Here is a 72,089-nt window from a genome sequence, read left to right as displayed (position 1 = left end):
TTGTTCTCCATACACAGATGCAGCCGGACCCGCTGGATTTCCAGCAAAAAAAGTTATCTGTTTTTTTGTCAAACCCCAGCATCTGCTACATTTGACCCCTGGTGACCCCACCTCAGTATTCTTGGATGTAATGTTTCCCTGACTAACCTGTTTGAACACCATTGACTCCTTTGATTGCTGTGATTATCTCTCTGCCGAGGTGTGATAAAGGGCAGTTAGAAAGATTATCTGTAATCATCAGGCATTGTTCTCTGACTATATATGCTGTGCCTTTATGTAACTCTTCACTTCACCTGACGAAGGAGCAAAGCTCCCAAAGCTTGTGATTTCAAATAAAGCTGTTGGACCATAACCAGTTGTTGTGTGTCTCCTTACATTAATCACTTATCTGCCTCACCTGTGACATCACAGTGCAGTTTTCTCTTGTTGCAGGTATGCTGCTGCTCAGGTCCGCCGCCGCTCTGCAGGAAAACTTAGGAAAAGCAAAGCAAACCTGCACCTCCTTCGCCCACTTCACGAAACTCCCACACTTACCAAACTCTCAAGTTTCTCACTCCGTGCCCGCTGCACTCAGTGCCGGTTGCACTCACAGGCCCCCCTATTTCTACTATTTCTGACTCAGAGGAGTGAGCCCTGCTCTGCTGCTCTATCAGCTCACCAATGAACTAACCACAGCAGTTCTCCAGTCGGAGAGCTTGATTGTTTGTCTCTGCTTAGCCAAACAGAAACTTAAAAAAATAAAGTTTAAAATTGAACTTAAACAGTTAATCTTACTTAAAAGTTAACAGCAAGATTTTAAAAGAGATTAACCCTTAAACTCCCACACTTACCAAACTCTCAATTTGCTCACTCCGCAGCACTCAAACAGGCAGAAGACATTTTGTTTAGCACAACCAAAACGACCCGCTGATCTGAGGAAGTGTTGCATATACTTTATTTTACTTTAATAGGTACCGTTAAGTCGAAATGATTGAATTTGTGTAGCCAATAATACCAATTGGTTTGTAAGTTTGCTTGGTGTAAAATGAAGCAGTTTATCGATTTGGCACTGCGTCATCTTAACAAGAGTTTCCGGTGTCCGAATATTGAAAGGTGTTTGAGGCATTTGACACATGTACAGAAACACGACTATCCCGTTCCTGTTACATCCCTGCGTTACACTATCGCATTGTTGGATTTTGGATAGTGCAGAAACACGAATATCTAGTTCTATAAGGTGGAACTACTGTTAAATCCCTGGGTTACATTATCGCGTTGCCAGTTATTGGACAATGAAGAAGCAAGACTATCCAGTTCAGTTTATCAGGGGAACTATTGATGCATCCCTGGGTTAAAATATCATATTTATGTCATAAAGAGGTACTATTTTTATATCCTTCGGTTACGGTGTCGTAATGTTAGATGTGGGGCAGTGCAGAAGCACAAGTATCCAGTTAATTATGAGGCTGAACTATTGTTACATTAATGTGTTCCACTTTCGAATTGTTAGAACTTGCTGAGTACAGAAACATGAATATCCAGGACAGATTATAAAGGAGAACTATTGGTGCATCCCTGGGTTTGACAGTCGTATTGGTAGATGTTACAAAGTGCAGAAACACGAACATCCAGTTCAGATTGTGGGGGAACTATTGCTCCGTCCCTGGTTCACTCTGTCATATTGTTAGATATTGGGCAATGCAGAAACATGAATATCAAGTTCAGATATTAGAGTGGAACTGTTTTCACAGCGTTTGGTTAGACTGTGCTATTTTTTTTATTTGTTCACTGGATGTGAGCGTCGCTGGTGAGGCCAGCATTTATTGCCCATCCCTAATTGCCCTTGAGAAGGTGGTGGTGGGCCGGCTTCTTGAACCGCTGCAGTCCGTGTGGTGAAGGTTCTCCCACAGTGCTGTTAGGAAGGGAGTTCCAGGATTTGTCCCAGCGACGATGAAGGAACGGCGATATATTTCCAAGTCGGGATGGTGTGTGACTTGGAGAGGAACGTGCAGGTGGTGTTGTTCCCACGTGCCTGCTGCTCTTGTCCTTCTTGGTGTAGAGGCCACGGGTTTGGGAGATGATGCCGAAGAAGCCTTGGCGAGTTGCTGCAGTGCATCCTGTGGATGGTACACACTGCAGTCACAGTGCGCCGGTGGTGAAGGGAGTGAATGTTTAGGGTGGTGGATGGGGTGCCAATCAAGCGGGTTGCTTTGTCCTGGATGCTGTCGAGCTTCTTGAGTCTTGCTGGAGCTGCACTTATCCAGGCAAGTGGAGAGTATTCCATCAGACTCCTGACTTGTGCTTTGTAGATGGTGGAAAGGTTTTGGGGAGTCAGGATGTGAGTCATTCGCCACAGAATACCAAGCCTCTGACCTGCTCTTATAGCCACAGTATTTATGTGGCTGGTCCAGTTAAGTTCCTGTCAACGGTGACCCCCAGGATGTTGATGGTGGGGAATTCGGCGACAGTAATGCTCTTGAATGTCAAAGGGAGGTGGTTAGACTATCTCTTGTTGGATATAGTCATTGCATGGCACTTGTCTGGCGCGAATGTTACTTGCTACTGATCAGCCCAAGCATGGATGTTGTCCAGGTCTTGCTGCATGGGGCACAGACTGCATCATTATCTGAGGGGTTGCGAATGCAAATGAGCACTGGGCAATCATCAGTGAACATCCCCATTTCTGACCTTATGGAGGGAAGGTCATTGATGAAACAGCTGAGGATGGTTGGGCAGAGGACACTGCCCTGAGAAACTCCTGCAGCAATGTCCTGGGGCTGAGGTGATTGGCCTCCTACAACCACTACCATCTGCTAGGTATGACTCCAGCCACTGGAGAGTTTTTCCCCTGATTCCCATTGACTTCAATTTTACAAGGGCTCCTTGGTGCCACACTAGGTCAAATGCTGCTTGATGTCAAGGGCAGTCACTCTCACCTCACCTCTGGAATTCAACGCTTTTGTACATGTTTGGACCAAGGCTGTAATGAGGTCTGGAGCCGAGTGGCCTGGTGGAACAGAAACTTAGCATCGGTGAGCAGGTTATTGGTGAGTGAGTGCCGCTTGATTGCACTGTCGACGACACCTTCCATCACTTTGCTGATGATAGAGGATGGGGCGGTAATTGGCCAGATGATGGGGCGGTAATTGGCCAGATTGGATTTGTCCTGCTTTTTGTGGACAGGACATGCCTGCGCAATTTTCCACATTGTCGGATAGATGCCAGTGTTGTCGCTGTACTGGAACAGCTTGGCTAGAGGCGCGGATAGTTCTGAAGCACAAGTCTTCAGCACTACAGCTGGGATGTTGTCGGGGCCCATCGCCTTTGCTGTATCCAGTGTGCTCAGCCGTTTCTTGATATCACGTGGAGTGAATCGAATTGGTCGAAGACTGGCTTCTGTGATGCTGGTGATATCGGCAGGAGGCCGAGATGGATCATCTATTCGGCACTTCTGGCTGAAGATGGTTGCAAACGCTTCAGCCTTGTCTTTTGCACTCACGTCCTGGACTCTGCCATCATTGAGAATGGGGATGTTTACAAAGCCTCCGCCTCCCGTTAGTTGTTTAATTGTCCACCACCATTCAGAACTGGATGTGGCTGGCCTGCAGAGCTTTGATCTGATCCTTTGGTTGTGGAATCTTGTTGCTCTGCCTGTCGCATTTTTCTTCCGGTGTTTAGCATTCATGTGGTCTTGAGTTGTAGCTGCACCAGGTTGTGGCCTTATTTTTAGGTACGCCTGGTGCTGCTCCTGGCCTGCTCTTCTACACTCCTCATTGAACCAGGGTTGATCCCCTGGCTTGTTCGTAATGGTAGAGTGAGGAATATGCCGGGCCATGAGGTTACAGATTGTGCTGGAATACAATTCTGCTGCTGCTGATGGCGTCTCGTGAATGCCCAGTTTTGATCTGCGAGATCTGTTCTGAATCTATCCCATTTAGCACGGTGATAGTGCCATACAACACGTTGGATGGTGCCCTCAGTGCGAAGACGGGACTTCGTCTCCACGAGGAGCGTGCGGTGGTCATTCCTACCAATACTTTCATGGACAGATGCATCTGCGACAGGTGGATTGGTGAGACGAGGTCAACGAGGTTTTTCCCCTCGTGTTGTTTCGCTCCCCACCACTGCAAGCCCAGTGGTGCTCAACGTGGAGGAGGACCGATTCATTAGCTGAGGGAGGGCGGTAGGTCGTAATGAGCAGGAGGTTTCCCTGTCCATGTTTGACCTGATGCTATCAAATTTCATGGGGTCCACAGACAATGTTGAGGACTCCCAGGGCCACTCCCTCCTGACTGTATATCACTGTACCGCCACCTCTGATTGGTCTGTCCTGCCGGTGGGACAGGACATACCAAGGGATGGTGATGGATGAGACTGGGACGTTGGCTGAAAGGTATGATTCTGTGAGTATGGCTATGTCAGGCTGTTGCTTGACTAGCCTGTGGGACAGCTCTCTCAATTTTGGCACAAGTCCCCAGATGTTCGTGAGGTGGACTTTGCAGGGTCGACTGGGCATGGTATGCCTTTGTCGTGTCTGGTGCCTCCTGGTCCGATGCCGGGTGGTTCTTCGGGTTTTATTCTTATTATGACTTTTTTTGAGCGAGATTTTACAACTGAGTGGCTTGCTAGACAATTTCAGAGGGCAATTAAGAATCAACCAAATTGCTGTGGGTCTTGAGTCACATGTAGACCAGACCGGGTAAGGACGGCAGGTTTCCATCCCGAAAGGGCATTATTCATAGATATTGGACAGTGCAGAAGCACGAATATCCAGTTCAGATTATGAGAGGGAAACGATTATTACATTCCTGGATTACACTCTAGTTTTGTTAGATATTGGGCAGTGCAGTCATATGAATATTTAATTACGATAATGAATAGAAACGTTATTTACAGCGATGGGTTACAGTCCCGTATCGTTAGATAAGGAGCAGCACATCGGCCTCCGGAATCATTCATGCACATCAAAAATCTCAATCTAGGAGAAACATACAGCACAGTGGTTTACAGAACAGGGGGAGTCCATTTGGCCCATCATGTCAATGCCAGTTCACGGTTAAAGCAATTCAATACGTATGTCATGGCAAACTTTCTTCCAAATGCCCTTTATCTTCTTCGATTTCAAATATGTGTTCAATTTTCGCTTAAGTGATGCAATGGTAAAAGTTACAATTCTCTCTATTTTGGTTTTGCCATTCCCTGTTGCAAAGCATTCAATGTTACAAAAATAATTTACACTTAAACGATTTCATGATGAGTTGGTATTGGTGACCCCTTGTCACTGATCCTCATCGCCAGAGGATACAGTAATTCTCCATTACTCTATATCTGATCCTCACAACCAGAGGATACAGTAATTCTCTATTACTCTATCAATGATGCTCACAACCAAAGGATACAATAATTCTCTATTACTCTATCACTGATCCTCACAACCAGAGGATACAGTAATTCTCTATTACTCTATCACTGATCCTCACAACCAGAGGATACAATAATTCTCTATTAGTCTATCACTGATCCTCACAACCAGAGGACACAGTATTTCTCTATTACTCTTTCACTGATCCTCACAATTGAGGATAAAATAATTCTCTATCAGTTTTTCACTGATCCTCATCGCCAGAGAATACAATAATTCTCTATCATTCTATCACTGATCCTCACAACCAGCGGATGCATTAATTCTCTATTACTCTATCAAACACCTTCAAATTTTACAATTTAAGTCTCCTCTTCTCCATTTCCGTGGAAATAATCCCAATATTTCAAATCTTTCCACGTACAGTTTCCCTTCTCTGGCTTCATTCGAGAGAATCTAGTTTGTCCTCTGTGGGTTTAATGTTGTTTCTATTATGAGGCGCCCAAACTGCACATTATGCTGTGGAACTACGGGCTTTAACGAAGGATAATAAATGAGAAAGCTACATCCTTTCCATAAGCCCTTGTGAGCAGTAAAACGGGTTATAACCAAAGAGAAATAAGGCAAATAACAAATAAACTTCCACCCTATTCACTGTAGCTTGTCTCATCCTAGATAGTGGACTCCCTAAAGGCTGCTTCCGCAGTCCATTTGCCCCACTTTTCACAACAATGCCTTCAGCCATATCCACGTTCCAGAATGCCCTCTATTTCGATGTTTGTAGATTAACCAAGTTACGTTGTTCAAACAAAACAATGTCCACGAGTAGTTGCTCATCTTAATTTATCTCAACAATTCCGTCTATTATATAAATCTCTTTCTGGTACAAGAATATTAGCCCAGGAATTACTTTTCCTCATACAGTGGACAACTAATGAATACATTCCAATGAAAGTCAACAACAACTCGCGTTCACAGACCGCCTTTAATTTAGTAAACATTACCAAGGGGCTTCACGGAGGAGTGAGGAAAAAAGAGCACGAAAGGAATAAGAAGATATCAGGGGGACTGGCGAAAACCTTGGGTAACGAGTGGGTTTATGGAGGGTGTAAAAGGAGGAGAAGGAAATGGAGAGACGGAGGGGATAAGGTTGGATTTCGAGAGTAGAATTTAGATGTCTGAAGGAATGGCCACCAATGTTGGGATGAAGAGAGTGGAGAATGGGAAAATATAACAATAACTACTTGTATTTATCAAGCGCATTTAACACAGATAAATATCCTTTGCCGATTTACCGAGGTATAATCAGAGGAAAAATGGATCCCCGGCTGAAGAAGGAGATATTAGGAGAGATGACAAAAGCATGAAGCAAGAGATGGCTTTCATAGAAGGTCTGAAAAAAGAAAAGAACTTGCCTATATGTCGCGCCTTTCAAGACCTCAGGACTCCCCAAACTGCTTTCCAGTCCTTGATGTGCATTTTGAAGTGTAGTCACTATGGTAACGTAGGAAACGTGCGAGCCAATTTGCCCACAGCCAATTCACACAAACCCATAAGATAAATGACCAGATCAACGGTTTTAGTCATGTTGGTTGAGGGATAAATATTGCCCAGGATACCAGGGAGAACTCTCCAGCTCTTTTTCGAATATTGTCCTGGGATCTTTTACATCTACAGGAGAAGTTATACGGGCCCTCGGTTTAACGTGTCCTATGAAAGTCAGCACCACCGACACTACAGTGCTCCCTCCGTACCACACTATAGTGTCAGCCTGGATCATGTGTTTAAGTCTCATGGAGTAGGACTTGAACTCACAACCTTCTGACCCAAGAGTGAAACTGCTACCACTGAGCCACATTTGAAAAAGAACAGGGAGATGGACTGGCATAGGGAGGGCACTCTGGAGTGTGCAAATGGCTCAAGGCACGACTGTCAAAAGAAGGGCAAATGGGCAGTGGATGCACAAACGGCCAGAGACGGATAAGTGCACTGTTAGGCAGGGGCTACCGGGCTGAAGACGGTTTCAGAAATAGCGACGGGTGAGGTCCTGGTGGATTTCAGTGTAAAAAACAATAAAATAAACTACATGCTGAGGAGACTGGAAACCAATGGAGTTCAAAAAGGACTTGGGACTCATGAATCAAAAAGAGAGGGGTGGGGATGGAATCAGTGGCCAGGATGTGGAGATTGTGGAGTCAAAGGTCATGACTTCCCTATTTTTAACTGGAGCAAATTGTGGCTCACCTAAAACAGAAGGTCGGCCTGACAACACAAATGCATTCGAAGGGTCAAGAGAGGCTATGGTTTTGTCAGCGTACATCTGAAAGCTGGTCCACGCCATGGGCAGCATGTAGATGAGGAAGAGGAGGGAGCCAAGGATTGAACCTTTAGAGACATCAGGTATAAAGGTGATAGGGTGGGAAGAGAAGCTTCTCCTGGCTATGATCAGATTGGTGAGGGGAAACAAGCGAGCGTAGTCCCACCAAAAAAGGCCAATGATCGATGAATGAGGAGGTCACGGTTGGTTTTCTGTAGGTGTGATGAAGAGGGCGGAGATGGGGAGGGGTGGGCCATGGAGGGATTAAACTCCAGGATGAAAATTTTAAATGTTAGGCGAAGGAGAACTGGCAGCCAATGAGGGATGGTGAGGCCGAGCAGGACCTGGTGCTGGTTGGAAGGTGGAGGTTGGATGGCCGGCCAGGAGTGTATTGGAGAATGGAGTCTGGAGGGGACAGATGCATTGATGAGGGTTTTAATTGCAATGGGCTGAGGCAGGAACGGAGGCGAGTGAGGGAAGCACGGGACCTTTGTGATGGAGGTCAAATCGGGGCATGAGCTCATTTCAGGGTTACACGGGAGCAATTTTATTGGTGCCGTCAACCGATGTAAAATAAACGCGTAACATCTGCAATAAAATAACGGAGAGAGGAATTGCAATGAAGCTCATTCAGTGTCCGACCCATAATATCACCCACAGACATTTCTCGGCTGCAATCCTCAACGTGGCCTTTAACTGTCCCCGTGTCACAGGCTCAAAATTCTTACTTTAACTGGGAAACTACAGGAACAGAGTGAAACGGGTCTGTTTGTGTCCCTGCATTCAATGTACACGCGTTGAAATCGGTAACATTTATAAATGAATCGGCAGGAGTAAACATGGTGAATACAATTATATGAAAACTGTAAATGAAGCCGCTAATTGTTGTTAGACCAGTCCTTTCTCAGCACAGTTTTCAACTTTATTCCTGAGAGAGGTTTCATTAAGATAATGTCCTGGACTTTGAGATGTTTGTGATATATCCACATCATTGTTTACATCGGAGTCAAAGCTGCTGATGTAATGTGTTTGTTCAGGTGACTGTAACTAATAGCAATGATCAGGGGTATAACCGTGTCAGTGGAGATTTATCTCCTGTATAAATCAGGCTCGTTGAAATGTATCAGCTCAGAATGCCTGTCGGAGCTGCGGTTTTCAGATCACCAGAAGTCACTGCTTCTCACAGAAATGGGATATTCAGTAATAATTCAGATGGAACGCATTTACTATCCTGTCCTTGCAGCCATTGGAGTTCCGGGTAAGCCATTATCTCATCTGCGAATATTATAATTGGTGTTAACTCTGCTGCTGTACTTGGCAAATTATTTTTCTCCCACCATGCCTGTTAAGTTCTATCAGTTGAACGATGGAATATTTAAAGTCTCTGCTTTTTCAGCCTTGTAAGATTTGCCTATATCTGTAATGCATTTTATTGATCCTACCCTGGCATTTTTCCTGGATTATTCCCTGTATTGAATGTATTGTTGAAACATGGTATGTCCTTTAGCTCTGATAGTTTGGTCTTGTAGCAGCTGCGTTATATCTGTAGTGAACTTTGTTTATCCGACCCTGGCAATGTTATTAACTTATTCTCTGTACTGAATGTATTGGAATCAGGTGTGTGGGCTAAGAGTCGGTATCAGACCATCAGGAGCTGTTAACACTTTTATGTTGTGGAACGAACCTGTCCTGGAATATTGTTCATATATGTGTTTTCAGTGATTGATAATGAGACAGCTCACGGCCTCTGTTACAAGGAGGCAGTGCAATGTCCTCCCTCCACAATAAATTAGTTCATTTTAACTTGGATTTCAATGTATTCATTGGTTATCAGTTATGAAAGATTATTTAATTACCTCTGTATCTGACGCAGCTCCAGAGGTCAGGTTACTGAATTGATTTTGCTGCTGATTCTTTCACATCTCATTCTCTGCTTCACAGTGGATGAATTCACTGTAAAATGCAATGTTTTGATGTTATGTTGTATCAGTTTGCACTTTATCTGTTGGAATCATGAGCCCTTCCATTTATCTGTGGATTATCAGCAGCAGCGGTGATGTTGGCGTTTTGTTAATTGAACAATGCCGCCACCTAACGCTGACTGTTGTAATTACAGGAGAAGGAATTTCAATTATTGTGAGGTGTGTCTGGAAGAGGCATTCGACTTTGTTTATTCCATGCATTGTAGATGAAGTGAACAGTGTGGGTGAACAGGTGGAGACTTGGATGATCTGTAGAAACATTAAACTATTCACAGAGGCTTCACCATTTAACAGACTGACACTGAGAATAGAATCGTTAGATCACGGGGCTGGTGAAGAGAAAGCAGGCGCAGGATGTTAGGATTTACTCGGATGTGAAAAGTGGCATCGAGCAAGAGAGTAGAGACAGTGCGGAGAGATAGAGAGGAGCGATAGAGAACGGGACTGAGACATAGAACGAGAGAAGGGGAGAAGGAGAGCGGCAGCGGTGTGAATAATTCATCGCAATGAAATGCCGGAACTTCTAATACAATTATGAAGAGGAAATGTGACTTCAACGTGTTATTAGGATGTTGTCAGATTGTGAGAGTTTTATTGTACTCGCGCCGGGTGTGTTTATCGCTATCAGGTCCTGAGTCTGTTTAGATCAATGTTCCTTTTACTTGTTTACTGATTGAATAAATAAACAAAACTGAAATGTATTTACCGAATAAAATCAGTGATTTCTTGATCGCATTGAATTATTAGGATAATTTTTTCTAGAAGCTATGTGTCAGCTTAATTCAATAAAAAATTAAGTTAATTTAATAAATGCATTTTAATCTAATTTTAATTGAATGTGCAAAGTTAATTTATTGAATACATTATGTAACCAACGAACTGTTCCCTGACACTAATAACCACAGAAATTAAAGGTTGAATTCATTAATTGCGTTAGATTAGATTTCATCTCACACTTTGCTGTCGTCTCTCCCTTTGAATCCCAGCCTCTCCTCCCACTGCATCGAATCCACTTTTCACTTATTGATTGCTTCATTTTATCCGCTTTCCAAAACTATTCGTTCCTCACTCCCATCCAACTCCTACATGTCCTTTTGTTTGTCTCGCACCCAATCTCACTCACTGGCTCAGCCTCCAGCTGCCTCTTCCAATCAGATCCGAAGCCTCAAACTCACCGCCGCGGATCTCGGTCTTTCCCGTCTTATGTCAGTCCCTGTCGGCTCTCTTAACCTCGAGCAACAAACCAGGGTCCCCTCACCTTCCCGGACCTCGCTCACTTTCCCGTCCATCTGGTGCCCAAATGTGGATTTAATCCGTTGGCTTCCAGCTCAGTAAAACACTTCTCCCTTCCCCACCGGCAATGCGGCCTCACTCGGCCCTTCCATTCGAATCAGTACAAACTCTCTGTATCAATTTCCGAATTCATTATTGATAACTGTGTTTTAAAACACTTCTCTGCTCGAAAGCGCTGCCCAGGTCAGTGAATCAGCTTCCATGTTTGATGCAGCAATAAAGCTGATAATTTCACCTCACATCCTGTCAAACTGCTCCTTTGCCCAGGTCTGATCAGTAATTTCTCTGCTTCCGTTTCTCTCTCTTACAGTTAACTTGGTGGCGATTGTGATCCTGTCCCGAGGAAAGTGCGGTCTCTCCAAATGTATCAGTCGCTACCTGATGGGAATGGCGGCGGCCGATCTCCTGGTCGTTATCACCGATGTCATAATGTGGCACATTGTTGAGATTTATTTCCCAGTTTCATTCTTGACCATTACCCCCGTGTGCCGTCTCATTGACATCCTGAGATTAGCAGCCACATCGGCCTCTGTCTGGTTCACGGTGGTTTTCACCTTTGATCGATTTGTGGCCATTGGTTGTCAGAAGCTGAAGATAAAATATTGCACCGAGAAAACGGCGGCTGCTGTATCGGGGTGGTGAGTGCGCTGAGCTGTTTGCTAAACATTCCCTGGTACTTTGTAATTGGCCCGGAATATATAATGGACAATGTACCCCGGGGTTGTGTCTTGAAACCGACCTTTTTCACTTCACCCGCTTGGGCAGCATTTGACTTGTTTTATCTTGTGTTAATGCCTTGTCTCCCTTTCATTCTGATTTTGCTGTTCAATGTTCTCACCGCCAGGAACATTTTAGCGGCCAGTCGAGTCCGCAGGGGACTCCGGGGCCGCAGCAATGGAGAGAGTCACAAGGATCCAGAGATGGAGAACCGAAGGAAATCCATCATTTTACTCTTCAGTATATCAGGCAGTTTTATATTGTTATGGAGCACATTCGTTTTTTATTTTATATCTCTGCGTATTACAAATGTCCAGTTCTATACGGTCAGTGACATCGAGTCAGCCGGATTCATGCTTCAACTTCTCAGTTCCTGCACCAACACGTGTATTTATGCTGTGACCCAGAGTAAATTTAGAGAGGAGCTGAAGAACGCGGTGAAATACCCAACGAATCTAATTGTTACATTAATTAAATTATAGAAACAACTGAAGAGTTTTCATCCGAAATTAAATAAAATGTCAATTCGAGTAGATTTTCAGGTTTGGTGGTGGTGTGAGACGGGCGGCAGCGGATCCGTCGCCCGTTATTCACCGCGCCTGATGTTACTATCCATTGACATCAATGAGTTCACTAAAGTAACTGATATCAATCCAATAATTGAAATAAATTTCGAAATTCCAGACAGGAATTATATTTTAGACAATAAATGCGGCGTTGTGAAATGATACAAGATGTGATTCTAACATGAAATTGTTTGCTGTTATTAGTCTGGAAATAATATGATTTCAATATTAAATGTTTAATTCTGAAATCAATAAACTCAAATCCTCTTTTTCGATTGATGATTATTTCCCATCACACAAAATGGTGGTGGACAATTAAACAACTAACGGGAGTGGAAGGCTTTGTAAAAAAACCCATCCTCAATGATGGCAGAGACCAGGACGTGAATGCAAGAGGCAAGGCTGAAGTTTTTGCATGCTCTCCACTTGCCTAGATGAGTGCACCCAAGAACCTGAACACCATCCAGGACAAAGCCTCCCGCTTGATTGGTAACCCATTCCGCATCCGAAACATTCACTCCCTTCACCACTGGTGCACAGTGGCTGCAGTGTGGACCATCCACAGGATGCACTGCAGCAACTCGCCAAGGATTCTTCGACAGCACCTCCCAAACCCGCGATCTCTACCACCTAGAAGGACAAGGGCAGCCGGCACATGAGAACAACACCACCTGCACGTTCCCCTGCAAGTCACACACCATCCCGACTTGGAAATACATCGCCTTTCCTTCATCGTCGCTGGGTCAAAATCCTGGAACTCCCTTCCTAACAGCACTGTGGGAGAACCTTCACCACACGGACTGCAGCGATTCAAGAAGGCGGATCACTACCACCTTCTCAAGGGCGATTGATGATGGGCAATAAAGGCTGACGTTGCCAGCGACGCCTACATCCCATAAACGAATAAAGAAAACGAGCACTGCGCGGTGGGTTGGACTGAGGGTGAGCTGTCAGGGTCAAACAGCGTCCTGTTCATTGGGACATTTGTTTTGACCAGAACAGAATAGTAATTGACCAACACCCGGACCGTTACTAACTGGTAAAATATTAATGTAATTTCCATCTCCAGTGGGGAGTTCTGGAGCTTGTTTCATCTCTGAGCTGCTGTGCAGCAATGTTTACTCACTGCAGGGTGTTGAATGGGACATGAAGCTGGGCCTGGTTACACAGATCTATGAGGAAACCCCCTGTTACATTTCTGAGACGATCAGGGGCCGGGAGATTTCTCACGGCCGCAGCAGGCCAAGGGAAAGCTCTTCTGCCCCTCCTTGCCCACAAAATATAAGTTGAAAAGGAAACTTCTCATGTTCTGGATCATTCGATGCCCATCGAAACTGCGGCTCCTCCATCCATTTGTGCCCAACATTAAATTGTATTCCACTTACGTCATAATGCTCTGATTTACATATTACACGTGGCCTGACCGGAAACAGATAGGTTTTGCTCCGCTAATCTTCTCAGGACACCCCACACGATTGCGGAGGCAGGAACGTCAGCGTTAAAGGAGCGGTAAGTGACCTGACACCATTTAATCGCCTCAACCACCACATTTCCGACAGGAGGGGATACTTAAAATCGGCCACACCTTTCATGAGCTACGCCCTCGTATCAATCATCGAAGGCCACAAGCTGGTCCATTGTCTCAAAATGCATCTGTTCACAACACTTGGAGGGAAATTTTCACCATCGCTGAGGGCTGAACTGGTAGAGCGGATCACCCGCCCCTTATAGAACCGGGCCGATTTTAATTTCTGCTCCGTCCGTGTACCGCGGAAGCAGTGAAGGTGAAATTATCCCTCTGTCTCTGACCCCAAGATTCTACATGTGTGTGAAAGACATCAGACAGTGTTTGCCAAACAATTACATGGATGTGTGCGAATGCATCCGTGTATTCAGTTAAAAGGTGATAACCTACCTTCAATATTACAGGACCCCTATACCGTGGAGGCAAAGAGTGTTTCACTCCCAACAGCTCGGCAACACAGAACGCTGTGCTCCACATGCAGTTCCCCGGGATGCACACCGAGATGGTTATCAACTGCTGCTGGAAGACCATCAACTGGGTGAAGGAAGCCCTTTGGTCCACCCGATACCTGCTGGTCTTCCAGCTGAAGGAGCTGTCCATGACTGAGTGTTGCCAACTGGCACACTCCAAGGTCCAGGAGCACGTGCTGACGGGCACACAGAAGGGAGGTGCGGTCTACGGAAAGGATCTATGGGGAAAGGCCACCGTGTAAGGCCATTTCACCTTGTATTGTCCAGCAGGTATTAGAAGATATTTACTCTGTTTTGAATTGTAATAATGGAGTCGTAGTGTGTACGATCTGTATTGTATTAATTTGATCTGTAACTGTGAAATGTACATTGAACTGTGTGAATGCATAAATTTTATGAAATAAACTATATTTTGAAATATAAAAAAAAATCCAGTCTCACCGTGTTTACTATTATTGGACAGTGAAGAGTGGACACAGAGCCGGACAGTAAAGATGTGGGTGGAACAAAGAGCATCTATTGCAGGCACAAGGTGAGAAATAGCAGTATTTTCGAAATGGTGAGAAAGTAGGGACTGTAGATGAGCAAAGGGATTTGGTGTCTGGGTACACTGACCACGAAAAGCTAATGCACATGTCCAAAAATAATTTTATTGATCCCAATTTCTGGTCTGCCATATCCCAAGTTACCACTATCAGGTACTTCGCCGACTCTCTGGAATTTGCTGATACAATCAGGCCCCACTACCTCCCTCGCTGGTCCATTCCATACATCCAGCGCCCTCTGCATTAAAATAGTTACATTCAAGCACTCAGCTCATCCTGTGCCCCAGGTAGAGAAGACTGTCGTGGCAGGAGGACCCAGACCATCAGCCATATGTGAGTTTGGACATTTCTAGTTTTAATTCAGATTATTGTATTTACTGTTTTTTCCTTTTTCTGTAAATTTCTACTTTTATTTCATTCTTGCAGATTTTGAATTTTTGAACAAATTCTCCAAACCCTGAGCGCAGTGAGTGCTGACTCAGTGCCCTTTGATTGACAGCTCTCACATCCCAACGCCGCCCCCCCCACCCCACCCTCCTGGGCTGACTCCTCCCATCAAGTGACACGCGGTAGCGTCGTTCCATTTTGCGCGTTGAAGTCATGACGCGTACGTGCATCCCTGGCCCGAGGGACATCAGAACATAAGAACATAAGAAATTGGAGCAGGAGTCGGCCAATCGGCCCCTCGAGCCTGCTCCGCCATTCAATAAGATCATGGCTGATCTGATCCCAACCACAAATCTAAAGAACACAAGAAGTCGGAGCAGGACCCGGCCACATAGCCCCTGGGCCCTCTCCGCCACCCACAGGGCATTGACCGATCCGAACTCAGCTTCATGTCCAATTTCCTGCCCGCTCCCCATAACCCCTAATTCCCTTTACTTCTAGGAAACTGTCTATTTCTGTTTTAAATTTATCTAATGATGTAGCTTCCACAGCTTCCTGGGGCAGCAAATTCCACAGACCTACCACCCTCTGAGTGAAGAAGTTTCTCCTCATCTCAGTTTTGAAAGAGCAGCCCCTTATTCTAAGATTATGCCCCCTAGTTCTAGTTTCACCCATCTTTGGGAACATCCTTACCGCATCCACCCGATCAAGACCCTTCACAATCTTATATGTTTCAATAAGATCGCCTCTCATTCTTCTGAACTCCAATGAGTAGAGTCCCAATCTACTCAACCTCTCCTCATATGTCCGCCCCCTCATCCCCGGGATTAACCGAGTGAACCTTCTTTGTACTGCCTCGAGAGCAAGTATGTCTTTTCTTAAGTATGGAGACCAAAACTGTATGCAGTATTCCAGGTGCGGTCTCACCAATACCTTATATAACTGCAGCAATACCTCCTTGTTTTTATATTCTATCCCCCTAGCAATAAAAGCCAACATTCCGTTGGCTTTCTTGATCACCTGCTGCACCTGCATACCAACTTTTTGATTTTCTTGCACTAGGACCCCCAGATCCCTTTGTACTGCAGTACTTTCCAGTCTCTCGCCATTAAGAAAATAACTTGCTCTCTGATTTTTCCTACAAAAGTGCATAACCTCACATTTTCCAATATTATATTGCATCTGCCAAATCTCCGCCCACTCACCCAGCCTGTCTATATCCCCTTGCAGGTTTTTTATGTCCTCCTCACTCTCTACTTTCCCTCCCATCTTTGTATCATCTGCAAATTTTGATATGTTGCACTCGGTCCCCTCCTCCAAATGGTTAATATAGATTGTAAAGAGTTGGGGACCCAGCACCGACCCCTGTGGAACACCACTGGTTACTGGTTGCCAGTCCGAAAATGAACCATTTATCCCAACTCTCTGCTTCCTGTTTGATAACCAATCCTCCACCCATGCCAGAATATTACCCCCAATCCCGTGATTTTTTATCTGAAGTAATAATCTTTTATGTGGCACCTTGTCGAATGCCTTCTGGAAGTCTAAATACACTACGTCCACTGGTTCCCCTTTATCCACCCTATACGTTATATCCTCGAAGAACTCAAGCAAATTTGTCAGACATGACTTCCCCTTCATAAAGCCATGCTGACTTTGTCCTATTAAATTATGCTTATCTAAATGTTCCGTTACTGTCTCCTTAATAATAGACTCCAAAATTTTACCCACCACAGATGTTAAGCTAACTGGCCTATAATTTCCAGCCTTCTGCCTACTACCCTTTTTAAATAACGGTGTTACATTAGCAGTTTTCCAATCTGCCGGGACCTCTCCTGAGTCCAGGGAATTTTGGAAAACTATCACCAAAGCATCCACAATCCCTACTGCCACTTCCCTCAAGACCCTAGGATGGAAGCCATCAGGTCCAGGGGATTTATCCGCCTTGAGTCCCATTATTTTACTGAGTACCATCTCCTGAGTGATTTTAATCGTATTTAGCTCCTCCCCCCCCCGAGAGTCCCCTGTTTGTCCAGTGTTGGGATATTCTTCGTGTCCTCCACTGTAAAGACTGAAACAAAATATTTGTTCAGCATTTTTGCCATCTCCATGTTTCCCACCATTAATTTCCCGGTCTCATCCTCTAAGGGACCTATGTTTGCCTTAGCCACCCTTTTTCTTTTTATATAACTATAGAAACTCTTGCTATCTGTTTTTATATTTTTTGCTAATTTCTTTTCATAATCTAACTTCCCTTTCTTAATCAATCCTTTAGTTACTTTTTGCTGTCTTTTGAAGAATTCCCAATCTTCTATCCTCCCACTAAGTTTGGCTACCTTATATGTCCTTGTTTTTAGTCGGATACTATCCTTGATTTCTTTACTTAGCCATGGATGGCTGTCATTTCTTTTACACCCTTTTTTCCTCAGTGGAATATATTTATTTTGAAAGTTGTAAAATAACTCCCTAAATGAACACCACTGCTCATGTACCGTCTTACCCTTTAATCTATTTTCCCAGTCCACTTTAATCAATTCCGCTCTCATACCATCATAGTCTCCTTTATTCAAGCTCAGTACGCTTGTTTGAGAATCAACCTTCTCACCCTCTAATTGGATATGGAATTCAACCATGTTGTGGTCGCTCGTTCCAAGGGGATCCTTAACTAGGACATTATTAATTAATCCTGACTCATTACACAGGACCAGGTCCAAGGTTGCCTGCCCCCTTGTAGGATCAGTTACATACTGCTCAAGAAATCCATCCCTGATGCACTCAATGAACTCGTCCTCAAGGCTGCTCTGCCCAATTTGATTTGTCCAGTTAATATGATAATTAAAATCCCCCATAATTATGGCTGTTCCCTTATTACATGCCCCGACTATCTCCTGATTAATACTTCTTCCAGCAGAGTTGCAACTATTAGGAGGCCTATTTATTACGCCCACTAATGTTTTTTTTCCCTTATTATTCCTTATCTCCACCCAAACTGTTTCATTATCTTGATGCTTTGTCCCAATATCATTTCTCTGTATTACAGTGATTCCTTCCTTTATTAACATAGCCACCCCACCTCCCCTTCCTTCCTGCCTGTCCTTCCTGATTGTTAAATACCCTGGCATATTTAATTCCCAGTCGTTGTCACCCTGCAGCCATGTTTCTGTAATGGCCACAAGATCATACCCATACGTAGTTATTTGTGCCGTTAACTCGTCCATTTTATTACGAATGCTACGTGCATTCAGATAAAGAACTTTCAAATCTGTTTTGTGACGCTTAGTTCCTGCTTTTTCCTTTTTTAACACTTTACCTATTACTCCATACCTTCTGTCCCTTCCTGTTACGCTTTCCTCTCTCTCCCTGCTCAGGTTCCCAACCCCCTGCCACTTTAGTTTAAACCCTCCCCAACAGCACTAGCAAACACTCCTCCTAGGACAGCGGTCCCGGCCCTTCCCAGGTGCAGACCATCCGGTTTGTACTGGTCCCACCTCCCCCAGAACCGTTTCCAGTGTCCCAGGAATTTGAATCCCTCCCCCTTGCACCATTCCTCTAGCCACGTATTCATTTGAAATATCCTCCTATTTCTACTCTGACTAGCACGTGGCACTGGCAGCAATCCTGAGATTACTACCTTTGAGGTCCTATTTTTTAATTTACCTCCTAACTCCCTATATTCTGCTTTTAGGACCTCATCCCCTTTTTTACCTATATCGTTGGTGCCTATGTGCACCACGACAGCTGGCTGTTCGCCCTCCCCCTCCAAAATGTTCTGTAGCCGCTCCGAGACATCCTTGATCCTTGCACCAGGGAGGCAACACACCATCCTGGAGTCTCGGTTGCGGCCGCAGAAACGCCTGTCTATTCCCTATCACTATAGCTCTGCCACTCTTTTTCCTCCCAGCCTGTGCAGCAGAGCTACCCGTGGTGCCAGGAAGTTGGCTGCTGCTGCCTTCCCCTGATAAGTCATCCCCCCCAACAGCATCCAAAGTGGCATATCAGTTTGAGAGGGGGATGGCCACAGGGGACCCCTGCACTACCTGCCTGCATCTCTTACTCTTCCTGGTGGTCACCCATTCACTTACTGCCTGTATACCCTTTCCCTGCAGTGTGACTAACTCGCTAAACGTGCTATCCACGAGTTTCTCTGCATCGCGGATGCTCCACAGTGAGTCCACCCGCAGCTCCAGCTCCGAGATACGATCGGTCAGTAGCTGCAGGTGGACACACTTCCCGCACACATGGTCGGCAGGGACACTGGTCGTGTCCATGACTTCCCACATCTTGCAGGAGGAGCATATCACGGGTGCGAGTTCTGCTGCCATGACTTGCCTTAGCTCAGTTACCCCTTTTAAATTACGTTGAAATTAGAAAATGTTAACTATACTAGGGACCTAGGTTCACTAAAAAAAAACACTACCTGCTATAAAACCTGCAGATCTTCCCTTTCTTATTACTTTACTTACAGTAAAATGGTAGAAATACTCACCTGAACCTACTCACCAATCAGCTGCCTCCCCTGTGCCGCGTCACTTTCTGACTGGTGACGTCACCCCGAACTGCCGCTGGTCTCAGAGTCTCGCTCTCAGAGTAAGCTCTGGTCTCGCTCTCTCCGCGCTGTTTATATCTCCGCTCTGGTCTCGCTCTCTCCGCGCTGTTTATATCCCCGCTCTGGTCTCGCTCTCTCCCGCCGCTCACCGCTCTCAGGTCCACTACCGCTCTGCAGGAAAAGCAAGGCAAAGCAGCACCTCCATCCCCCACTTTACCAAACTCCCACACGTACCGAACTCTCAGCACACTGACACCTTCCCTCACTTTGCTGATGATTGAGATCTGACTGATTGGGTGGTAATTGGTCGGATTGGATTTGCGGGACGCCGCGCATGTGCCGCACAATCGCTGTGCCGTCTTCCCTCAGCAACACGCCGGCGCCGGGAGGACGCTCCTATGGGCGGGCGAGAGGGTGACAGAGGGAGGGCCCGCACTCAAGAGTGGCCTGGGCCTAGGGCCTTGGAATGGCGCGGTGAGAGCTGCCCGAGCTGCAGCTCCTCCGACTCCAGGCCCGAGCGGCATGAATGGGGCTGCAACCCCAGGACGAAGGACCGCGACGCCCGGGAAGGAGAGCCCGCGACCCCGGGATGGAGGGACCGCGAGACGAGACAGAGAAACCTCGACGCCTGGACGGAGGAACCGCGACCCGGGACGCAGAGACCGCGACCCTTGGATGTAACGACCGCGACCCGGGACCGAGGGGCCGAGACCCCAACTCCAGCCGATGCAAAAAGCACGACTCAGGGCAGGTAACGCGTTCCTCACTACCATTACCAACAAGCCGGGGATCAACCCTGGTTTAATGAGGAGTGTCGAAGATCATGCAAGGGGCAGCACCTGGCGTACCTAAAAATGAAGTGCAAACTGGTGAAGCTACAACTCAGGACCACATGCATGTGAAACAGCGGAAGCAACTTGCTACAGACAGAGCTAAGCGATTCCACAACCAACGGATCAGATCAAAGCTCTGCAGTTCTGCCACATTCAGTCGTGAACGATGGTGGACAATTGAACAACTAAAGGGAGGAGGAGGCTCTGTGAACATCCCCAACCTCAATGATGGCAGAATCCAGTGCGTGAGTGCAAAAGACAAGGCTGAAGCATTTGCAACCATCTTCGGCCAGAAGTGCCAAGTGGATGATCCATTTCTGCCTCCTCCGATATCCCCACCATCACAGAAGCCAGTCTTCAGCCAATTCGATTCACTCCACGTGATATCAAGAAACGGCTGAGTGCACTGGATACAACAAAGGCTATGGGCCCCGACAACATCCCGGCTGGAGTGCTGAAGGTTTGTGCTCCAGAACTAGCCGTGCCTCTTGCCAAACTGCTCCAGCACAGTTAAAACACTGGCATCTACCCGACAATGTGGAACATTGCCCAGATATGTCATGTACACAAAAAGCAGGGCAAATCCAATCCGACCAATTACCACCCAATCAGTCAGATCTCAATCATCAGCAAAGTGAGGGAAGGTGTCATCGACAGTGCTATCAAGCGGTACTTACTCACCAATAACCTGCTCACCGATGCTCAGTTTGGGTTCTGCCAGGACCACTCGGCTCCAGACCTCATTACAGCCTTGGTCCAAACATGGACAAAAGAGCAGAATTCCAGAGGTGAGGTGAGAGTGACTGGCCTTGACATTAAGGCAGCATTTGACCGAGTGTGGCACCAAGGAGCCCTCGTAAAATTGAATTAAATGTGAATGAGGGAGGAAACACCCCAGTGCCTGGAGTCATATCTAGCATAAAGGAAGATGGTAGTGGTTGTTGGAGGCCAATCATCTCAGCCCCAGGACATTTCTGCAGGAGTTCCTCAGGGCAGTGTCCTAGGCCAAACCATCGTCAGCTAGTTCATCAACGGCCTTCTCTCCATCGTAAGGTCAGAAATGGGGATGTTCACTGATGATTGCACAGTGTTCACTTCCATTCACAACCCCTCAGATAATGAAGCAGTCCGTGCCCGGATGCAGCAAGACCTGGACAACATCCAGGCTTGGGCTGATAAGTGGCAAGTAACATTCGCGCCAGACAAGTGCCAGGCAATGACCATCTCCAACAAGAGAGAGTCTAACCACCTCCCCTTGACATTCAACGCCATTACCATCTCCGAATCCCCCACCATCAACATCCTGGAGGTCACCATTTACCAGAAACTTAACTGGACCAGCCATATAAATACTGTGGCTACAAGAGCAGGTCAGAGGCTGCGGCGAGTGTTTCACCTCCTGACTCCCCTAAGCCTTTCCACCATCTACAAGGCACAAGTCAGGAGTGTGATGGAATACTCTCCATTTGCCTGGATGAGTGCAGCTCCAACACTCAAGAAGCTCGACACCATCCAGGACAAAGCAGCCCGCTTGATTGTCACCGCATCTACCACCCTAAACATTCACTCCCTTCACCACCGGCACACGGTGGCCGCAGTGTGTACCATCCACAGGATGCACTGCAGCAACTCGCCAAGGCTTCTTCGACAGCACCTCCCAAATCCGCGACCTCTACCACTTGGAAAGACAAGAGCAGCAGGCACGTGAGAACAACACCACCTGCACTTTCCCCTCCAAGTTACACACCATCCCGACTTGGAAATATATCGCCGCTCCTTCATCGCCTCTGGGTCAGAGCCCTGAAACTCCCTTCCTAACAGCACTGTGGGAGATACTTCACCACACCGACTGCAGCGGTTCAAGAAGGCGGCTCACCACCACCTTCTCAAGGGCAATTCGGGATGGGCAATAAATGCTGGCCTCGCCAGCGACGCCCACATCCCATGAACGTGCACAAAAAATGCATCTGCACAGAACTATCGAGCTCCCACACATTCCCAGACAGTTCCAATGCAGACCGAGACAGCTCCTACAAAGAAACGGACAGCTCCTACATAGAGAGACCAACACAGACCCAGGCAGCTCCAGCCAAGACCCAGACATCTCCTGAAAAGAACCAGACAGCTCCTACGTAGACCATTACCTCTCCTGCACAGAACCAGACAGCACCTACACGAACCCAGACAACTCCTACACAAACCCAGACAACTCCTCACATCAACCAGAGAGCTGCTACACGAACGCTGGCAGATCTTGCACAGAACCAGGCAGATCCTAATTAGACCCAGAAAGCTCCGACACAGACCAGGACAGCTCGTACATAGACCATTGAGCGGCTAAACAGACGCAGGCTGCTCCTCGCCAGACCCAGTGAACTCCCACACAGACCCATTCAGCACCAACAGCGACCCAGACTGCCCCTGCACAGATCGAAGGAACACCCACACAGTCCCAGACAGTTCCTGCACAGAACTATGGAGCTCCCACAAAGACCTAGGAAGCTCCGAACGAGACCAACACAGATCCTACACAGGTCTACGGGGCACCTATAAAGACGCAGAAAGCACCTACCCAGACACATACGGATGAAAAGAGTTCCTGCACAGACGCAGATAGAACCAACCCAGGCAGACAACTCCTATCCAGGTCCGAACAGCCCTTACACAGACCGTGGGAACTCCGACACAAACCCAGACATGTCCTACACACACACAGATTGAGCTCCTACGCAGACACAGACAGCTCCTACACAGACCCAGACAGTTCCTGCACAGAACTATGGATCTCCCACACAGACACAGAGAGCTCCTAACGAGACCAACACAGGTCCAGGGTGCACCTACAAAGACCCAGACAGCTCCTACCTGGACACAGACAGCAAATACTCAGATTACTCAAATCCAGGCAGCTCCTACCCAGACGCAGACAGCCACTACACAGGTTCGGAAAGCTCACATATTGATCCAGACAGTTCCTACACGGACATACGTGTGTACGTTAGCATAGTGGTTATGTTACTGAACTGGTAATCCAGAGGCCTGGACTAATAATTCGTGAATCATGAGTTCAAATCCTACCAGGGCAGTTGGGCAGCGACCTCTACCACCGAGAAGGACAAGGGCAGCAGGCACATGAGAACAACACCACCTGCACGTTCCCCTCCAAGTCACATACCATCCCGACTTGGAAATATATCGCCGTTCCTTCATCGTTGCTGTGTCAAAATCCTAGAATTCCCTAACTAATATCACTGTGGGAGAACCTTCACCACACGGACTGCGGCGATTCAAGAAGGCGGCTCACCACCACCTTCTCAAGGTCAATTAGGGATGGGCAATAAATGCTGGCCTTGCCAGCGACGCCCACATCCCACTAACGAATACAAAAGAAATATTCGAGTGTTTAATACTGAGCCTGAGCTCATGTCAGGCCTTCATGTGGGGGAAACCTGAGAAACAGTGACCTCAATATTAAATGGTTCCAATTGGATGATAGAACCAAAGGTACTGACAATTCACAACTCATTACAGCTTTCATTATGGGAAACTTCACTAAAATAACAAAAGATTTGGAACAGGTTAATTGGTTAAAACTATGGGTGGTGATGAAACCGATGTAGAATATAAATGGGAAGTTTTTTTAAAAACACGCTGTCACTGTCCCTTTAATCCCATGGGTGACTACTGTTAGATTCATGGGTTACACGATCGTATAATTAGATATTGGGCAGTGCAGAACACGAATATCCAGTTCAGATTATATGGGGAATTATTGTCACATCCCTGGGTAATACTGTGGTGTTATTAGTTACGTGGCAGTTCAGAAACACAAATGTCCAGTTAAATTCAAAACGGAATCAGATGATGCATCCTTGCGTTACACTGTCGTAATGTTAGAAATTGGACGGTGCAGAAACACGATTATCGTGTTCAGATGATAAGGATGTAAACAATCTTACAACACCAAGTTATATTCCAACAATTTTATTTGAAAATCACAAGCTTTCGGAGGCTTCCTCCTTCGTCAGGCGTTGGACTATAATTGTTAGACTATAACTTGGTGTTGTGAGATTGTTTTCATTTGTCAACCCCAGTCCATCACCGGCATCTCCACATCAGATTATAAGGAGAAATTGTTGTTACATCCCTGGGTGACATTGTAGCATTGATAGATATTGAGCAATGCAGAAACACGAATATCCCGTTCAAATTATAAGGGGGAACTATTGTTACACCCCTGGGTTACAATATCATATTGTTAGATATTGGGCAGTGCAGAAACAGGAATATCCAACTCATATCACAGGGCGAATTATTGTTACACTCCCGAGTTACTCTTTCGTATTGTTAGACATGGGGAAGTACAGCAACAGGAAGATCACGTTCAGATTATTAGGGCAACTTTTGTTCCATAAATGGGCTACACTATCATATTGATAGATATTGGGGGTTGCAGGCACATGAATATCCAGTTCAGAAAATAACGGGGAACTATCATTACATCCATTGTTTTCACTGTCGTATTATTAGAGATGTGACAACGCAGAAGCGAATATCCAGTTCAGATTATACGGGGAACTATTACTACATCCCTGGGTTACATTATCATAGTGTTAGATATTGGGCAGTGCAGAAACATGAATATCCAGTTCAGATTATATAGGGAATTATTGTTACAGCCGTAAGTTACACAATCATTTTGTTAGATATTGGGCAATACATTCAAGCAGGATCATCCAAGCACATCACAAATCTCAATCTAGGAGAAACATGAAGTAAAGTCGTTTACAGAAGAGGGGGATGACATTTGACCCATCGTGTCAGTGCCAGTTCATGGTTTAAGTATTTCAAAACGTATGTCATGGTAAACTTTCCTCCAAATGCCCTGTCTCTTCATCAATTTGAAACATGATCCCATGCAACGGGATCTTGATAAATTGGGCCAGTGGGCCGATGAATGGCAGATGGAGTTTAATTTAGATAAATGTGAGGTGATGCATTTTGGTAGATCGAATCGGGCCAGGACCCACTCCGTTAATGGTCGGGCATTGGGGAGAGTTATAGAACAAAGAGATCTCAGAGTACAGGTTCATAGCTCCTTGAAAGTGGAGTCACAGGTGGATAGGGTGGTGATGAAGGCATTCAGCATGCTTGGTTTCATTGGTCAGAACATTGAATACAGGAGTTGGGATGTCTTCTTGAAGTTGTGCAAGACATTAGTAAGGCCACACTTGGAATACTGTGTACAGTTCTGGTCACCCTATTATAGAAAGGATATTATTAAACTGGAAAGAGTGCAAAAAATATTTACTAGAATGCTACCGGGACTTGATGGTTTGACTTATAGGGAGAGGTTGGATAGACTGAGAATTTTTCCCTGGAGAGTGGGAGGTTTAGGAGTGATCTTATAGAAGTCTATAAAATAATGAGGGGCATAGATAAGGTAGATAGTCAAAATCTTTTCCCAAAGGTAGGGGAGTCTATAACGAGGGGACATAGATTTAAGGCGAGAGGGGAGAGATACAAAAGGGTCCAGAGGGGCAATTTTTTCACTCAAAGGGTGGTGAGTGTCTGGAACGAGCTGCCAGAGGCAGTAGTAGAGGAGGGTACAATTTTTTCTTTTAAAAAGCATTTGGACAGTTACATGGGTAAGATGGGTATAGAGGGATATGGGCCAAGTGCAGGCAATTGGGACTAGCTTATTGGTATAAACTGGGCGACATGGACATGTTGGGCTGAAGGGCCTGTTTCCATGTTGTAACTTCTATGATTCTATGATTCTATGTATTCAATTTTCTCTTAAATGATACAATGGTAAAAGTTGCAATTGCCTCTTTCCTGGTTTTTCCATTCCCTGTGGTAAAACATTCCATTCTCCAAAAAATCTCTCCGTGAAGAATTTACACGTAAACTCATTCATGATGAGCTAAAATTGATGACCCCTTATCATTGATCCTCACAAACAGATGATACAGTAATTCTCTATTACTCTATCACTGATCCTCACAACCAGAGGATACAGTAATTCTCTATTACTCTATCACTGATCCTCACAACCAGAGGATACAGTAATTCTCTATTACTCTATCACTGATCCTCACAACCAGAGGATACAGTAATTCTCTATTACTCTATCACTGATCCTCACAAACAGATGATACAGTAATTCTCTATTACTCTATCACTGATCCTCACAACCAGAGGATACAGTAATTCTCTATTACTCTATCACTGATCCTCACAACCAGAGGATACAGTAATTCTCTATTACTCTATCACTGATCCTCACAACCAGAGGATACAGTAATTCTCTATTACTCTGTTACTGATCCTCACAAGCAGCGGATGCAGTCATTCTCTATTACTCTGTCACTGATCCTCACAACCAGAGGATACAGTAATTCTCTATTACTCTGTCACTGATCCTCACAACCAGAGGATACAGTAATTCTCTGTTACTCTATCATTGATCCTCAAAACCAGAGCATACAGTAATTCTCTATTACTTTATCACTGATCCTCACAACCAGAGGATACAATAATTCTCTATTACTCTATCAAACAACTTCATGGTTTGAAATGTAAATCTCCTCATATCCATTTCCATAGAAAAATTCCGGGAAATTTACATCTTTCCTCATACAGTGTACCTTTCCTGGCCTCATTCGAGAGAATCTACATTGTGCTCCCTATGGGTTTAATGTTGTTTGTATAATGAGGCTTCACCGAGGAGTGGGTAAAAGCGGGCACGAAGGGCATAAGAAGATATCAGGAGGACTGGCGAAAACCTTGGTTAACGAGTGAGTTTAAGGAGGGTGTAAAAGCAGGAGACGCAAATGGAGCGACGGAGGGGATAAGGTGGTTTTCGAGAGTAGAATTTAGATGCCTGAAGGAATGGCCATCAAAGGTGGGATGAAGAGAGTGGAGGATGGTAAAATATAACTACTTGGATTTATATAGCGGATTTAACATCGATAAATATCTGAAGAACATTTACTGATGTATAATCAGACAAAAATGGACCCCAGACCAAAGAAGGAGATATTATGAGGGATGTCAAAATCATAAAGCAAGAGATGGCTTTCATGGAAGATCTAAAAGAAGCAAAGCACTTACTTTTATATCGCGCCGTTCAAGATCTCAGGACGCTCCAAAGCGCTTTGCAATAAATGAAGTACATTTTGAAGTGCAGTGACTGTGGTAATGTAAGAAAACGTGGCCCGCTAATTTGCACACTGCAAGTTCCCACAAACTGCACTGAGATAAATGACCAGAAAATCGGTTTACAGTAATGTTGGTCGAGGGTTAAATAAAGCCCAAGAAACCAGGGAGAACTCCTCTGCTATTTTTCGAATATTGCCGTGGGATCTTTTACCCGAGAGGGCAGATGGGCCCTCGGTTTAACGTGTGTTCTGAAAGTTGGCACCTCCGACAATACAGTTCGCCCTCAGTACTGGACTGCAGTGTGAGCCTGGATTATGTGTTCAAGTCTCTGAGGTGGGACTTGAATTCACAACTTTCCAACCTCAGAAGCGAGACTGCTACCACTGAGCCACGGCTGGCGCCTGAAAGAGGGAGAGGGAGATGGAGGGGCATCGGGAGGGAATTCTGGAGCGTGGCTGTGGCTGAAGGCTCGGCTGTCAAAAGTGCGGCAAATGGCCTGAGGAGGCACAAGCGGCCAGAGGTGGAGGAGCAGAGTATTTGGCAGGGACTCCAGGAGCAGGTGAATTAGATAGCGAGGCGTGAGGCTCGGGTGGATTTAAGTGCAAGAAAGAATAAAAATTAACTACAGGCTTAGGAGACTGGAAGTCAATGAAGGTCAGTAGGACCTGGATGATTGGTGAGGGACTCACCAATCCGAAAGAGAGGGTTGCGGATGGACCCTGTGGCAAGTATGTGAAGTTCGTGGGGGCAAAGATCATGACTTCCCAATTTTTAACTGGATGAAATTGTGGCTCATCTAAAGCCGAATATCGCTCTGACAACTCAAAGACATTGGATGGGTGAAGACAGGCGGTGGTTTTGTCAGTGTACATCTGAAAGCTGATCCATGTCTGCGGACAATGTCACCAAAGGGCAGCATGGAGATGAGGAAGAGGAGGGGGCCAAGGATTGAACCTTTAGAGACATCAGAGATAACGGTGATAGGGTGGGAAGAGAAGCTTCTCCTGGCTCTGATCAGATTGGTGAGTGGAACCGAGAGAGAGTGGTCCCACCACCAAAGGCCCAGGATCGATGAATGCGGAGGTCATGGGTGGGTTTCGTGTAGGTGTGGAGGAGTGGGCGGAGATGGGGAGGGGAAGGCCATGTAGGGATTTAAACCACAGGATGAAAATGAATCGTCAGGAGTGAACATGGTCAATACAATGATAGGAAAACTGTAAATGAAGCCACTCATTTGTTGTTGGACCAGTCCTTTCTGAGCACAGCTTTTAATTTTATTCCTGAGAGAGGTCTCATTAAGACAAGGTTCTGAACTTTGAGATGTTTGTGATATATCCATGTCATTATTTACACTGAAGACAAAGCTGCAGATGTAATGTGTTTGTTCAGCCGACTGTAACTAATAGCAATGATCAGGGGTATAACCGTGTCAGTGGAAATTTATCCCCTGTATAAATCAGAACTTGTTGTAATGTATCAGCTCAGAATGCCTGCCGGAACTTCGGTTTTCAGATCAACAGAAGTCACTGCTTCTCTCAGAAATGGGATATCCAGTAATGTCCCAGATAGAACGCATTTACTATCCTGTTCTTGCAGGCATTGGAGTCCCGGTTAAGCCGTTATCTCATCTGTGAATATTGTAAATCGCTGTTAACTGTGCTGCTTTACTTGGTTAATTATTCTCCTCCCACCATGTTTTACACAGCCGCCTGTTCTGTTCCATCAGTTGGATGTTGGAATATTTAAAGTCGCTGCTCTTTTGATTTTGCATTATATCTCTAATGAACGTTTTATATCCAACCCTGGCATTGTTACTGGATTATTCCCTGCACTGAATGTATTGGAATCAGGTGTCTTGGCTAAGAGCTGGTATCAGACCATCAGGAGCCATTAATTGCTTCATGTTGAGGAACTAACCTGCCATGGAATATTTTTTCATAAATGTGTTTTCAGTGATTGATACTGAGACAGCTCACGGTCTCAGTGTTAGAAAGAGGCAGCGCAATGTTCTCCCTCTTCAATAACATGGTTCAGTTTAACTGGGATTTCAATGTATTTATTGGTTGTCAATGTTATGAATTACTATTTCATTATGTGTGTATCTCACGCATCTCCAGAGGTCTGGCTACTGAACTGAGTTTGCTGCTGATTCTTTCACATCTCATTCTCTGTTCCATTGTGGATGAATTCACTTTAATATGCAATGTTTTGAGGTTATGTTGTATCAGTTTGCACTTCATCTGTTGGAATCAGGAGCCCTTCTATTTATCTGTAGATTATAAGCAGCAGCGGTGATGTTGGCGTTTTGTTCATTGAACAATGCCGCCATCTAACGCTGTACTTTATGATTACAGGAGAAGGAATTTCAATTGTTGCGATGTGTTTCTGGAACATGCATTGTAGATGAAGTGAACAGTGTAGGTGAACAGGTGGAGACTTGAATGATCTATAGAAACATTAAACTGTTCACAGAGGCTTCACCATTTAACAAACGGACACGAAGAATATGATCGTTGGAACACGGGGCTTGTGGAGAGAAAGCATGCGCAGGATGTTAGGATTTACTCGGATGGGAAAAGGGGCATTGAGAAAGAGAGTCGAGAGAGTGCAGAGAGTTAGAGAGGAGCGATAGAGAACGCGACTGAGAAGGAAAACGAGAGCGAGGGGAAGAAGGAACGAAAGAGAGAGACAGATAAAGACAGAGAGAGGGAGATAGAGAGAGAGAGAGAGAGAGCGGCAGCGTTGTGAATTATATATCGGAATGAACTGCTGAAATTTGCAGTACAATTATGCAGAGGAAATGAGACTTGAAGGTGTTATTAGGATGTCGTCGATAGATGTGTGAATTTTATTGTACTCGCGCCGGATGTTTTTAACCCTATCAGGTCCTCAGCCTGTTTATGTGAATGTTCCACTTACTTGTTTAATGACTGAATACATGAACATAATTGAAATGTAATTAAAGAATAAAATCAGCCATTTGTTGATCCTATTGGATTATTAGGATACTCTATTCTAAAGATTGTGTGTCAGCTTAATTCAATAAAGAACGAGGCTAATTTAATTAATGCATTTTAATTTAATTATAATTGAATGTGCAAAGTAAATTTATTGACCGCGTTATATAAAAAAACCGAGATTTTTGTTTAGATAAACATAAAAATTAAAGGTTGAATTCATTAATTGCGTTGAGTTACTGTGACCCATAGATTAAATTCCCTCGAACACCCTCCTCCAGTCTCTCCCTGTGAATCACAGCCTCTCCTCCCACTGCATTGAATCCTCTGTATCCTCATCCGTTGCTTCAGTTTAACCGCTTTCCCAAATCATCTGCTTCTCACTCCCCTCCAGCTCCTACATGTCTTTTTCCTTATCTTCCTCCCAATCTCACTCACTGGCTCAGCCTCCAGCTGTCTTTTCCAATCCGACCAAAAGCCTCAAACACACCGCCGCGGATCTCGTTCTTTCCCGTTTTATGCCAGCCCCTGTCAGCTCTCTGACCCCAGAGCAACAAACCAGCAGCACTCACCTCTGTCCCATTACCTTCCGGCCCGCGCTCTCTCCCGCGTTCGTCTCGAACCCAAATCCGTCTTCAATACGTTGCATTCCTCAGTAAAACACCTTCTCACTTCCCCACCGGCACTGCGCCCTCATTCGGCCCTTCCAGTGGATCCGGTGCTCACTTTATTCAATTTCCTTATCAATTTCCCAATTTATTATTGATAATTGTATTTAAAAACATTTCTCTGCCCGAAAGCGCTGCCCAGGTCAGTGAATCATTTTCCATTGTTTGATGCAGGGACAAAGCTGGAAATTTCACCCCAGATCCTGTCAAACTGCTGCTTTGGCTCCAGGTCTGATCAGTAATTTCCTGCTTCCGTTTCTCTCTCTTACAGTTAACTTGGTGGCGATTGCGATCCTGTCCCGAGGAAAGTGCGGACTCTCCAAATGTATCACTCGTTACCTGGTGGGAATGGCAGCGGCCGATCTCCTGGTCGCTTTCACTGATGTCCTAATGTGGCGCATTGTTGTTATTCATTTCCCAGTTTCATTCTTGACCATTACCCCCGTGTGCCGTCTCATTGCCAGCCTGAGTTTAGCAGCCACAGCGGCCTCGGTCTGGTTCACAGTGGTTTTCACCTTTGATCGATTTGTGGCCATTTGTTTTCAGAAGCTGAAAACAAAATATTGCACCGAGAAAACGGCGGCTGCTGTTATCGGGGTGGTGAGTGCGCTGAGCTGTTTACTAAACATTCCCTGGTACTTTGCAATTGGCCCGGAATATATAATGGACAATGTACCCCGGGGTTGTGTCTGGAAACCGACCTTTTTCACTTCAACTGCATGGGCAGCGTTTGACTTATTTCATCTTGTGTTAACGTCTTGTCTCCCATTCATTCTGATTTTGCTGTTCAATGTTCTCACCGCCAGGCACATTTTAGCGGCCAATAGAGTCCGCAGGGGACTCCGGGGCCGCAGCAATGGAGAGAATCACAAGGATCCAGAAATGGAGAATCGAAGGAAATCCATCATTTTACTCTTCAGTATATCAGGCAGTTTTATATTGTTATGGAGCACAGAAGTTTTTTATGTTATCTCTGTGCGTTTCACAAACGTCCAGAACTATATGACCAGTGACATTGAGTCAGCCGCATTCATGCTTCAACTTCTCAGTTCCTGCACCAACACGTGTATTTATGCTGTGACCCAGACTAAATTCAGAGAGGAGCTGAAGAACGGGGTGAAATACCCACTGAATCTAATTGTTAGATTAGTTAAATCATAGAAACGTCTCAAGACTTTTCATTCAAAATTAAATAAAGTGTCAGTTGGAGTAGATTTTTTACATTTGGCGGTGGCGTAAGATGGGCGGTAGCGGATCGGGCGCCCGTTTTTCGCCGCCCCTGATTTTACTATTTATTGACATCAATGAGTTCATTAAAGTAACTGATATCAATCAAATAGTTCAAATAAATTTGGATATACAAGACAGGAATTATATTTTACGCGACATATGCAGTGTTGTGAAATGATACAAGATGAGATTCTAACATGAAATGGTTTGCTGTTATTAGTCTGGAAATAATATGATTTCAATATTCAATGTTAAATCCTGAAATGAATAAACTCAAATCCTCCTTTTCGGTTGATGATTATTTCCCATCACACACTGCCAGGTGGGATGGACTGAGGGTGAGCTGTCAGGGTCAGACAGCGTCCTGTTCATTGGGACATTTGTTTTGACCCGAACAGAATAATAATGGACCAACACCCGGACCGTTACTAACTGGTAAAATATTAATGTAATTTCAAACTCCAGTGGGGAGTTCCGGAGATCGATTCCTCTCTGAGCTGCTATGCAGCAATGTTTACTCACTGCAGGGAGTTTAATGGGACATGAGGCTGGACCTGGTTGCACAGATCTATACGGAAACCGCCTGATACGTTTCCGAGATTATCAGGGGACAGGGGATTTCGCGCGATCGCAGCAAGTCAAGGGAAAGCTCTCCTGCTCCTCCTTGACCCACAAAATATCAGTTAAAATAAAACTTCTCAGTGTTCTGCACCACTCAATTCCCATCGAAAGGGCGGCTCCTCCACCCATTTGTAACCAACATTGAATAGTGTCCCGCGTACGTCATACTACTCCGATTTACGTAAGTAACCTAACACCTCCATCACCCCATTTCCGCTGTGCTGTAAGGGCAGTTCCCCGGGACGCACACCGCGACAGAAAACAACTGCTGCTGGAAGACCATCAACTCAGTGAAGGAGGCCCTTTGGTCCACCCGATACCTGCTGGTCTTCCAGCTGAAGGACCTGCCCACGACCGAGTGTTGCTGACTGGCACACACCATGGTCCAGGAGTCCGTGTTTTGGGACACACTGAAGCGAGGAGCAGCCTTCTCAAAGGCTGTATGGGGCAAGGCCACCGTATAAGGACATTTCACTTTGTATTGTACAGCATGTATTAGAAGCTATGTACCGTGTGTTGAATTGTAATAATTGAATCGTAGTGTGTACGAGCTGTATTGTATTATTTTGAATTGTAACTGTGATATTTGCATTGAACTGTCTGTATCCATAAATGTTATGAAATAAAGTATATTTTTAAAAGTTCCAGTCTCATCGTGTCTGTTGTTATTGGACAGTGAATGGTGGAGATACAGCCGGACAGTAAAAATATGGGGAGATAAACAAAGAGCATCTACTTCAGGCACCAGGTGAGAAATAGGATTAATTCCTTAATGATGAGAAACTAGGGACTGGAGAGGAGCAAAGGGGTTTGGGTGTCCAGGTACACCAATCACTAAAAGTTATTGCACATGTAAAAAAATAATGGTCCCAATTTCTAGGCTGTCATAACTCAAGGTATCGCTATCAGGTCCTTCGCCAATTCTCTGGAATTTGATGATGCAATCAGGCCCCACTGCCTCCCTTGCTGGACCATTCCATGCATCCAGCACACTCTGCATTAAAAAGGTTACATTCAATCATTCTGCTCATCCTATGCCCAAGGGAGAGAAGACTAATAGTGGCAGGAGGACACAGGAGGACCCAGGCCATCAGCCTGATATGAATTTGGACGTTTCTGTTTTTAATTCAGATTGTTGGATTTGAAATTTCTTCCCTTTCTTGTACCTTTATATTTTAATTTCATTATTGCAGATATTGCATTTTTAAACAAATTCTTCAAACACTTTGCGCAGTGAGTGCTGACTTCTGGCCCTTTGATTGACAGCTCTCACCAACCCCCTCCCGGACCCCGGGCTGACTCCTCCCATCAAGTGACACGCGTCAGCGTCACTCACCTGAGCGTGTATACGTCAAGACGCGGTCCTTGTGCCGGGGCCACGAGGATGATGATGCGGGTCCTCGCCCGACAAAGGGAGGGCCCGCACCCGGGAGTGGCCTGAGATGGGAGAGCGGGCTTGGCGGGGGTCGGGCTGACGGCTCCGGTGCCGGCTCTGAGAAAGAGGCCGCTCGGCTCATCGCGCCTGTGCCGGCTCTGTGAAGGAGGCCGCTCGGTCCATCGCGCCTGTGCCGGCTCTGCGAAAGAGGCCGCTCGGCCCATCGCGCCCGTGCCGGCTCTGTGAAAGAGCGATCCGATTAGTCCCACTCCCCTGCTCTTTCCCCACAGTCCCGCAAATTTCCCCCCTTCAAGGATTGACCCGATTCCCTTTTGAAAGTTATTATTGAATCTGATCCCACCGCCCTTTCAGGCACTGAATTTCAGATCAGAACAACTCGCTGCCGAAAAACATTCTCCTCATCTCCCTCTGGCTCTTTTCCCAATTCCCTTCAATCTGTGTCCTCTGGTTACCGACCCTCCCGCCAGTGGCAACAGTTTCTCCCCATCGACTCCATCAAAACCCCTCCTCATTTTCAACCCCTCGACTGCTGTTGTGACCCTGACTGTTCCCCCGCGGACATCAATGTCTTCTCCACCTGTCTGACGGACAGTGAACCGTAAGTTTCTTTTCGTGTGTTACGACACTGGCTCCCGGTCCGGCAACGTCTCGATTTTAAGATCCTCATCCTCGTGTTCAAATCCCTCCATGGTCCTCGCCCCCTCCCTATCTCTGTAACCTCCTCCAACCGATTTAATCTCCACCGACAACCCCATGTCACTCAACCCTATCATGGATTCTACCCCACACATTTATCTCCGCCCACAGCCCATGTACACTCTACGGACGATCATTGCTGGGACACTCTGTCCTGTCATACACACAGTCAGTGTTGGGACATTCAGTCCTGTTATACACACAGTCAGTGCTGGGACACTCTGTCCTTTCATACACACAGTCAGTGCTGGGACACTCTGTCCTGTCATACACACAGTCAGTGTTGGGACACTCAGTCCTGTCATACACACAGTCAGTGCTGGGACACTCAGTCCTGTTATATACACAGTCAGTGCTGGGACACTCAGTCCTGTTATACACACAGTCAGTGCTGGGACACTCAGTCCTGTTATACACACAGTCAGTGCTGGGACACTCAGTCCTGTCATACACACAGTCAGTGCTGGGACACTCAGTCCTGTCATACACACAGTCAGTGCTGGGACAGCCTGTCCTGTCATACACACAGTCAGTGCCGGGACACTCTGTCCTGTCATGCACACAGTCAGTGCTGGGACACTCAGTCCTGTCATACACACAGTCAGTGCTGGGACAGTCTGTCCTGTCACACACACAGTCAGTGCTGGGACAGTCTGTCCTGTCATACACACAGTCAGTGCTGGGACAGTCTGTCCTGTCATACACACAGTCAGTGCTGGGACACTCTGTCCTGTCAGACTTGGACGTCTTGTATAACCATCTTTTAAAATGTATAGGAACCCAGTTATAAGATGGATTCTACTCACCTCATAATAATCTTCAATCAGCTTGTCTTATCATCAAGATATCAAGCACTAGACACACTGTCTTTAAAGGAACGCTGATTTATTTGACTCTTGTACAGAATACTAACCTCCAGCCCAGTTAAAGGGGTTATTAACATCAGAAACAAACCCCAAGTGTCAGAATGAACATGGTTCAATCCTGGATGTGATTAACAGCAGCGATAGCAGCAGAATCCAACCCCTGCAGTCACATGTGAACTCGCTGGTGTTTCAGCAGGTGGGATGATTGAGTGAATCCCATCCCACACACAGAGCAGGTGAATGGCCTCTCCCCAGTGTGAATACGTTCGTGTGTGAGCAGATTCCACTTTGTTTTAAAGCTCTTCTCACAGACAGAACATTTCAGGGGTCTCTTATCAGTGTGAACAAGTTGATGTTTAATGAGGCTGGATAACTGAGTGAATCCTTTCCCACACAGCGAGCAAGTGAACGGCCTCTCCCCAGTGTGAGTCCGTTGGTGTGTCAGCAGTTTTTTTTTCACTTAAAGCTCTTCTCACAGTCAGAACATTTGAAAAGTCTCTTATCAGTGTGAACAAGTTGATGTTCAATGAGTTTGGATGAACGAGTGAATCCCTTCCCACACACGGAGCAGGTGAACTGCCTCTCCCAGTGTGAACACGTTGGTGCATCAGTAGGCTGGATGACTGAGTGAATTCCTTCCCACACACGGAGCAGGTGAACGGCCTCTCCCAGTGTGAACACGCTGGTGTGTCAGCAGATCACTTGTTCCTTTAAAGCTCTTCTCACAGTTAGAACATTTAAAGGGTCTCTTATCAATGTGAACAAGTTGGTGTTCAGTGAGGCTGGGTGACAGAGTGAAACCCGTCCCACACACAGAGCAGGTGAACGGCCTCTCCGCAGTGTGAACTCGTTGGTGTGTAAGTAGTTCCGTTTTACTTTTAAAGCTCTTTCTCACAGTCAGAACATTTGAAAGGTCTCTTATCAGTGTGAACCAGTTGATGTGTCAGAAGACTGGATGACTGAATGAATCACTTCCCACACATGGAGCAGGTGAACGGCCTCTCCCCGGTGTGACTGCGTCGATGAGTTTCCAGAAGGGACGGGAATCCGAATCCTTTCCCACAATCCCCACATTTCCACGGTTTCTCCGTGGTCCGGGTGTCCTTGTGTCTCTCCAGGTTGGATGATCAGTTGAAGCCTCGTCCACACACACAACACGTGTACGGTTTCTCCCCACTGTGAATGGTGCGATGTTTTTTCAGGCTATGTGACTGGTTAAAGCTCTTTCCACAGTCAGTGCACTGGAACACTCTCACTCGGGTGTGTGTGTCTCGGTGTTTTTCCAGTTGCACTGATGTTTGAAATCTCTTCTCAGAGACGGAACAGACAAACATTCCTCCTTCTATATTCAAAGGCAGATGATCTTCAGGTGCTGGTGAATCGAGTGACTGTCAGATCTTGATGTGATGTTTGGTTTGAGTTTCCCATCTGCAAATCCTCCCCTTCTAATACCCTGTAAAAGGAGATGACAAAAGTCCTCACTGTGAATACAGCGAATACAGGATAGAAATTCAGAACAGGCAATTCCAGTTTCTATGCAACATTCTTCCCGCTGATTCCCCCAGACTGTAAATCCCCGCCCCTCACACTCACCCTCCTCCCTCTGCTGAAATCCAAACCCATCGCACCATCTCCAACATTTTTCCTTCTATTTATGTTTTCACTCCCCCTGAAGGTCCTGACTCTGACTGGGTTTAGTTCTACACTCACCGGTTCCTCACCCTCTCCTCCCCTGAAAGACCTGACTCCGACTGAGTTCAGTTCGAGACTCACTTGTTCCCCTCCCTCTCCTCCCCTGAAGGTCCTGACTCTGACTGGGTTCAGTTCTACACTCACTTGTTCCCCTCCCTCTCCTCCCCTGAAGTGCGTGACTCTGACTGGGTTCAGTTCTACACTCACTGGTTCCCCTCCCTCTCCTCCCCTGAAGGTCCTGACTCTGTAGAACTGAAGCTAGCCAGAGTCGGAACCTTCGGGGGAGGAGAAGGAGGGGAACCAGTGAGTGTGGAACTAAACCCAGCCACTCACTGGTTCCCCACCCTGTCCTCCACTGAAGGTGCTGACTCTGGCTGGGTGTTTATGCTCTCATCCTCTTTTCGACAATATGTCGCTCCCTATAGCTGCCTGTCAGTTGTCCATCTGTGATATCTCCCACTTTTGGTGATTTTGGCTCCCTGACCAGTCACCATCTCTCCCTGACCAATCATCATTTCTACTTCAATTATAGACTCTCCCTGACCCGTAACCATTTCTCCTTCATTTACAGATATTCCCTGACCAGTCATCCTTTCTGCTTCGTTTGCAGACACTCCCTGACCCATCATCAGTTATCCTTCATTTAGAAACACTCCCTACCTCGTCACCATTTCGACTTCATTGACAGACACTCCCTGATCAGTCACCTCCTCTCTCCACATCTCCCTCCAGATGTCCTTTCAACTGTGAACAAGGCCCTTGCCATCCACATCCTCATTACTGATGGCTGCATTTAGCAATATAGGAACAAGAGTCAGCCATTCAGCTCCACGAGCCTGTTCCGTCCTTCAATTAGGTTATGGCTGATCTGTATCTTAACTCCATCCACCCGCCTTGATACCATAACCCTTAATATCCTTGTCAATCAAAAATATATCAATCTCAGTTTTGAAATTATCAATTGACCCCCAGCCTCAACAGCTTTCAGGGGGAAGAGAGTTCCAGATTTCAACTACCCTTTGTGTGAAAAATTGCTTCCTGACTTCACCACTGAAAGGCCTAGCTCCAATTTGAAGTGATTCCCCCTTGTGCTAGACTCCCCCACCAGAGGAAATAGTTTCTCTCTATCTACCCCATAAAATCCTTTAATCTTCTCCAACACCTCAATTAGATCACACCTTAATCTTGCATATTCAAGACAATACAAGGCTAGTCTATGCATCTGTCCTCATCATTTACAAAAATCATCACTGTAAGTACAGGTTAGAAATTCTCAACAGACAGTTCTGGTTTCTCTGGAACATTCTTTCCGCTCTTGCACCTCCTAAGCTGTAAATCCCGCGACCCACACTCTCCCTCCTTGCCTCTATTAAGCTGTAAATTCCCCGTCCAACACACTCTCCCTCCTTGCCCCTATTAAGCTGTATAGCCCCCGTCCCACACATTCCATCCTTGACACGTCCTCGCTGTTTGAAATCTAGATTCATCGCAGCCTCTATTTTTCTCCCTTTCTCTCCTGAAGGTGCTGCGTGATGTTGGGGTTCGGGCCCAGTCACTGTTTACCCTCCAGTACCCGGCCAAGTGGTAATTCTGTACTTGTGAGACGATATACCGAGCTGTCAGCATTTCTACCATGGGGAGCAGCATCGCCACCGTCCCTGGATGATTCTGTCCGGTAACGCGGAGGCCAACGGGAGCAGCTCAACAACAACCTGCATTTACACTGAGCGGAGTCTCAGCAACACCGAGTGGGGCTCGGGGCCCGACAGGCGGCATCCCCCGTCCGTCCCGCCGCTTCCCGGTTTCTTCTCCAGTTTCCACCGAGTCCGACTCGAGACAAACCACAGGAGCGACGCGCTCCCAAAATACAATGCGGGCCTGGGTAGCATGCGCAGCCTGACCAGGAAATCACCGCGTTGGAGAGATAGAGGGGTTTCTGGGGCGCGGGGGATTGTGGGGCCTGCGGCCGCCATTGCTCGCCGGGTGTCGATCAGTGTTTTATTGCCAAGTTGCGCACAGAACCGTATCGAGAAATAGAGACTGAGGAATTCAGAGCCGTTTTGCTGAACAGACACTCACGGTACAATGTGGAACAGTGTTTCTTAAACTATTTTTCTCGTGATCCAGTGGAAGAAAAACACTTCCCCCAGGGACCCAAAACAATAATATCCTCTGACTGGAGCTTTCATCAAATCCCAATAAAGGTCAGTCCATGCTCACTCTGCATTTCACTTCAAGTAATAACTAAAATTAGACTTCGACGTTCCTTGAAAAACATTTTAAGTACAGTATAAATACAATAAGAAAACGGTCAGGTTGAGTTGCACTTACTTAATGTGACGGATGGGTCTGCCTGTTGTTCATGATCTCGTCCCAATCTGGATCACAAGATGAAAGCGCTGCACGCATATTAGGTTTCTTGCTCTTGTTTTTATTCTTGTTAAAGTCGAAAATTCCAGTTCGCACATGTAGGTTGTTGTGAACGGCAGCAACAACATAACACTAATCTGACTTAACAGAGCATATTCTTTGAAAGCACTGATCGAAAAAGATGACAAACTGAATGACTTGTGGCGTGTTTTCAGTGCGTATCACAGGTAAGTCGCACCAGCTCGTTTTCTTGCTCAGGCATCAAGTTTAGCTTCTTTATTGATTCAGGATTTTAGAAACCAAAAGGATCTTTCACCTAACGCTTTTCCATCAAATTTTCAAATCCCTCTCCAGGGAAGTAGCGATCAAAATGGTCAGACAGAGCAGCGAGATGTAACTGTATGACACATTTCATTTCATTCGCTTTATCTTAATTGATGCTGTTCTCTCCACCCCAGAGAGCTGTGGATGTTCAGTCGTTTAGTGTATTCAATATTGAGTTTGATAGATTTTTGGACCAGGAAATCAAGGGATATGGGGATAGACCGGTAAAGTGGAGATGAGCTTCAAGATCAGCCATGATCGATTGAATGGCGGAGCAGGCTCGAGGCGCCGTATGGCCTACACCTGCTCATATTTCATATGTTCATATCCTACCAGAGATGCAGTACCCAAAACTAAATGAGGTCTAACCAGAGCTCTGTATAACTATGACATAACTTCCATTCCTTTTTATTTCATGTCCCTTGAGATAAACATCAAAATACCATTCCCATTTTAACTTATTTTTGCACCTTTTCGTGAATTCTGTACTTGGTCTCATAAATCCCTCTGCTCACCCACAGTTCCTAGTTTCTTCCCATTTAGAAAATACTCTGATCTATCTTTTCATGGTCCAAAGTGGATGACCTCACACTTCCCCACGTTGAACTCCATCTGCCACAGTTTTGCCCACTCACTTAATCTGTCAATGTCCCTTTGCAACTTTCTGCTCCCATCTATAATGCTTACGGTGCCACCTAACTTAGTTTCATCAGCAGACTTGGATATAAGGCTCTCTACATAAGAACATAAGAAATTGGAGGAGGAGTAGGCCATACGGCCCCTCAAGCCTGCTCCACCATTCAATCAGATGATGGCTGATCTTCGACCTCAACTCCACTTTCCCGCCCGATCCACATATTCCTTGATTCCATTAGCGTCCAAAAATCTATCGATCTCAGCTTTGAAAACATTCAACGACTGAGCATCCACAGCCCTCTGGGGTGGAGAATTCCAAAGATTCACAACCCTTTGAGTGATGAAATTTTTCCTCATGTCGATGCTAAATGGCCGACCCCTTATCTTGATTCTCTGACCTCAAGTTCTTGACTCTCCAGCCAGGGAATCAGCCTTTCCGCATCTACCCTTTCAAGCCGTCGAAAAATTGCACACGTTTCAATGCGATCATCTCTCATTCTTCTAAACTCCAGCGAATACAGGCCAATTTTACACAATATCTCCTCATTGTACAATTGCAGCAAGTCCTCATTACTCTTATATTGCAACACCCTTGCAATAAAAGCTAGCATATCATTTGCCTTTCTCACTCTCAGAAGACCCTTGGTAGCTCACTATTTCCAGTATGTTTGTCCTCTATTCCTTCTATAGGGAAAATAAATTAACGTTGAAAACATTTTGCTATAATTCTAACAGTTTATATTTTTGAAACAATATCCAACTGAACGCCAACAAATTCGCTGGCAATCTTAATGAAGCATATAAATTAATAAAAACACTGAAATGCGATGGCTGGGAATCGAACCCGAGTCAATTGCTTGGAAGGCAGCTATGTTCACTACTATAGCACCATCGCTGGCAATCAAAGACAAGCAAATTGCTCCGAAACCTCAAACCCTGAACAGACACTGCAGGCTGTTGAATTTTGTTCTTCATTTTAACCGGTTTCTGACGGATCCTTTCTCGCTCTGTTGCAGTTCCCGTTTCCGCCCAGTAGATGTCGCCAACCCCCAATCGACGAAAATTACACAACAGACATTGATTCTTCACCTGACATCGGACTGAAGAGACAGCCGATACCTGCAATACTTGACCGGCTGGAAATACATTTTCCCGCAGCTCACATCAGCCATTGAGTAAAATTAAATAATTACATTAAATCATTACAGAGACCGGATTACCAGCTGGGCACGAATGGCAGCTTAATATTCAAGTCTATAAGATATTTAGAAAGGACAGGGAAATAGGGAAAGGAGGAGGAGTAGCAATATTACTAAAGGACAATATTACAGCAGTTCAAAGATAGAATGTCAGTGAGGGTGAGCGGGCAGTGTAAACACTCTGAAAGACCCATGGAGAGCAAGGTTCATGTCGTAGATGCAGTATATTTGGATTTTCCGAAGGCCTTTGATAGGTACCGCGTTGGAGACTCATGGCTAAGTTCAGAGCACGCGGAGTCAGGGGACAGGTGGAAGAATGGTTTGCAAGCTGGCAACAAAAAAGAAAACAGAGAATAGAGGTTAAGGGTAGTTACTCAGATTGGCAAAAGGTGGGAAGTGGATTTCCACAGCGATCGGTGTTGGGACCACTGTTGTTCACAATTTACATTAAAAATTCGGGACTCGAGAATCGGAAGTACAATTTCAAAATTAGTGGACGACAACAAATTGGGGGATATAGTTAATACAAAGGAAGAATGCATCAAAATGCAAGAGAACATTAATAAAGTTGCAGAATGAAGAATAAGGAAGTCACATACTGCTTGGACAATAAGGGAAATAGGGAAAGGAGGAGGAGTAGCAACATTAATAAAGGACAATATTACAGCAGTTCAACGATAGAATGTCAGTGAGGGTGAGCGGGATAGAGGAGCAAATGGATCTAGTGGTACATATATACAAATTACTGAAAGTAGCGACGCAAGTTAATATGGTCATAAAAAGGCAAATCAAACACTAGGATACATTTATAGATGGATAGAATTGAAAAGAAAATAAGTTATGTTAAAATTGTATGGGACCTTGGTTAGACCACACTCGGAGTATTGTGCACAGTTCTGGTCTCCATATTATATAAAGGGCTTAGAAGGTGCAAAAGAAATTCTCATGATTCGAGAAATGAGAGGATATTCTCATTCGGAAAAGCTGAACAGACTGGGGGTGTTTTCTCTAGAAAAGAGAAGGCTGAGGGGTGACCTGATAGAGGTCTTCCGATGGGGTTTCGTAGGGTAGACATCGAGAAAATGTTTCCACTTGCATGGAGTCCAAAACTAGAGGTAATAAATATAAAATAGTCGCTAATAAATCCAATAGGGAATTCAGGAGAAACTGCTTTACCCAAAGAGTGGTTAGAATGTGGAAAATGCTACCAAAAGGAGTAGCTCAGGCAAATAGCACAGGTGCATTTAAGGGGCAGCTCGATTAACACATGAGGAAGGAAGGAATCGAAGGGTATTCTGATGGAGTTAGATGAATTAGGGAGGGAGGAGCCTCGTGTGGAGAATAAACACTGGCATCGACCAGTTGGGCCGAATTGCCTGTTTCTGCGCCGTAGTTCCGAAGTAACTCGATGTAAAGGCTCTTTTCAGAGCCACCCACTGTATCTGTGAAAGTGGTGGTTACTGGCTGAACGGAGACGCTGATATGCTCCTGGTGTGGCTTTGAGCTGCTTTATTCTCGTTGTAGGCGAGGTGAGGAATTAATGGGACTGGAGTCGGGGCACCGACCACAGTCCGGTACTTTAAACGGTTACCTGTAGAACCAGTCCACGCATCACCAAATTTATTTTATTTATTTAAACTACTTGCCATGTTGGGCTCTTAAAGCATCACCAGAACTGCTCGACAAACCTTTCCACATCTGTGGAATTCAGCGCTTGGCTCCGTTTCTCTTCTATTCTGTTGGATCATTTACATCACGCATCAAACTCACTGGGGAATCACTGAGATGTAAATTTGTACAGATACAAATAACAGTGAATTGTCTGGTGCCGAGGAGATCAGACACATTACTCACCTTTCGTCCTGTTAACAAGTAAACCGTGTTTCGAGTCCATCAACCCGCTTTGATTCCATATGGGGGATTAAACAGGGAAAGCGGGCGGGGCCAGAGTAACAGACAGAGCAGATGGCGGACACTGATCTTCCAGCTCCACCTCCAGTTCTCTCCGACAACCGATTTCTAACGATAATCGAACCGAAACACAGCGCTCCGCACAAACACTTACAAACTCGGGCTTCATATTGTAGAATCATAGACTTATAGAAGTTTACAACATGGAAACAGGCCCTTCGGGCCAACATGTCCATGTCGCCCAGTTTATACCACGAAGCTAGTCCCAATTGCCTGCACTTGGCCCATATCGCTCTATACCCATCTTACCCATGTAACTGTCCAAATGCATATTCAAGGATTCCAACACACCCGGAGCTTTTAAATAAGCCACGTTACAATGCAAAGTCAGTAATGTTCCTGCCTGAATACATTGCATTCAATAACAATCAACTCGGCTCCTCCACTTCAGTCTGTTTCCCTGTTCTAACTCCCCACATCCCCACCCAGACGGGTTCAGCAGTTTACAAACACCTTACAAACATTTGGAGAGTCTAATGTGTTCCGGTTTGAGTTATGACGCGGAATTTCTCCGCCAGTGTTACCGTCCCACAGAGACTCTCACCCTGAATCTGTCAAAAGATTTTGTCCATGCACTGGGACTGGAGCCGAACACATCCCCAGTTGGAGTGAGGTCTGGCCCGGACATCTCATTCTCTCTCTTTTATATCAGACAGTATCCCACCTTCATGTCCGCACTAGCGAGAGAGAGAGAGACACTGTCAGACTTACACTTCCTATCAGTGTGTTCATATCACGCTCAATAGCAGTATCCAACCTTCACATAAAGCACCAGAGAGAGCGAGAGGGAGAGAGAAGGCGACAGACACGGTGAGAGAGAGAGCGGAGAGATACAGTGCCACAGTATCAGTTGCAGACTGACCTGTAAAGTTCCGTTTTTTTCCAGAAAGATCCCATTGGAGAGACAGACGATGAAATCTCATCTCTCACTGATATTATACCAGAGGCAGACACATTATTAATCCCACCCTCAGTGACAGTGCAGAGAGTATCAAAAACAATGGGCCACATTTAATCTTCTTCTGCCTGTTGCACTATATTCGGTTTTGCAGCTCAAGGTCGTTCGGTATTCCAATCAGTAATCGAGAGTTTTACTCTGATTAAATTAATCTGGGACTGTTGCTGTCAGATATTAATCCTACACCGTCCCAGAAAATGCACCGACTCACTCTTTCCTCCTGCTTTCTCCAGGAATGGTTTGAGAAATCCTCCCTCCAGTTTCTTCCTCAAGCGTCAGTTTTATCAGTAAAGAGTTCAAGAATGAACAGAATACATAGGCTCATTTCACAGCCGCCCACTTTATCTCTGAAAGGCTCTTTACCATCAAAAGGTTCCGAGAGAAACAGCAGGGATGGAAACATCTCGTTTAATCGTTAGAGATTGTAAAGTCAGTCTGGATTCCAGCGTTAGGCACTGGTGGAATCCCATCTGTTTCCCATTCTGGTGCCTGTTCCTGCACTGCCTGTGGACCCCATTCCCTCTGACCTTTCCCCCAGCCCCACTTCCTTTGATCAGACTCTGAAAAATTCCAACTGGGGAAAGTTTCCATCGATTTTTATTGGGAATTCAACCAGATACCTGCGCATGCGTGACTCAGCCCCGCCCCCAGCGCTGATTGTTGGCGAGCAGAAGAGCGCATGCGCGCTCCCCTCCCCCAGCTCGGCCTGTGGGCGCCATTCCCTCAGTGAGCGGAAGAAGATGGTTCAAAACAGCCGGGAATGGAGAGATCACGGCCCCCGGGGGAAGGGAGCAAAGAGCAGCCTCGTTACAGCAGCTCATCGCTTCGGGACCGTGTCCGCAGATGGGCTCAGAGATCGGCATTCAGTCCGGGGGAAGGTCAAGGGGAGTCCGGGGGCTGTTTGTAAGAGGCGGAGTGGATCAGGAACTGGTCCCGGAACATGGAGTGAGCGGGGGAAGGGAGAGGTCATTCTCGGGTTGTGTGTGTACAGGGTGTGTCCAGGGTAAGGGAGACAGAATGGGAAGAACCTGCTATTTAAAATCAATGCTGCTTTCACTCCCCAAACCAGTAGTGAATGTTCCTAGTTTAGTTCCAGTCTCACCCTGTTTATTGTTATTGGACAGTGAAGAGTGGAAACAGAGCCGGACAGTAAGGATGTGGGGAGTTATACAAAGAGCATATATTGCAGGCACTAGGTGAGAAGTGTGAAGGACACATTTTAAACAGCGGCTGTTTGGTTTCGGTTGAACGGTCGATCCCATGGGAGAGGGGATTAGAAACCAGGCCTGTGCAAAGGTCCCTGTCCCATCCGGTAGTCCCATTCATGGATCAGTGCAGGGGATGTGTTTTGTTGTGTCTGGATGTGACGAAATTGTTTTAAAACAGCCCAACATACCTGGCACCTTTAGAACCGAGATGAGAAATGTCTTCACTCACTCAGATGGTGGTGAACCTGTGGAATTCGCGACCAGAGGAGGCAGTGGAGGCCTCGTCCTCAGATGTATTCAATAAGAAAATCGATATATTTTTTAATGCAAAAGGTATCAAGGGATATGGGGTAAAAGCAGGAACAGGATATTGAGTTAGACGATCAGCCATGATCATTTTGAATGGTGGAGCAGGCCCGAAGGGCCGAATGGCCTACTCTTGCTCCTATTTTCTATGTTTCTATGGTGTGCAGAAGCTGCATGCTGCAGTATTGCAGTGGAGTCAGACACCGACACTGTTTGTATCGCTGGTTTTCATTTGTGGATATTCAAAATGATCATTAACAGACCATTAAACTGATCACTTTTGTATTTTGTACCTCACCTGTAGTTACAAGAGATACTTTTTCTTTCTACAGGCAAATTTTTGAAGGAGCCAGAAAAAATGTGATTTTCCTCCACCCGAGGCACAAGGAAGAGTGCAGCCAGCTTCTCACACACAGTAGGTACATTATCACACACAGAGCACAGAGACACAGACCGGTCATCAGTTCCTCAGTCTCAGACAGTAGAAGTAGTCAGTCCCACACTGATCCCAAGTACCACAGACACACTTTCAAATAAACAGTCAGAGGAGGAGAGGCAGACGTTGTTTCCATTTCACCCCAACTCAGTACAACTGCCAGGTAGATCCACAAATCCCAGTCCAATATCACACCCACCATCAGATTGAAAGGTAATGTGTCAATTTCACAATAGTGCAGCCTAAGCTAGAAATTAAATCACAGATAGAACTGACACACGGTGCCCGATTGAAAGATACAGCAATAGCCCCAATAATGTAAACCAAGATTCATCTCAAATAATGAGTAGAACTCACACACATTGTGATATTAAAAGATGCAGTATCCATCCAAATTCTGTAACCTGAGATACAAATTACACACAAGTCCAAAACTCACATATAGTATCAGAGTGAGAGATGCTGAAAGATAGTATAACCTGAGAAACAAAATCAGTTACCAGTTCAAAACTCACCCATTTTATGAACCTGAAAGTTACAATTCGATTAGACCCAGAGCAACACATGACATAGAAGTGCTAAAGTCTCATACAGTGACACCCTGAAAGATACAATATCAATTCCATTAGTGCAGACTGAGCTGCACATTGTATAGCAATCCAAAAATCTCAAAGTTTGAGACTGAGATCCAGGATCAATTGCCTTAGTGTTCATTGTGATACAGGTTTAATATTGGTCCAAAGGGCACACAGCTTGTCTCATTAAAACCTGCAACAAGAAATTCGAATGTGCACGGTATTTTCAAAATTAACTACTATGGGGAAAACTATTTATAGGTTTAGATATACACAAGATAGAGTTTCAAACACCAAACTGTAAGCTGATTTCCAATTAAAAGACAGATATGGAATTAATCCTGACTTTTGGACTGTTCCAGAAACTGATAGATACAGAATGAATCCCAGATACTCAAACAGTACCAGAGATTGGCAGATACAGAATGAATCCATCACACACTGTACCAGAGGCTGAGAGATACAGAATGAATCCCACACCCACACACAGTACCAGAGACTGACAGATACAGAATGAATCCCACACCCACATACAGCACCAGAGACTGACAGATACAGAATGAATCCCACACCCACATACAGCACCAGAGACTGACAGATACAGAATGAATCCCACACTCACACACAGTACCAGAGACTGACAGATACAGAATGAATCCCACACTCACACACAGTACCAGAGACTGAAAGATACAGAATGAATCCCACACTCACACACAGTACCAGAGACTGAAAGATACAGAATGATTCCGACACGCACACACAGTTCACACAGACTGAGAGATACAGAATGAATCCCACACACACAGACAGTACCAGAGACTGACAGATGCGGAATGAATTCTACACTCATATAGAGTATCAGAGGCTGATAGATACAGAATGAATCTCACACTCACGCATAACCAGAGACTGAATATATAGAAAGAATCCCACACACACAAAGTGCACAAAAGACGACAGATAAATGATTAATCTCACACTCACACACAGTGCCAGAGACTGAGAAATACAGAATGAATCCCACATTCACATACAGTACCAGATACAGAATGAATCCCACACTCACACACAGTACCAGATAAAGAATGAATCCCACATTCACATACAGTACCAGATACAGAATGAATCCCACACTCACACACAGTACCAGATAAAGAATGAATCCCACATTCACATACAGCACCAGATACAGAATGAATCCCACATTCACATACAGTACCAGATACAGAATGAATCCCACATTCACACACAGTACCAGATACAGAATGAATCCCAAATTCACATACAGTACCAGATACAGAATGAATCCCATATTCACATACAGTACAAGATACAGAATGAATCCCACATTCACATACAGTACCAGATACAGAATGAATCCCAAATTCACATACAGTACCAGATACAGAATGAATCCCATATTCACATACAGTACAAGATACAGAATGAATCCCACATTCACATACAGTACAAGATACAGAATGAATCCCACATTCACACACAGTACCAGATACAGAATGAATCCCACATTCACATACAGTACCAGATACAGAATGAATCCCACATTCACACACAGTACCAGATACAGAATGAATCCCACATTCACACATAGTACCAGATACAGAATGAATCCCACATTCACATAGAGTACCAGATACAGAATGAATTACACATTCACACACAGTCCCAGATACAGAATGAATCCCACATTCACATACAGTACAAGATACAGAATAAATCCCACATTCACACACAGTACCAGATACAGAATGAATCCCACATTCACATACAGTATAGATACAGAATGAAACCCACATTCACATACAGTACCAGATACAGAATGAATCCCACATTCACATACAGTACCAGATACAGAATGAATCCCACATTCACATACAGTACCAGATACAGAATGAATCCCAAATTCACATACAGTACCAGATACAGAATGAATCCCATATTCACATACAGTACAAGATACAGAATGAATCCCACATTCACATACAGTACCAGATACAGAATGAATCCCACATTCACACACAGTACCAGATACAGAATGAATCCCACATTCACATACAGTACCAGATACAGAATAAATCCCACACTCACACACAGTACCTGATACAGAATGAATCCAACATTCACACACAGTACCAGATACAGAATGAATCCCACATTCACACACAGTACCAGATACAGAATTAATCCCACTTTGACACACAGTACCAGATACAGAATGAATCCCTCACTCACACACAGTACCAGATACAGAATTAATCCCTCATTCACATACAGTACCAGATACAGAATTAATCCCTCATTCACATACAGTACCAGATACAGAATGAATCCCACATTCACACACATTACTAGATACAGAATGAATCCCACACTCACATACAGTAACAGATACAGAATTAATCCCTCATTCACATGCAGTACCAGATACAGAATTAATCCCTCATTCACATACAGTACCAGATACAGAATGAATCCCACATTCACACACAGTACCAGATACAGAATGAATCCCTCACTCACACACATTACTAGATACAGAATGAATCCCACACTCACATACAGTAACAGATACTGAATTAATCCCTCATTCACATACAGTACCAGATACAGAATTAATCCCACATTCACATACAGTACTAGATACAGAATGTCTCCCACATTCACATGCTGTAATTGATACAGAATGAATCCCACACTCACACAGTACCAGATACAGAATGACTCCCACACTCACACACAGTTCCAGATACTGAATGAATCCCACACTCACACACAGTACCAGATACAGAATGAATCCCACACTCACACACAGTATCAGATCGAGAATGAATCCCACATTCACATACAGTACTAGATACAGAATCAATCCCACATTCTCATACAGTACCAGATACAGAATGAATCCCACTCTCAAATACAATACCAGATACAGAATGTCTCCCACATTCACACACAGTACCAGATACAGAATGACTCCCACACTCATACACAGTACCAGATACAGAATGACTCTCACACTCACACACAGTACCAGATACAGAATGAATCCCACATTCACACACAGTACCAGATACAGAATGACTCTCACACTCACACACAGTACCAGATACGGAATGAATCCCACATTCACATACAGTACCAGATACAGAATGAATCCCACACTCACACACAGTACTCGAAACTAACAGATGCAGAATGAATTGGCAGAATGAAAGGGCTGCCCGTATAATCTGAACTCGGAGCGGATTTTGGTTGATGCTGTGTCTGAAATTGAATTTGAAAATGTCGGTGAAGAAAACACTTCCTAAGAAGGGCAACAAAAAACGGTGAATAAATCGCCATCAAAGGGCAGCAAGAAGCGAAGAAAGTCGAGGAAGGAGAGTTACTCCATCTGCATCTACAAAGTGATGAAGCAGGTTCACCCCGACACCGGCATCTCCTCCAAGGCCATGAGCATCATGAACTCCTTTGTGAACGATATTTTCGAGCGCATCGCGGGTGAGGCTTCCCGCCTGGCCCATTATAATAAACGCCACACCATCAGCTCCCGGGAGATCCAGACCGCCGTGCGCCTGCTGCTGCCCGGGGAACTGGCCAAACACGCCGTGTCGGAAGGGACAAAGGCGGTGACCAAGAACACCAGCTCCAAGTAAAACTCCACAACGTACTGAAAAAAAACAACGGCTAATTTAAGAGCCGCCCACAGCACTTATGTCGTCAATTTATTCATTCCGATCATCATCCTTTGAATCTGGTGGGGAAATTGAAAGAAAGTCAGTGAAACTCCCCCATTTTAATGTTTGTCTCTGTAGAATTTACTGCCCAATAAAGTGAACACGGGTCCGGGATTCGTTCAATTCCCTTTTGCTTTGATCTCGCTCTCATTCAGATTTACACCGCCCCCGGTTTTCCCGTTAACCACCACTTTCAGGGCTGAGAATCAGAATTTAGTTACTTCCTCTTTCTCACTGTGGAGCGAGTCTCTGAAATAATTAATTACTGATCTTAATATCCCGCATATAAGCAACACGTTCCCTTCAGTGTAACAATCCGGAATGAACGCCTTGGGGAAAAGAATCGGCTCATTTTAAGGCTTCGTCAATGATTCCGTTTTCAGGACACACGGTTCCTGTTCAGTCCCTGCAACGGAATCAATCGATAACCTGTGATTTGTTACTTTTACAGGTAGAAGTGAAATTTGGGGTTTAATTCCGCAAGTTAGAGACAATATATTTTTGAAACAGGGCCAGGAATTTGGGACGTGTAATACGGAATAACATTATTACATAGAGATTTTAAGTCTTTGTGTAAAAACGACATGGCCGAGTAAATTCACTTCTTTCATACACTGAAATTGGCGGACTTTTTCAAAATTTTAAAAAATCGGTCAATTGAGGCCACTCATTTGCTCCGTTTCTTAATTTCGTCTCTCCGATTGGTTAAGGAAATTAGTTTTCAAGCAAAGCAATCAATGAGAAGTAGTCTGTTTATAGCTGGTTTCGACAGTTGGGCCTGTGGTAATTCCAGGTCCCCAATGACTGAGCTCAAACTGTTCAATTTCACAAACCCTCTCAGTATCCGTGTCAGAAACAACCGTCAGAGGGAAAATCCATATCACAAGCTGGGCCCTTATCACAGCGGCTCAGCTCAACCTGTTCTCCCATGGAAACCCCCGGTCCCACATCACAACATCTGACTGATAAATAGAACCAAAACAGAGCGAATGGAGTGAAGGAACAATTCACTGAGTGGGGAATTCGGCTCGGGGTAAACTCACTGTAACGTTCCCTGGACAATTCAGTGCACTCAATGAGGGAAATTTTCCTCAGTAACCGGTGCAGCTCGCCGCCGATACCACGTTACGTTACTGTGTGTTCCAGAAAACTCCTTATAATAAAAAAACTATTCCGTAGCCCCATTTAACTCCGCACCAGTTCCCAAGTCAGTGCTCTCTCTGTGAGGCGGTGGGTGGCTCTTAGAAGAGCCTTTGTTTTGTGTCCGGTTGGAAATGGTCGAGTCGTTCAGCCGCCGAATCCATAGAGAGTGCGGCCCTGCCGTTTCAGAGCGTACACCACATCCATGGCAGTGACCGTCTTGCGCTTGGCGTGTTCAGTGTAGGTGACCGCGTCCCTGATCACATTCTCCAGGAAAACCTTCAGCACCCCGCGGGTTTCCTCGTAGATCAGACCCGAGATCCGCTTGACACCGCCACGGCGAGCCAGGCGGCGGATGGCTGGTTTGGTGATCCCCTGGATGTTATCACGAAGCACTTTCCGGTGCCGCTTGGCTCCGCCTTTGCCCAGTCCTTTGCCTCCTTTACCTCTGCCAGACATGATGATTCTTCACTCAGATCGCTGCTGAATGAAAAACCCTCGCCTTTCTTCTGTATTTATAAAGCCCGCCCCGACCTGGTTGAGAAAGGCACATTATCGGAGAGGGCGGGGAGGAGTGTTTGAATGACAGACAGAGCATGAAGTGCGGGAGGGGAGGAGACTGGCTCAGAATGACGGACAAGCGGACGTGCAACTTTTAGCTCCGCCTCCAGGAATTAGTTACGGTCCTTTTTAAAATTTTCACCAGTATCAAATGCGGAACATAAATTCGGACACAATCATTACAGACTCCGGCTTGATATTCAAGGATTGCTCGAAAAAAAAGGCGGAAAATACAATTTAAATTCAATAATTGAGGCACAGTACAGTTCCAATACAATCACTATCATAACAGAATCAATCAGTGCCGCTCCGGGACCGTTGGAAGAGGGAGTTTTAGTTTTCAGATTTGTAGCTGACAGGAGGCGCCCAATAGTTCAATAAACATAAATCGGTGTGGAAGGCACTCTATACCTTTCCGTGCTTGGGTCAATATGGGACTGGATAGAATTAGGCAATGGGATGGATGGAGACTGGTCCTGTGTGGGGACTGGATAGAATCAGGCACTGGGATGGATGGAGACTGGTCCTGTGTGGGGACTGGATAGATTCAGGCACCGGGATGGATGGAGACTGGTCCTGTGTGGGGACTGGATAGATTCAGGTACTGGGATGGATGGAGAATGATCCTGTGTGGGGACTGGATAGATTCAGGTACTGGGATGGATGGAGACTGGTCCTGTGTGGGGACTGGATAGATTCAGGTACTGGGATGGATGGAGACTGGTCCTGTGTGGGGACTGGATAGATTCAGGTACTGGGATGGATGGAGACTGGTCCTGTGTGGGGACTGGATAGATTCAGGTACTGGGATGGATGGAGACTGGTCCTGTGTGGGGACCGGATAGATTCAGGGACCTGGATGGATGGAGACTGGTCCTGTGTGGGGACTGGATAGATTCAGGCACTGGGATGGATGGAGACTGGTCCTGTGTGGGGACTGGATAGATTCAGGGACCTGGATGGATGGAGACTGGTCCTGTGAGGGGACTGGATAGATTCAGGCACCGGGATGGATGCAGACTGGTCCTGTGTGGGGACTGGATAGATTCAGGTACTGGGATGGACAGAGACAGTTCCTGTGTGGGGACTGGATTCAAGGACTGAGATGGACAGAGACTTGTCCTTGGCCACTGTGTGAAGCGGAATCATAAAACTTCGCAACCTCAGCGTCCAATTTACCCTGAGATAAGCATCTGACCCCATTTCCGCTCCACCACCAAGACGGCCAACTTCCACCTCCGAAACATCGCGCGTCTACTCCCCTGCCTCAGCTGATCTGGTGCTGAAACCCTCATCCATTCCCTTGTTACCTCCAGACTTGGCTCTTCCAATGATCTCCTGGTCAGCCTCCTATCTGACGCCCTCTGCAAACTTCAACTCCTCCAAAACTCCGTTCCCCTATCCTAACTCCCACCAAGACCCGTTCACCTATCACCCATGTGCTCGGTAACTTACATTGCCTCCCATAAGTTTAACCGCTGTAGCGATGTAATATATTAACGTAGACCGGGGATAACTGTAATCAAAAGGTCAGTCTCTTCAGACAGTAACCAGCCCTTTCATAGATACAGTGGGTGGCTCTGAAAAGAGCCTTTGGGTTATCAGATTAAATCTTAGCTGCTTTATTTGCTCTTGGTGCTCACAGTGCTGGTTTTCTTCGGCAGCAGCACGGCCTGGATATTAGGCAGCACCCCGCCCTGAGCGATGGTCACCCGTCCCAGAAGCTTGTTGAGCTCCTCGTCGTTGCGGATGGCCAGCTGCAGGTGTCTGGGGATGATACGGGTCTTCTTGTTGTCCCGGGCCGCGTTGCCGGCCAGCTCGAGGATTTCAGCCGTCAGATACTCGAGCACAGCAGCCAGATAGACCGGGGCTCCGGCACCCACACGTTCAGCGTAGTTCCCCTTTCGCAGGAGCCTGTGAACACGGCCCACAGGGAACTGCAGTCCGGCCCGGGATGAGCGAGACTTGGCCTTGGCCCGAGCTTTACCGCCGGTTTTTCCTCTTCCAGACATTTCCACAATCTCACAAACACTTTCACAAAGAATGAAGAAATCTTCCCGCACTCGCCCTTCTTATACCTTCTGGAGGAGTGCAGTGGGGGCACTTGTGATTGGTTCATCTGTTCTCAATCTCATTGGTTCAACGAACAGCCAAGTGAGAGAGCTGTTTTATTCACCAATCAATAGCCGGCAATGAGAAAAAGGCGGAAAATACCGAACTGAACCGTTTTATTGAAATTTGAAAAGCCCGCCAATATATTTGTAACACAAGAAGCGGATTAAGTAAATAATGTCGCCTTAAGACAAATATTTAAAAATCTCTCTCCTTTTACTCTGTTATTCCACATTTCCAGTCACAACTTCCAGAATCTTTTACAATCCGGTGAAAATCCGGCTTCATTCACCGTTCGCTTTCAATCCGGCGGGAATAAAGTCCCATTTTGTAACGGGACAGATCCCAGCTCAATCTTTGTAAAAGTAACAAACCACAGATTGTGGATTGATCCCTGTTCACAGGAGCTGCAGCGCGATCGAAACCGGAGCCGAGACTCCTGGTGTGAGAAGTCGAACAGTGACAGAGCCTTTAGACTATTCTGTAGTCGGTGTGAAGTCCGTTTCAGGGTTGTTGCTTGAAAGAGGATTGCGGTTCTGAAAGTGATATTCCCGAATAATGAACAAAAAAACGTGAAAAGGAGAAAGAAATGACCTTAAAACGGCTCTGAACGGGCAGATGCGGGGGAAGGGGCGGAATATGACCGGGAACGAGAGCATCAGGGACACGTTTTTGGTTATTGAAACTAAATAAAACAACGATAGAGATTATACCGGGCAGTGATTATGAGAATCGACCAGATTTCAAGTGAAATTACAAAAGCACAAGTTTGAGAGACAGTGAGTATCAAACTATCGACAGTAAAATGATTCCATAGAGGTGTTGGTACAGTTTTTCAGAGAGACTGTGGGTGGCTCTGAAAAGAGCCGTTGTGTTTATTTTCTTTTCAGTATATTGAGGAGGTTTACTTGGAGCTGGTGTACTTTGTCACCGCCTTTGTCCCTTCCGACACGGCGTGCTTGGCCAGTTCCCCGGGCAGCAGCAGGCGCACGGCGGTCTGGATCTCCCGGGAGCTGATGGTGCGGCGTTTATTATAATGGGCCAGGCGGGAAGCCTCACCCGCGATGCGCTCGAAAATATCGTTCACAAAGGAGTTCATGATGCTCATGGCCTTGGAGGAGATGCCGGTGTCGGGGTGAACCTGCTTCATCACTTTGTAGATGTAGATGGAGTAACTCTCCTTCCTCGACTTTCTCCGCTTCTTGCCGCCCTTGGCTGGTGCTTTACTCAAGGTTTTCTTGGCGCCCTTCTTGGAAGCTGCTTTCTTGTCCTCAGGCATTTTCAAACTCAATTTCAGATTCAGAAATGACCCAAATCCGCTCCGAGCTCGGATTAAATAGGCAGCCCCACAGCCCTATGGTAATGAGGGATGGAGGAAGGCAATGATTGTGATTGGTTCATTCGTAGTGAAGTCACAATAATTAACTGTAATTCTCTGATTGGTTTCTTCAAATATCCAATCAGATTTAATACCTGCCACCAATCACAAACACGCTCACACTGCTTGTTGTCCGGTTTCATCAATTTGTTCCGAACTGTTGCAGTTCTGCTTCCGGCCAGTAGATGTCCCCAAACCCCGGGTCATTGAAGTTTGCAGATGAGAGAGGGACAGAAGATAAACTCATTCTTCACATTATATTGCACGGGTGGGATTTCGAAAAACTGGGAATGGAAAACAGTTTGTTCGACAAAACATGAGTTGTAATGCTGTATTAAATGCTTGTAATTAATTTTGGGGGTATAGCCTATACTGAGGAAGACTACGACAAAATACAAGAAGACTTTAATAAGCTTGCTGAAAGTCGGTGTAAATGGCCATTGAATTTCCATATAGAAAGCTGTGAGGTGGTGCATTTTGCTCGGGGGAATAAGGAGGCCAAACACTGCTTTGAAAATAAGAGTCTAAATGGGGTAGAAGAGCAATGGGATTTAGGGGTACAGATTGACAAATCTTTAAAAGTAGCAACACAGGTTGATAAGGCCATGAAATGCAAACACAGAGGTTTATTTCTAGAGGAATATATTTGAAAAGCAGATAAGTTATGTTGAACTGTAATTTTAACTGTCAAACCTTCTGTCAAACTATTAAATCTTCCCTTTCTGAAATCCGTGCTGACTCTTCTTTATTATATTTTCGGTTTCTGGATGTTTTTCTGTTGCTTCATTGAGTAAAAGATTCCATGATCATTCCTACCACTGACCTTTAGTTAACTGGTCCACAGTTCCCTGGACTTGTTCTATTTCCTGTTTCAAAATATAAGAATCACAACAACTGTCATCCAGTCCTCTGGCACTATTCCTTTCTGTAATGATTTTTTCGATATGTAACAATGCCTCTGCTATCTCTTCCTTTGCTTCATTTAATAAGTGCAGATGCAATCCATCAGGATCAGGAGATTAACCACCCTTTCTAACTTAAATGCCTTGATATCTTTATTGACCTCTTCCTCTATATCATATTCACCCTGTTAATCTCCCGGGTAAATACTGAGGGAAATTAATAATTCAATATTTCTGCCATTTCGCTGACGTTACCTGTGAGTTTATCTTGTGAATCCCTTAGTGGCCCTCAAGATATTCTGATTTTCCTTCTGTTATTTCTGGCTCTGTACAATAATTTACGATTTCTTTTTATATTCCTTGATAATTTGATTTTGTGATTCCTGTTTGCTTCCCAAATTGTATTTTGTGACTTCTTCCTAACCTCTTCCTATTCGCTTTTGCCATCCTCTTATTTAATATCTATGAATGAGAAATTCGACCAGCTTGTTGTGTCTGTTCAGGGGCTAATGTTTGGGAACTGTTTATTGTCTTTGATTAAAGTGCCAGTAACCCAAAGGGAGCAATTCAGTCCGAAACTCCACAGAAACGCTCTATTTCTCCCTCCCAGTGAACTAAGGTGCTATGATGGTGAGTATCGCTCCCTTCCAAACAATTAATTCCAACAGGTTTGAATCCCAGCACGCTGAATTCAGAAACACCAAGACTGGAACCGAATTTGATGATGTTCAGAGGGATAGTGTTTTCAAAACACAAACGAGTCTAATTTATGTTTAAAAATATTTTTAAAATTCATTTATTTCCCCCATATCGTTGAATTTAACTCTGTTCCTTTGTATTATTATTTGCCCTGATCTGTACAGTGGATACGGGACACAATTGCTCGGATTCAGTGAAATTAATTGATTTTCTGAAGTTTTTCCCTCTGCTGATTCCCGTTCCTTATTTAAATTATGTCGGATTAACCTTTCTGATCTATAGAAGGGTCGTAGTCCTGAACCGTTAACCCGAGCTTCCCTTCTCCACAGATGCTGCCGGACCTGCTGAGCCTTTCCAGCATTTTCGGTTTGATTTTTTTCTATATTTTATCCCTTTCACTTTTGACGGTCGCCGTTGAAACTTGCAGATTTGCACTCAGTTTTTATTTGTGTTTCAGTTCGGTTTATTTGAATTAATATAAATCGTCTCCTGAGAATTCAGACAGAAATATTGCGCAATGTAGAGTGAAATATAATGGGGCAACTTTCGAATGAGGAAAACAAAAACTTTATTCGAAATCAATTGTCTAATTTTTAACTGACAAAATTAGAAAAAGTACGGGAGTAGAAGTTACAGAGAGAAACTATTTCCTCACATTGCACATTGTCCTGAATCTGGAACAACGACAGATAATGTGAATTTGTTCCACTCAGTTACAGTTCTCACTTATGGCCAGTAGATGTCAGACTGCATGTGAGTGTGGCATTAATTCTATGTCTGTCATTCTCTGGTACTGTATGTGAGTGTGATATTCATTCTGTATCCGTCAGTCTCCAATACAGTCTGTGAGTGTGGGATTCATTCTGTATCTGTCAGTCTCTGGTACTGTGTGTGAGTGTGTGATTCGTTTTGTATCTCTCAATCTCTGGTGCTATCTGTGAGTGTGGGATTCATTCTGTGACTGTCAGTCTCTGGTATTCGATTTCAGTGTGGGATTCATTCTGTAACTCAGTCTCTGGGCAAAGTGCAAGTCTGGATTCGTTCTGTATTCTTATTTCAGGTTAGAGTATGGTACTTGAAACTGTATGTTTAATTCATTAATGTATGCAAATCTTTCGTGCTGCATTAATTTGTAAATATTGATACACTTTTGGATTTTGTTTTAATCAAACAATGTGTGCGAGTTTTGTTGAATGATTACATCTTAATCTCCGTGAAGATAATGTGTATTTCAATCTTTTACTGTGAAATTATTGGACTGGTATTTATTTTGTAGCTCAGTCTGTGCTAATAGAATAATTATTGTATCTTTCAGTCTGACACTGTATGAGATTTTTGGACTGGTATGTAATGTGTGGTTCAGTCTGTACTAATTGAATTCATACTGTACCTTTCAGTCTGATACTGTGTAATATATTTAGACAGGTTTGTAAGGTGTAGTTCAGTCTGCACCAAAGGAATTAATACTGTATCTTTCATTTTGACACTGAATGTGACTTTTGGACTGGTATCTAATGTACACCTCAGTCTGCACTAATGGGATTGATACTGTATCTTCCAGTCTGAAACTGTGAGATTTTTGTACTGGTATGTAACGTGTAGGTCAGTCTGTACTAATTAAATCAATACTATTTCTTTCAGTATGGTACTGTACGTGATTTCTGGACAGGTATCTAATGTGAACCTCCGTTTGCAGTAAGGGAATTGATACTCTGCCTTTCAGTTTGATAAATATGATTTTTGGACAGGTAACTAATGTGTACCTCAGTCTAATGGGATTGATACTGTATCTTCCAGTATGATACTTTATGCAAATTTTGGACTGGTATATAATGTGTAGCTCAATCTGCAACAATAGGATTGAAACTGTACATTTCATTCTGACACTATGAGGTTTTTGGACATATATGTGAGTCAAATATGGATAACATCTGAACTGGTATCTAATTTGTATCTCAGTGTATAATATTGGCATGAATACTGCATCTTTAAACTCATAATGTGGTGTGAGTTGTGGGCTGGTATTTAATTTGAATCTCGGGGTACACTATTGTGATTCATTCTGTACATATCAATCAGTACCATGTGTCAGTTCTATCTGGTATTTAATTTGTAGCTAATTCTGATCTAATGTGAGATTAACACAGTGCCTTTCAATCTGATACTGGGTGTGATTTTGGACTGGGAATTATTTATCTGCCAGTCAGCGGTATTGAGTCATTGTGAAATAGAAATTCCGTCAGTCTCTCCTGCTCTGTTTGACTGTTGGATTGGGATCAGTTTGGGATTGACTATTTCTGCTGTGTGAGACTGTGGGATTGATGACCTGTCTGTGTCTCTGTGCTCTGTGAGTGATAATATACTCACAGAGTATATTAAGAAAGATTGGTAGGGTGGTAAATAGCGAGGAGGATAGCCTCAGTCTGCAGGACGATATAGATGGGTTGGTCAGATGGGCGGAACAGTGGCAAATGGAATTTAACCCGGAAAAGTGCGAGGTGATGCATTTTGGAGGGACTAACAAGGCAAGGGAATACACAATGAATGGGAGGACCCTAGGCAAGACAAAGGGTCAGAGGGATCTTGGTGTGCAAGTTCACAGATCCCTGAAGGTGGCGGAACAGGTAGAAAAGTTGGTAAAGAAGGCATATGGGATACTTGCCTTTATTTGCCGAGGCATAGAATATAAGAGCAAGGAGGTTATGATGGAGCTGTATAAAACACTGGTTAGGCCACAGCTGGAGTACTGTGTGCAGTTCTGGTCGCCGCACTACAGGAAGGATGTGATCGCTTTGGAGAGGGTGCAGAGGAGAATCACCAGGATGTTACCAGGGCTGGAGCGCTTCAGCTATGAAGAGAGACTGGGAAGATTGGGTTTGTTTTCCTTGGAGCAGAGGAGGCTGAGGGGGGACATGATTGAGGTGTACAAAATTATGAGGGGCACAGATAGGATGGATACTAAGGAGCTTTTTCCCTTCGTTGAGGGTTCTATAACAAGTGGACATAGATTCAAGGTAAAAGGCGGGAGGTTTAGAGGGGAATTGAGAAATAACTTTTTCACCCAGAGGATGGTTGGAGTCTTGAACTCACTGCCTGAAAGGGTTGTGGAGGCAGGAACCCTCACAACATTCAAGAAGCATTTGGATGAGCACTTGAAATGCCATAGCATACAAGGCTACGGACCAAATGCTGTAATATGGGATTAGAGTAGACAGGGCTGATGGCCGGCGCGGACACGATGGGCCGAAGGGCCCCTATCCGTGCTGTATAAATCTATGACTCTATACAAATTGTGTGTGAGAAGGAGCTGGCTGCACTGTTCCTTGTGCCCCGGGTGGAGGAAACATCACACTGATTCTGGGCCCTTCAAGGATTTGCCTGGAGGAAGAAAAATTATCTCTTGTAACTCAAGAACAGGTGAGGTAGAAAATACAAAAGTGATCAATTGAATCTCTCTGTTAATAATCATTGTAATATCCACAAATGAAAACCAGTGATACAAACAGTGTCAGTGTCTGACTCCACTGCAGCACTGCAGCACTCAGCTTCTGCACAACAATTTAGTGACATCCAGACACAGCCCAACCCCTGCACTTTTCCATGAATGGGACTACCCGATGGGGCGGAGACCTTTGCACATATCAGATTTCTAATCCCCTCTCCCATGGGACTAACCGTTCAACCAAAACTGAACAGCCGCTGTTTAAAATGTGTCCTTCAAACTTCTCACCTGATGCCTGCAATAGATGCTTTTTGTATAACTCCCCATATCCTTACTGTCCGGCTCTGTTTACTGTTCTATAACAAACACTAAAGGTTAATGGGCAGGTTTAAAAAAATCAGATTTAATACCTGCCACCAATCACAAACACGCTCACACTGCACATTGTCCGGTTTCAGCAATTTGTTCTGAACTGTTGCAGTTCTGCTTCCGGCCAGTAGATGTCCCCAAACCCCGGGTCAATGAAGTTTGCAGATGAGAGAGGGACAGAAGATAAACTCATTCTTCACATTATATTGCACGAGTGGCATTTAGAAAAACTGGGGATGGAGACGAGCTGCAAGTACATTTTGTTAGAGCAAACACTAGTTGTGATACTGCGTTAAATTCTTGTAATTTGTTTCGGAGATATAGTCAATACAGATCAAGACTGGGACAAAATAAACATGCAGAACGGCCTTGTAAATGGCCATTGAATTTCAATATAGAAAGGTGTGAGGTGGTGCATTTCGCTGGGGGAATAAGGAGGCCACATACTGCATGGAAAATAAGAGTCTAAATGGGGTAGGGGAGCAATGTAAATCGTGTCCTGAGAAATCAGAGAGAAATACTGTCCAATGTACAGTGATATATAATGGGGCAAATTCACAACTATGGAACGAGTGAAACAAAAACTTTATTATGAATCAATTGTCTTCATTTTTCACCGTCAAAAAGTGCAAAAATACGACAGTAAAAGTTACAGACAGAAACATCCCTCACATTGCACATTGTCCTGTTTCTGGAACCACGACAGAGAATGTGAATTTGTTGCCTTATTATAGTTGTCGCTTCCCGTCAGTCGAGGTCAGTCTCTGGTACTGGATATGAGACTGGGGTTTATTCTGTATCTGTCAGTCTCTGTAACTGAGTGTGAGCATAGGGTATATTCTGCATCCATCAGTCGCTGGTACTGTCTGTGTGTGGGATACATTCTGTATCTGCCATTCTCTGCTACTTTATCTCAGTGTGGGATACATTCTGCAATTCAATCTCTGTGACAATGTGCATTCTATACTCTTATTTCAGTTTCCACTATTGTATTGAAACTTTAAAGTATATACATGTCTTCATCGAGCATTTAATTTGTTTACACAGATACACTTTTTGATTTTCTTTAATCAAACAACGTGTGAGAGTTTTGGAGTCGTGTTACATCTTCATCTCTGAACTCTATTGTGAATGATAATATACCTTTCAATCTGTTCACGTTGAAATTACTGGACTGGTGTGCAATGTGTAGTTCAGTCTGCAATAATGGGATTAATTCTGCATCTGAGTCTAACACTTTATGTGATTTTTGGACTGGTATGTAATATGTAGCTCATCCCGCACTAAAGGAATTGATACTGTATCGATCATTCTTATACTGTATGAAATTTTTGGACTGGAATGCAATGTATAGCTCAGGCTGCACGAATGAAATTGATACATGTCACATTGAAAGATTCAGTATGAGATTTTTGGACTGGTGAGTAACGTGTAGCTCAGTCTGTGCTAATGGAATTGATATTGTATCTTTGAGTCTGATACGGTATGAGATTCTTGGATTGCTATATAATGTGTGGCTCAGTTTTCACTAATTGAATCGATTCTGTATCTTTCAGTCTAATATTGTATGAGATTGTTGGACTGATATATAATGTTCTGCTCAGGCAGTGCGAATAGAATTTAAATTGTATCTTCCAATCTGATCATTTGTGATTTTTGGACTAGTACGTAATGTGTAGCTCAGTCTGTACCAATGGCATTGATAATGTTTATTTCAGCAAACACGAGTATTTACCACTATATCCAATATGTAGCTCAGTCTGCACCAATAGAATTTAGACTGTATCTTTCAATCTGCCACTATGAGATCTTTGGACTGGTCTGTAAAGTGTAACTCAGTCTGCAGTAATGTGACTGTGACATTCATTCTATATCTGTCGTCTCCAGTACAGTCTGTGAGTGTGGAGATTCATTCTGTATCTGTCGGTCTCTGGTACTGTGTGTGAGTGTGGGATTAATTCTGTATCTGTCAGTCTCTGGTGCTGTGTGTGAGTGTGGGATTTATTCTGTATCTGTCATTCTCTGCTACATTATCTCAATGTGCAAGTCTGGATTCATTCTGTATTCTTATTTCAGTTTACAGTATCGTATTTGAAACTGTATCTTTAATACTTTAAATTATATACAGTTCTTCGGCCAGTGTTTAATTTGTAAATATGGATACACTTTTCAATGTTCTTTAATCAAACAACGTGTGTGAGCTTTGGAGTGTGATTACATCTTAATCTCTGAACTCTATTGTGAATGATAATGTACCTTTCAATCTGTTCGTGGTGAAATCATTGGATTGGTATGTAATGTATAGCTCAGTCAGCAATAATGGGATTAATTCTGCATCTCAATCTAATATTGTATGAGATTTTTGGACTGGTATGTAATATGTAGCTCAGCCTGCACTAAAGGCCACGGACAACCTCACGATGCTCCACTTTTCCAGCTTCCACCCTAACCACGTCAAAGAGGCCATCCCCTATGGACAGGCCCTGCGAATACACAGGGTCTGCTCAGACGAGGAGGAACGCGATGGACACCTACAGACGCTGAAAGACGCCCTAGTAAGAACGGGATATGACGCTCGACTCATCGATCGACAGTTCCGACGGGCCACAGCAAAAAATCGCATAGACCTCCTCAGGAGACTAACACGGGACGCAACCAACAGAGTACCCTTTGTCGTCCAGTACTTCCCCGGAGCGGAGAAACTACGCCATGTTCTCCGCAGCCTTCAACATGTCATCAATGAGGACAAACACCTCGCTATGGCCATCCCCACACCTCCACTACTCGCCTTTAAACAGCCACCCAACCTCAAACAGACCATCGTTCGCAGCAAACTACCTAGCTTTCAAGAGAACAGCGTCCACGACGCCACACAACCCTGCCACGGTAACCTCTGCAAGACATGCCAGATCATCGACACAGATACCACCATCACACGAGATGACACCACCCACCAGGTGCATGGTTCATACTCCTGTGACTCAGCCAACGTTGTCTACCTCATACGTTGCAGGAAAGGATGCCCCAGAGCATGGTACATTGGCGAGACCATGCAGACGCTGCGACAACGGATGAACGGACACCGCGCAACAATCGCCAAACAGGAGGGTTCCCTCCCAGTCGGGGAACACTTCAGCAGTCATGGACATTCATCCACCGACCTTCGGGTAAGCGTACTCCAAGGCGGCCTTCGAGACACACGACAACGCAAAATCGTCGAGCAGAAATTGATAGCCAAGTTCCGCACCCATGAGGACGGCCTCAACCGGGATCTTGGGTTCATGTCACGCTACACGTTACACCACCAGCGAACAAATGTTATCTGTTTTTAATATAATGGGTCAGTTGCTGGCTCTCTCTGCCTTCCGGATGTTTCTGCCTCTCTCTGTGTTTTTTTTTTCTCTGTTTTTTTTCCCTGTTTGTTTTTTTGTTGAATGTGTATTCGGAGGTTCTACAGGTAACACCTCTCTGTCTGAACACGGTGATTGCCTTGGCAACGGGCAGTTGCAGGGGCAGTCTGTAAACACCATGTATTATTGTTCAATATGTATAAATGCGTAGGCTTCAAGGAGATCTTGAAACATTTGCCTGAGGAAGGAGAAAATCTCCGAAAGCTTGTGAATTTAAAATAAAATTGCTGGACTATAACTTGGTGTTGTAAAATTGTTTACAATTGCACTAAAGGAATTGATACTGTATCTATCAGTCTGATACTGTATGAGATTTTTGGACTGGAATGTGATGTGTAGCTCATTCTGCACAAATGGAAGTGATACTGAATCTTTCAATCTGATATTCTATGAGATTTTTGGACTCGTCATCTGTGCTAATGGAATTGTTATTGTATCTTTGAGTCTGATAGCGTATGAGATTCTTGGACTGCTATATAATGTGTGGCTCAGTCTGCACTCATGGAATTGATACTGTTTATTTCAGTCGAAGATTTTATGGGATTTTCAGTCTGGTATGTAATGTACAGGTCAGGCAGTGCTAATAGAATTGATACTGTATCTTCCAGTCTGATCATTTATGAGGTTTTTGGACTGGTATATAATGTGTAGCTCAGTCTGAACCAATGGTATTGATACTGTTTATTTCAGTATAATACTCTATGAGTATTTACTAATATTTCTACTATGTAGCTCAGTCTGCACTAATGGAATTCATACCGTCGCTTTCAATCTGACACCATGATATCTTTGAACTGGTATGTAAAATGTAATTCAATCTGCAGTAGTGTGACTGTGAGATTCATTCTGTGATTGTCAGTTCCTGATACTCTATGTGAATGTGGTATTCATTCTGGATCTATCAGTCTCTGGTACTGTGTGTGAGTTTGGGATTCATTCCATATCGCTCTGTCTCTGATTTTGTATGTGTGAGCGATTCGTTCTGTTCCTGTCAGTCTCTGGTGCTGTATGTGAGTGAGACATTCATTCTGTATCTATCAATTTCTGAACTGTATGTGAGTGATATAAATTCTGTATCTGTCAGTCTGTGCTACAGTGTGTGAGTGTGGGATTCATTTTGAATCTGTCAGTCGCTGGTACATTGTATGAGTTTGGGATTCATTCTACATATCAGTCTCTGGCACTCTATCGGAGTGAGAGATTCATTCTTTATCTGTATCTAATTTATATCTTCATTTACAGGATGGCGTTCACATCTGTATCTTTAATACTTAAATGTATGAATAATTTTTCCCAGTTTTAATTGGTAGATAATGACATTTTTAAAAATGTAATAAGATAATGTGGGCATCTATTTTTGGACTTCTATTAAATCTACATTGGGAACACAATTGTGAATTTGTGCATCTTCCAATTGATATGGTGACATTTTTGAACTTGTATATAATGTGTAGCTCAGTCTGCATGAATGGAATGCTGTATATTTCAGTCTGAATCTGTATCAGTTTTGTTGTCGTGGTTTCTAATGTGCAGCTCAGTCTGCACTAATGGAATTGATACTGTATCTTTCAATCTGACACTGAGATTTTTGGACTGGAACGTAATTTATAACTCAGCCTGCACTAATGTAGGTGACTGTGAGATTCACCTTGTATCTCTCAGTCTCTGGTACTGTGTGTGAGTGTGGGATTCATTTTGTATCTGTCAGTCTCGGGTGCTATGAGTGAGTGTGGGATTCATTCTGTATCTGTCAGTCTCAGGTGCTGTGAGTGAGTGTGGGATTCATTCTGTATCTGTCATTCTCTGGTACTGTGTGTGAGTGTGGGATTCATTCTGTGTCTGTCAGTCTCTGCTGCTGTGTGTGAGTTTGCGATTCATACTTTACCTCTCAGTCTCTAGTGCTTTATTAGAATTTGGGATGAACTCGGTATCTGTCTGTCCTTGGTACTGTATGCCTGAGTGGGATTCATTCTGTTTCTGTCATCTCTGGTACCATACTTGAGTATGGGATTCACTCTGTGTCTGGCAACCTCTAGTACTGTATGCGAGTTTGGGATTCCTTCTGCATGTCTGTCTCTGTACTGTATCGGAGTGTGAGATTCATTCTGTTTCTGTCCATAATTATTCTCTCAGATTACATTATGATGTTCAATACTGTAGCTTTAATATGTTAATGTTTGAATAGCTTTTCTCATTATTTAATTGGTAAATATGGATACACTTTCGTATTTGAAGCTGGAGGCTTTAATCAGATAATTTGTGTGCTTTTTGGACTACTATTAAATCTGTAAATCTGTGAGTAATATTGTGAATGATAATTTATCTTTCAAATTGATATGGTGACATTTCTGAATTGGTAAATAATGTGTATCTCAGTCTGTGCTAATAGAATTGATACTGTATCTTTAAATCTCATACTGTGAGTATATTATAAACTGGTATCTAATTTGTTTCTCAGGTTACACTGTCACAGCAATTCTCAATCTGATATTGTACATGAGTTTCGGCCTTCATTTTGTATTTGAATGATACACTATTCGAATGGATACTGCATGTATTAAACTCACGTGTGTTAGAGAGTTCTGGGCTAGTATTCAATTTGAATCTCGGGACATCTGGGATTTATTTCATGGCTAATGTTGCCCTTTTGTGAAATTGACAATCTGATAGTGTGATTTTGGGCTGGGATTTTTGTATCTACCTGTCAGCGGGACTGAGTTCGGGAGAAATGGAACAGTGTCTGCCTCACCTGCTCTGTTTGACTGTTGGATTGAAAATGTGACTCTGGAACTTGGGATCAGTGTGGGACTGACTACTTCTGCTGTGTGGGACTGTAGAACTGATGACCTGTCTGTGTCTCTGTGCTCTGAGAGTGAGAATATACCTACTGTGTGTGAGAAGGAGCTGGCTGCACTGTTCCTTTGCCTCGGGTGGAGGAAATTTCACAGTCATTCTGGCTCCTTCAAGTATTTGCCTGTAGAAAGAAACGTATCTCTTGTAAATCAAGAACAGGTGAGGTAGAAAATGCAGAAGTGATCAGATTAATATCTGTTAATAATAATATTGAATATCCACAAATGAAAATCAGCGATACAAACAGTGTCAGTGTCTGACTCCACTGCAGTACTGCAGCACTCAGCTTCTGCACACCAGGTGTGTTGGGCTGTTTTACAACAGCTTAGTGGCATTCAGACAAAACCCAAACCCTGGACTGATCCATGAATGGGACTACAAGATGGGGCGGGGAGCTTTGCACATATCAGATTTCTAATCCCCTCTTCCATGGGACTAACCGTTCAACCGAAACAAAACAGCCACTGTTTAAAATGTGTCCTTCAAACTTCTCACCTGATGCCTGCAATAGATACTCTTTGTATAACTCCCCACATCCTTACTGTCCGGCTCTGTTTACTCTTCAATAACAAACACTAAAGGTTAATGGTCAGGTTTTAAAAAATCAGATTTAATACCTGCCACCAATCACAAACACGCTCACACTGCACATTGTCCGGTTTCAGCAATTTGTTCCGAACTGTTGCAGTTCTGCTTCCGGCCAGTAGATATCCTCAAACCCCGGGTCATTGAAGTTTACAGATGAGAGAGGGACAGAAGATAAACTCATTCTTCACATTATATTGTACGGGTGGGATTTAGAAAAACTGGGAATGGAGAACATTTTTTCGATAAAACATTGGTTGTAATGCTGTATTAAATGATTGTAATTAATTTAGGGGGTGTAGTCAATACTGAGGAAGACTACGACAAAATAAGCTTGCAGAACGGCCGTGTCAATGGCCATTGAATTTCAATATAGAAAGGTGTGAGGTGGTGCATTTTGCCAGGAGAAATAAGGAGGCCACATACTGCTTGGAAAATAAGTGTCTAAATGGGGTAAAGGAGCAATGCAAATCGTGTCCTGAGAAATCAGAGAGAAATACTGTGCAATGTACAGTGAAATATAATGGGGCAAATTCACAACTATCGAATGAGTGAAACAAAAACTTTATTATAAAACAATTGTCATCATTTTTCAATAACAAAACGAGCAAAAATACGGGAGTAGAAGTTACAGACAGAACCTTTCCTCACGTTGCACATTGTCCGATTTCTGCAACCACGACATAAAATGTGAATTTGTTCCGTTCTTTTACAGTTCTCGCTTACGTCCAGCAGAAGTCAGTCTCCAGTACTGTGTGTGAGAGCGGGGTTTACTCTGCATCTGTCAATATCTGATACTGTGTGAGTGTGGGATTCATTCTGTATCTGCCAGTCTCTGGTACTGAGTGTGAGCATGGTGTTAATTCTGTATCTCTCAGTCTCGGGCACTACATATGAGTTTGGGATCATTCTGTATCTGCAAGTCTGTGGCACTGTATATGAGAGTGGGATTAATTCTGTATCTGCCAGTCTCAGGTACTGTGTATAAGTGTGGAATTAACTCTGTATCTGTCAGTATCTGGTACTGTGTGTGAGTATGGGATTCATTCAATATCTGTTAGTCCCTGGTATTTTGTGTGAATGTGCGTTTCATTCTGTTTTCGTCAGTGTCAGGTGCTATATGTGAGGGAGACTTTCATTCTGCATCTATCAATTCCTGGTACTGTTTGTGAGTGATATAAATTTTGTCTCTGTTAGTCTGTGCTACAGTGTGTGAGTTTAGGATTCATTCTGTATCTGTCAGTCTCTGGTACCGTGGGAGTGTGTGATTCATTCTAAGTCTGTCAGTCCCTTGTAATGTGTGTGAGTGTGGGATTCATTCTGTATCTGTCAGTCCCTTGTAATGTGTGTGAGTGCAGGATTCATTCTGTATCTGTCAGTCCCTTGTAATGTGTGTGAGTGTAGGAATCATTCTGTATCTGTCAGTCACTGTTACATTGTTTGAGTGCTGTTTTCAATTTGCATGTCAGTCTTTGGCCCTCTATCTGAGTGTGAGATTCATTCTTTATCTGTATGTAATTTGTGTCTCTGTTTACAGTATGGTGTTCAAAACTCTCTCATTAATACCTCAATGTATCAATAATTTTTCCCAGTGTTTAATTGGTAGATAATGATACATTTTAAAATATAATGTTTTCGGTTATAATCAGAGAATGTGGGCACTTTTTGGACTTCTATTAAATCTGTATCGATGGGAAAAAAATTGTGAATTAGTTTATCTTCCAAAATGATATGGTGACATTTTTGAACTTGTATATGATGTGTAGCTCAGTCTGCTTGAAAGGTATACTGTATATTTCAGTCTGAATCTTTATCAGTTTTTTGTAGTGCTTTATAATATGTAGATCAGTCTGCACTAATGGAATTGATACTGTATCTTTCAATCTGACACTATGAGATTTTTGGACTGATGTGTAATGTGTAACTCAGACTGCATTAATGTGTGTGACTGTGAGATTCATTCTGTATCTGTCAGTCCCTAGCACTGTCTGTGAGTGTGGGATTCATTCTGTATCTGTCAGTCCCTAGTACTGTCTGTGCGTGTGGGATTCATTCTGTATCTGTCAGGCTCTGGTACTGTGGGTGTGTGTGATTCATTCTATATCTGTCAGTCCCTTGTACTGTGTGTGAGTGTCGGATTCATTCGGTATCTGTCAGTCACTGTTACATTGTGTGAGTGCTGGTTTCATTCTGTGTTCTCACTCTCTGGCCCTCTATCTGAGTGTGAGATTCATTCCTTATCTGTATGTAATTTGTATCTCCGTTTACAGTATGGTGTTCAAAACTTTATCTTTAATACCTCAATGAATGCATATTTTTCCCAGTGTTTAATTGGTTGATAATGAAATGCTTTAGAATATAGTCAGAGAATGTGGGCACTTTTTGGACTACTATTAAATCTGTATCGATGGGAACACAATTGTGAATTAGTTTATCTTCCAAACTGATATGGTGACATTTTTGAACTTGTATATGATGTGTAGCTCAGTCTGCATGAATGGAATACTGTATATTTCAGTCTGAATCTGCATCAGTTTTTGTAGTGGTATATAATGTGTAGATCAGTCTGCACTAATGGAATTGATACTGTATCTTTCAATCTGATACTTCTTGGAATGGTAAATAATGTTACTCAGCCTGCACTAATGTGTGATTCATTTTGTATCTCTCAGTATCTGGAACAGTTTGTCAGTGTGGGATTCATTCTGTATCTTGTCAGTAGTGTGTGTGAGTTTGCGATTTAATCTATATATGCAGTCTCTGATACTGTGAGTGTGGGATTTATTCTGTGTCTTTCAGTCTCCAGTCTTGTATGTGGGTGTTGAATTCTTTCTGTATATGCAGCCTCTCAGACTGCATGTTGGTGTGGGATGCATTCTCTATCTGTCAGTCTCTGGTACTGTGTGTGAGTATGTGATTCATTCTGTATCTCTCAGGCTCTGGTACTGTGTGAATGTGGGAGTCATTATCTTTCTGTCAGTCTCTAGTACTTTATGAGAGTGAGTAATTAACTAGATATCTATCAGCCCTTGGTACTGTATGCCAGTGTGGGATTCATTCGATATCTGTCATCTCTGGTACCATA

General features: G+C 44.4%; 1 protein-coding gene and 2 long non-coding RNA genes across 4 annotated transcripts; 1 reads left to right on the top strand and 2 right to left on the bottom strand.

Moving 5' to 3' along the window:
* Positions 1-36,118: 36,118 nt before the first annotated feature.
* On the bottom strand, positions 36,119-39,661 carry LOC137312374 (uncharacterized). Of its 2 annotated transcripts, none has more exons than XR_010960704.1 (2): positions 39,425-39,661; positions 36,119-37,573 (listed from the first exon to the last, which is right to left on the bottom strand). It is a non-coding gene; the product is annotated as an uncharacterized lncRNA (long non-coding RNA). The 2 variants fall into 2 exon arrangements; XR_010960703.1 differs by having other exon boundaries at positions 39,525-39,661.
* Positions 39,662-45,975: 6,314 nt separating this feature from the next.
* Positions 45,976-51,685, top strand: LOC137312659 (uncharacterized). The gene is made up of 2 exons (XR_010960779.1): positions 45,976-46,215; positions 47,117-51,685. It is a non-coding gene; the product is annotated as an uncharacterized lncRNA (long non-coding RNA).
* Positions 51,686-54,876: 3,191 nt separating this feature from the next.
* On the bottom strand, positions 54,877-55,327 carry LOC137312520 (histone H2A.J-like). Its single transcript, XM_067979056.1, has one exon. It carries the CDS (start codon positions 55,264-55,266, stop codon positions 54,877-54,879), a length of 390 nt encoding a protein of 129 aa, XP_067835157.1. The 5' UTR covers positions 55,267-55,327.
* Between the last annotated feature and the right edge of the window lie 16,762 nt (positions 55,328-72,089).

The sequence above is a fragment of the Heptranchias perlo genome, unplaced genomic scaffold, assembly GCF_035084215.1.
Source record: "Heptranchias perlo isolate sHepPer1 unplaced genomic scaffold, sHepPer1.hap1 HAP1_SCAFFOLD_43, whole genome shotgun sequence".
Classification (NCBI taxonomy): Eukaryota; Metazoa; Chordata; class Chondrichthyes; order Hexanchiformes; family Hexanchidae; genus Heptranchias; species Heptranchias perlo.
The sequence above is the reverse complement of the archived record's forward strand: the minus strand, read 5'-3'. Positions and strand labels throughout refer to the sequence as shown.

Coding starts and splice junctions, on each gene's coding strand:
- LOC137312520 (XM_067979056.1), bottom strand. CDS start 55,266: ATGTCTGGAAGAGGAAAAACCGGCGGTAAAGCTCGGGCCAAGGCCAAG.